Below are 58,521 nucleotides of genomic sequence, written 5' to 3'. Positions count from 1 at the left end.
GTATTTTGTAAGATAATCCATTCATTCTGTTATATAACAAAGATGATTGCAATTTAGTTTTATTCAAAGTTATTGATTAAACCTTTATATAAAAGGACTCGACAACATTTCTCTCTACTGTATAGTCATATTGTTACAAATAAAATAAATTTAATATGATTACATGTACTATAATTTAATTAAACTATCTGTTATGTTTGTAATTTCTGTGTACCTAATATAAATACATCATCATGTACGTTATACCTGAAAAAAATGTCAAATTTGTAAGTGGGATGCTTGGTACTCAAACGTTATTATATAATTGTTTATGTTTTGTAAAAAAATAAAGAACATGGAATAATCATTTTTAAAGAATTTAATTTTTTTTTACCCGAATTTATTACCTAAACCGGCTAAACCTATTATGATTATTCCAGTTCTATTTTTATAGTTTATTTATTGAGTTGAAACATTATATATTTATATGTATATATTATATTGTATTGCATATGCGTATGCAATCCTTTCAATGAGTGTTTTTTTGACATTAGAATCAACTCGAGTAAAAAATTTAAAATAGTAATTATGGAAAAACCAAAACTTTTTGACAAACACTTTGATAATATGTTAACCAAAGATGTAGGCGTTGTAGATATAGAAAGACTTATTCAACTATTCAGCTCTCAGAAACAGGAAACTGCGGCACAATTTAGAGTTAAACTTATCAAGCACATTATACCTTATATTACAAATTCATTAATTTGTATGTATGATAAAAGTTTAAAAGAAGGTATGTTTCCAACTCAGTTTAAAGTCATTATTGTAAAATCTATTTTCAAAAATGGAGATAAACAAATTCTGAGTATCTATATGACTATATAACCCATTTATCAATAATTGGTATTTTTGCTTAAGTGTTAGAAAAAAATAATAAAGAATAGATTAATTACATTTTTAGAGGAAAATAAATTGTTGTAAAAATTCAATTTGGATTTAGAAAAGAACTAGAGATTATTGATGCACTTCATAATGTATCAAAATACATTACATATTGCACTTGACGACAGCCGAAAATCTATTGCAGTTTTTTTGAACTTTGCTAAAGTCTTCGATACTGTTGATTATGAACAGATATTAAATTCTTTTCCAGGTTTTTGAATTGTCAATAAAAGTTTAAAATTGTTTTCAAGTTATCTAAAAAATAGAGTTTAATATGTTTTAATAAATTACTATAATATAAGTAATGAATGTTGTATAAGCTGTGGTGTACCACAAGATAATTAATAGGTTCATTTAAAATCTTAATTTAAAAAAAAATAACAGACAATAATAATATAACATTATTTATTGCTTTTTCTATGTATAGTTGTTCACAGCTTACAAATTAGGGAATAATAATATATAATGGTTATAATTAATCTGATAGCCCAAATTATTATTATTTTAATATTAATAGAGTAACAAAGTTTAAGTATTTAAGTTTGATGTTAAATTGTAGATGAGATGGAACTGTCATACATCAAATATTGATATGCATCTACGTATTATTGTATAAACACTATTCTGTTTGAATAAAATTGTCTCCTCAGATATAATATACGTCACCTTATCAATTCATTCGAAAATGTGGCATTGTTACATATGGTAAAGCCTCTGAAAAAACGCTAAAACCTCTCATTTCTTTAGAAAATAGTACTGTATTTTATAAGGCAGATCGGGTCAGATGTACTAAAGATGATTATAAAGAACTGATTGTACTTTATTTTAATTTGCTGTGTAAAATATATTCTATATCCTATTTTTTACAAAATAAATCACTTTCAATAAAATTGCATTCATATATAAGTAAACGTGAAACTTTAAAATATGATTTAAATGTAAACTATAAAAATAATATATATAGGCTAGAAATGTACATATTTATTATTTAGGGCCAACATATTTCAATTGTCTAAATAATAACTTCAAGAAATATTTTAGAGTAAATAATAATATTAATATAAATAAATCATTATCTAATTTTTATACATTTGAATTATAAATTTAAAAAAATAGTTTGTATATTTTGTATTAATTTCTATTATTGTCAATGTAGTTTTAAGGTTCTAAGAAAATAATTCTCAACTCTCAACACAAGCTTTGCTTACAGAAGGTAGGTAAATCAATATGTTTTAAAAAATATTTGTAATATCAATATATTTTTAATAAATGGTTATATAATATAACTTATATTAATTTAAAAAAAAATATATGAATATACATAAAGCGTTTCTATTTATAACAATAACAATATATGATAACCGTACCAATTTAATAATTATAAAATATTCCAAAAGAAATACATAAAGTAGTCTATACTCCATCGAGATAAAAAATCGGTTTTTTGCGCATTCTCACGAGACATCCTGCAATAGTGCAACTGATATCAATGGGGGAATATCACGTAAGAATGTGCAGAATTACCGTGTTTTCTCACTCAACAGAGTTTAATTTGAACACTCTAAAATAGGTTCCAGTAATAAGTAAAACTTAGCTAATATAAATTATAATATACAAGTAAAATAGGTTGGCAGTAGTAAATATAGTATATTTTACTAGTAAAATAATATAAAATAAAAATATATTATAGAGTATAATTAATAAAAACAATTTTTCGTGTAAAAATAATTTAAAAACAATATTAATAATTTTAACAGATTTCAATGCGGTTTTATGGATGCTCACTTCTAGGTTTTGCTGATAAGGCCTGTTTCTCTTCAACATATTCACATTTTTCATTTTGTTTTTTTTTCTTGTACATCGATCTGAAGAATATTTTACAAATTGTATTAACAGTAGATAAAACAAAAATATTATTTTTAATAATGGTAGTTGAATATATACATTATATTATGTACAACTGTACGAGACTATCACCACTGAAGATTAATAAATGGACATTCCATGCATTTTGAAAATTATCACAAGTTAGTAAAACTAAATATTATTAAAAAGATTAATATTGAAATATTTTACTTAAGAAAAAAATGTGCATTCAAAATAATATGATAAAATGATACCTAATCAAAAATATATATATATTTCACATTAAGGGAAGTATAAAAATCTTGCGGGTATCCATTGTGACGTGAAACTTTAGAGTTAAATCATTTTTGCAACTTTGGCATTTCTGAATCATTCGTTTTTACGCTCTTCTGTTGTGTACGATTGTACATCCATCTGAATAGAAAATCAGTAAATATTTATTCTTCTTATTATTATCAACTTTCATTGGATTTGAAAAAAAATGACTCTCACTTTCCAATGCTCATTTAAGTATTTCAGCACCTACCTAGTTATTTTATGAATAATAGTTTCATAATTTATTAAATAAATAATATAATTTTCTCAGCTACTGTGTGTGTTAATGACAAAAGATATAAAATCATTGATCATAAAAAAATAATTATTTTCATGATGATATGTAATTGCAATTTTAATTGTATCAATATTAATGTAAACTTACTGGGCTCATGCCTGTATTGTAAGCTTAAATAAATAATCATTATTATATTACTGATTTAATGACTTTTCATATACTATAAACTAAACAGTGTTATTTTATAAACTTAAGTATTCATTTTTCATAAAAGACACTATTTACTTTAAATTTTTTTAAATTATATTTTAAAACCAATTTTAAGTTATATTTTACGAGGAAAGGTAAGCATTTTTTATTATAAGTGAATTTAGATATTTTAAATTTTACAATGATGACTTTTTTTCTTTAAACAATATTTTTTAGAAGTGAAAACAACCAGTGCTAAATTTTCGATCGGAATCAAGTATATATTATATTCAAGTCTTGTTGAAGCCTATTTAGAATTCCGAATTTTTTTTATAATTTCTTTAAATGTATTGAAAATCTATGGAAATAAGTGACAATCATGGACCAAATTTAAACACATGCCAACAAGCGTGATTAATTTTATTGTATTTACTTATCTAGAAATATATGTACCTATAATTTTTTATGGGATTATATTTATTTTATTATGTCTATTATAAATATTACATGATGATAATGATTCGTTATTATTTCATAAATTAAATCCATTTATACTAATAGGAGAGAGTTATATTGGAAGATCTTTATTTGTAATCCTTGTCACTGATGTAAATGTATGTACCTTAACATACATTTTATATTTATCTATTACTATTTTTTCTTAAAAATATTTGGTATTATTATATGATATTGTCACTGCAAATAGGTGTACTATGATGTATTGGTATTTTTATTAATTGATCACTATTAATATATTGATAGTTGTCGACGCCAGACGATACACGTCTATATTTATAATTTCTATTGGCTTTATAAGGATTTATTTATAAAGTAATAAATCATAGTTATAAGAAATAATATAATATTACTATATTTGGCGATTCATTTTAACCAGTAGAAATTTATCAAGAAATTGCCTATATAATACGCCTACATAATTTATTACTAAATGTTTTTTTCTTGTGTAAGATGTTTTCCTAGTTATTATTTTTCTACGAACTATAATTGTTACTGTGTTGTATTTTTCTATATTTTACTTTTTCATTGGTTTTTCAAACTTCTAAATCTCTTATAAGGATTTTATAGACTTTCATCAGAATCAAATGATATAATTGGATTTTATTTTCAAGTTATTTTAAGAAAATATTTATAATATTTATTGTAAAAATATTCCTATTTATAATATTTTTATTATTAAACAACTGACTACAAAATGAAACTAACTACACAAAATAAATACAAAATTATATATAACATGAAAATTGTAAAAATAAAAAATAAAATTCGAACTCAAAAGTCCAGAATGTTTTATTCGTGTTTCGGTTAATTAAGGTGCAAGGTCCTGGTAATAATTATATTGAATCTCACTTTAGATGTTGATGATGATCATAATTATTAATGATTTGATGTCTTAGAAATACTAATGTGATTATGATGTTTACGGTTTATTTATTTATCTATTATATTTACTCACATGAAAACAAAGATTCCGAAAATATTAAGCACTCCTCCGAATACGTAAAATGCGCCAGGCATATTGTGCAGTGTCTTATAATAAATTACACTGTACAGTGGTCTAAATATTGCAGGAATTATAGTTTCGACGAGTGAAGATACCGCCAACGCTTGACCTGCATACAATAGGTATGATATAAAATATGAATGGTTAAGCATATATATACATTTAAAAAATAATAACACTATACGTGTGACACGAAATTTAATTCATAATATTATGGATTTCATTTTAAATACCTAGTTGATTTGCAGGAACAAGTTTTGAGAGTATCGCCCTAAATGCAACAAGTGCTGTACCGTGAAAAATGTCGACAATCGGACCTGAAATAAATATATAATATAATAATGTTGGTTTTTTATATGATCAAATAGTATTTTCTATATAAGTACCTCCTACGCATTATATTATATTTGTATGGATGTAATAATTAAAACATAATATTATATTCACCTAGGTAGAATAAAAATTCGGTCGGCGCAAAGGCGTAAACGAAGGAAGCCAGTCCTTTGCTCAGACATCCAATTGCTCCGATCAGTCTGTCGTCAATGCCCAAACGATTAACCAGAATCCACAACGAAAATCCAATACCTAGAATTTAATAATGCACAATTATTATTGGTTATTGACGACTATTGCCTATAATGGTTGAACTGTATATTATAATGCCACAGTAGGCATAGTAATATAAATTAAATTTACCTACGAGATTACAAATAAAGTAATACGTAGAGAAGACACTGAAGTCTACTTCATTCCAACCGAATTTAACTCGAACCAACAAATACATCAATGTCTGTTCACCTAAAACAATTTTTCGCGTCCATTAATATTCGCATACGCTTTATTCAAACAACGCGTGCTATTTAATTACGTGACAAAAGAATGCGATTAATTTAAATATTTGGTCAGTTTTTAATAGTCCATAACATTAGAACTATACATTATAAAATTTATAAAACGCCCGAGTAACGACTCCTCTACGAGAATTACACATTCTGTGTAATACGAAATAATTATTTATCGAAATGGTCACGTCTGTATGAAAAATAATTCAATGTAACTTTGATAATCAATTTTTAACCAATATAATTTTATACACAATTTGATAGTTTACTTTGTAAATAAAATATTTATCGCACAATTATTATTATTATTATTATTTATTCATGTCATATGTAATGCGATGCATACGTTATAAATACATTTTAGTTGTATTTATTTAAAGACGTGTTAAACATATCTATAGTTTATAGTTAAAATGTATTTATATTTTTCACAAGTAAATTTAATGTATAAATTGTCTGTGTTATTACTATGAATAACTTTACTGATCTTTAAATAAATATTACTTAAAATTATAATATTACATAGAATCTTGTAAGGTGTTACATATGACATAAATAAATGATGAAAAATAATTGTTGGTAGTTATACTGTATATACGTGGGTACTATGAATAAACAATGATATTAAGTATGTATGTGCAGTAAATATATTATTGCGAGGTTAGTATACGTATGTAATATAAACAAAATTACTATAAATTCGTAAGTAAAAATAATTGAGATATAATACTACATATTTTAGTTTTTGGTTATTTGCATATCGTTTTCAATTTACTCACAGTTAAATAGCATTTATTACATTTAAATTTTTAACGAATAATCATAAAATAATATTGTATTATACAAACCGCTCAGAGGACCCAAAATAATGACCATGATAACGAACAACAGTATAATGTCGTTTCTTCGGTTATCGTCATTTCTTCGCTTAAAGGTAACTCGAATCGCTTCTTTTACATGTTTCAAGTCAAAGAAATCGGTTATCTCGAGAATAAATGATTTTTTGCAATGTTCAACGGCAATATGGGGCCCATGACATTTTTCTACATCGGGCTTAATATCTTTGATGACAATTAAACAATATATGAAGCTGAATAAATACAATGCAGTGGATATAATGTACACGCCGTAAAAACCATAATCTCGAAACACGATGCCGGATAATGCTGATCCAAAAGTGACACTGATCGAAAAAAATAAACTTACAAACCCAACTCGAACTGTCCTATTTTTAACCTAGAACAACAATATATAATATACAAGTTACAAATTGTATGCATTAAAAACGTATTATATTGTTTCGTAAATTAATATTGAATATTGTAGTACACATAATTTATTTACAGGTAAATAAAGTAGAATTTAGTAACGATGAGACAATGCGATATTCTTTTATCAAACAATTATTATTATAAGAGTTATAATAAAGTAGTATAGCCATTGATTATAAATACTATTTATATCAGTTTCAGAATATGAAATTAAAAATGTATGTTATTATCATTGAAAAAGTAAAAAACTTAAAAAAAAGTATATTGATTAAAAATATATATTATTATGTTAGTACCTAACATTATTCAAATGTGTAGAATTTTAGATATAATTATAACGATATTACGTGTATCTTTCAAGTAAATTGAATTTGGTATGAACCTCAGTTTTAAACATATCATTTATTAAAAATACAATTTGAAAAAAAAAAACACTAAAAATTGAAAAACGGACAGTTTTTTGGGACTATAATAATAATAATAACGGGTATTATTATTCTTCCGTAAATTTTACCGTGGATCGTAATAATCACATTTTCTCATCAGATATAATATAAAAGATATAGGTATTTATGAAGACAGAGATTTAACGGCTTGTGAAATGAGCAATCGTAAAATCCGCCATAAACTTACTGTGCTTATATCCCCCACGTACGCGAACACGGCTAGTATCAGTACCGGAAGACCACCGGAAACAGCAGATGGGACTGTCTCGACAATACCTGCTATCTCCATCGGCAACTCGTAGAAGAAGTACACGCAAGCAATTAAGCCGATATTGCGCACAAGCTCGCCGATTATTGGCAACAGCATGAACGGCTTCCGCTTCCGGTTCCGGTCGCTCCACGAACCGACGAACATCACCAGAACACACGGTATTATGTTCTGGAAGAGGTTTTGCCATAACATCATCTTGGTCACCATTTTCTGCACTGCCACCTCTTCGGCCGGGAAAGATGTGGCGTTTTTGTTCTCCAGGGCAAAGCACACCGTCTGGTCCAGATTTAAGTTCACTCGGCAAGCCTTTTGCATGTTCAGATTTTGTGTGGTCAAACTGGACATGATCATGGAAAGCTGGAACACGCCCAGCATCGGTTCTACCGACACGTTCCGGGCCACGAAGGCTGCTTTTGACGTTAAGCTCATTTTCTTCCATTCGTCTTCGTCCGCATCAAAGTTGGCAGCCGGTGGACACTCCATTTCTTGGTGTTTGCTCATCGTCACGGTTACGATTTTCAAGCAGTATTCACTTATATCATACTTTTACTTAACCTAAAACCGTGTCAAAAGTAAATAGTTATTAATTTTGTTCGATTTTTTACTTTTATGTACTGTTTTACATCAATAATTCGATAATTTGTAACTTATATACTATATTGTGTAACATAATATCATATGGTGTAGATATAAAAAGCCTGCAATATCGTATAATATTTCAGATTTCAACAAGATAATGGCACTTACAATCTCGTATTATACATTATTATTGTATCATATATGTATACAATTTCATATGTATCTATGTATAAAGTTTACCAAGTTATATACTTATATATTATATACTAGTGTGAATCTAACATTTGTATCTGGTATATGATCATATTTTCCAGCACTTATACAAGTGTAGGGAAGAATCCCCTAGAAATTGGCCCTATTATTCAAGGCTAAGCCAATATTATGAAATGAAAATCAATATGTCATTTTTTTTTTCAAAAACATAAAAATTAGCATCTAGTTTCATATTGTAAATATATCAATAAAAACAAAATGTATACAAGTTTATATACCACTCTATTATTTATTGAGAGTTTTATTTTTTACGTTGAGTTGGAAGTGGATATGTTAAATTTGAATTAAATGATAAATCATTGTATACAAAGACCAATTTTGAGTGTAGATGACCAGTCAGCCTGCATTACAAAGTACATTTCATTTTGATATTGCGATTAAATCTATTTATTTCACTAATAGTATTAGTGAGTTTATTTAATTTTTGATGAAAATATTCCACGAATTATGTCATTAATATTTAATTATTACAATAATATATATATATATATTTATACCATACTATATTATTATTGCTAAAGAAGAATGATATTATTGTTAATTATTATTAACTTTTGAGTCAATAACGTCTTACCAACAATCATTGTTGTGTACCGATTAATTTCCCATTTCTGTGATTCAACGAATCGACAGTGATCACTGATCATTTCTCTAACTAGTAGTTTCTTAAATATTATTATGTATATTTTTAAAGTTATAAATTATTACAAAGCTATTTAATTGAGTGAGTCTTTTCATGCCAAATTTGGTGATTTATTTACTTCAGCGCATTCAAATACTGCAGTTTTTGTTAAAAATATATTGGCTACGCAGACAAATTCTTACATAACACATACGAATGGATTCTGCCAATAATAATAAAAGTAAGATAATTATTAGAACTCAACAAAAAAACTAATATGAAATTTATAAATAAAAAAATATAAATGACAACCAAATTAATGGATATAATTTTGTAAACAGTTTAGCTTCGTTTAATAATATTTAAATTTTATACCGACGACGACGATGTTTCTTGCATGTATTGACAATTATTATTATTATTAGATAATTAGTTTTTAGTTGTAACTACCTAGAGATTTAAAATAATTGATATAAATCTTAGTGATACATCGTTTAGATTATGCTGTTTCTGGTATTACCTATCTGATATTATTTATTTTTTATTTTATTTTAGCATAATAATATATTGTATTTAAATAAAAATAAAAAACTTATGTGCGGAGTTAAGGTGATATATTAATATTATTATAAAATGGCCGCAATTTATGCGCAGTTACGGTGAACCGGAATGAACGCTGCACTGGCACATATGACGTTGAGAAGCGTATAATTATTGTCTAATAACCTCAATGTGCTGACTTGGCGGCTAGAGCTAGACATGTTAATTATGTAAAATGTGAAGCGCGAGTCTAACCGGTGGCATACATTGGTTTCAATAAGGCGCAACATGTACAAACTTGTGACTAAAAAAATAATTGTTTATTTTTGAAATTTTTTAGTTTTGGTATATGAAGAACATTGTGCCAATGTATTTTTAATATTTTTATACAGATATAAACATTTTTTAGAAATCTCAGTGTTTTCGAAAATGTTTACCCAATAAATAACTTTTAATCGCTATTTAAAGAAAAAAATCAGAAATTTCTACATGCATGTAGATAAGACATGTCCATAATTGCTTTAAATTTGTTGAAATATTTTGAAAACTATTCCATGCATAGAAAACTTGAATATAACTATTTGGTCTAAATTCAAATATCTACAGCTATTTTTTTTTATAAATTGCAACAAAATAACAAAAAAGCATTTAAGAAATAATAATAGTTATATTACGGGTGTGTACACAATGTCTAAAAATTAAGATCTGAACGCTTATAAACATTTTAGATGAATTTATTGTTACTTTTTGTTAAATTTATATTAATAACAACTTATGAAGAACCTTTTGAATCGAGCAAACATTTTTTTATTGACATTTATAGAAAAAAAATAATAAACATTTTTAATTGTCTATAAATAGCTCAAAAGACATGCATGGAAAATTATGAAGAATTTATTAAATAAATACTAATTGGTGAATATCAATCGTTATTTGTTTTTCAATCATAACAAAATACAGAAATAAATTATGACATTGTTCCGTCTGTTCATTCATTGTTCCTCTCAAAAACTCAAATTATTATTAAATAACATTATTTGAATTTCATAGTTACTTGGTTATCAATAATGGAAGATAGAATAAATACTTAAGGTGAATTATGGTCGAATGTAAAATTTACGAATTTTTATTCAAAGTCGAATAGAAATATGGCTATTGTTATGGGTCTTATTGTCTTAATGTATTATGGTTATATTTAAATTTTGAGATTAATTAGTAATTACCGATTTACCGAAGAAATTTACTTGACAGTAGAAAAGTTCGTAAATTATGTTTAACCATAACGTGCAAGTATAATATTTAAATTATTTAATTTGAATTTTGGCACGCTATATTAATATAGTATAATACATTATACTTAAATTATAATATTACAGATTTACAAAATCAATTAGAATATCGATTGGTGTAGATCATTGCAACCATCTTTGACCCGTTATACATCGTAAATTTACTTGCCCTGTTCCGATGATCATACTTAAAACCTTGAACGAGTTGAACGTAATGTGGCGTCTAATGAAAAATGCGCAAGGTACTATATATTACATATTATATTAAAAATATTATGTTGATTTTAAATAGCAGATTAACCTAAAAAATCGATAAATTCCTGACAGTATTTATGGCCTGCATAAAATATGCATAAAAACTTAACTTTTTTTTTTAAATTTTAATAAAACAAATATATGAGAGAACTTAAATTTCCATAACTTTTGGACTGAGCATACATTTTAATAAAAAATTCGAAAATTAAAATATTTAGTTTAAAAAAAAATACAAAAGTACCAAGGAACCTATAAAAAAAAATTGATTTTATTAATACGGGAATAATCGGATTTATGAATAAAATTTCGTTTTTCTGTAATTTTTTTTTTTTGTTCTTTTCTAATTATTGAGAAAGTACTGAGCATTTTTCGTTTTACCTCCAAACAAACAACAAATGAGCTTATATCACACTTTGATAACATTTTTCCCAAAAATATTGCATTAATTTAATTAATATTAATTTATTATAATAATATATATTTATACCATATTATTTCATATTACCTATATAAATTTATAGCTCGAAATGTAATAATTTTTCAATAAATATTGTAAAAGAGTAAAAATTGGTTCATAATATAAATAAATAATATTATAAAATAAATAAATAAATCAAAAAATTTCATTGCGTATAATAAAATTCATAATAATATAATATACATAACAGTTTTAAGTCCACGCGTAAAATGTTTTTGAATTATAACAGAAAATTTTACATATTTATTTATTGTTGTTTATATATATATATTTTAGATTCTATGGATCCAATTTAAACTACGTTTGAGGAATTCTATATTAAATGTTTAAAACTAAACTTTTCCTTCATTTTTTAATTTTTCTGGGTTATTTTGAAAAAAATTGAGTACAAACTAAATCCAACTACACTCAATGTTGAAAATCGAAGCATTTCTTAGAATACGTATCATATTGTATATGAAAAAAAAACTTACATCATTGTAAAATCAATACATTCATCGTTCAGTTTAGAATTTAAAATTGCATGTCTTTCGACGCAAGAAAAAGAAAAATTCCAGCTTATAATCTAAAAAAAGAAATAATAAATATACTTTTCATATTGGACCTTGGGCGGTATACATAATATGTATATATTATATTAATACGCATTAATTGAGAATGTAGTAATAATAGTTTTAATATATTATTTCATAGAAAATTTATATAATTGCTTAACTGCTTTAAAATGAAATTTGGACGAAACTGGTTAGGTTAGGTGCATGTTTTTTCGGCAATGAACCTGTATTTATTTTGTATACATTTTCTTTATGTACATACTTAAACTATAATTTACTACCTATTTATTAACTATTATGGCTTATATCAAAATTAAAATATAATATAAGTACCCTATACATTAATAGATTATAAAATTAGACCTCTACGTATTGTACCAATTGTAAATTTTACAATTTTAAATAAAAAATAAATCATATAATCGTTTTTCAGACAAATGTGGTATATGTTTCGAACTGCTTTGTATTATAGGCATGTGTTAATAGCTTGTGTGGTAATCTAAGGTTGTCACATACCTTTCATTAATTTAGTACGTCTACTTTTGGTTGATACTAACTACTAACTATCCGTAATTGTCATTAATTATTATGTATTTTTAAATATGTTAATGAATCGATCGGCTGATTGGGTGCTACTTTAATATTTATCTCGGCTTTTTAGTATTTAATTATACTATTTAGGAAAACTATTTCAGATGGAATTCCCAGTTTTCATTTCGTGGTTTTTCGTTTTAGTTTAATAAAAAAATAAAATGTTATCAGCAATTACGTCTACGAAACCCGTAGGCCGTAGTGCCCGATTAGAAATATACGTGCGTTGATGAACGTATTAAAAATTTAAATTGTAATACTGATATGTATTCATAACATTAAGTCGTTAACCTAAACATTGACGAACGTGAGTTTTATTGCAAACTAATTACTTTTCAATATAGACGTTTTTATGCATTCTATACAAAAACAAAACTTTTCGGTAATATTCATCTTTTTTAAAATAACATTTATGTTTAAATACGGACATATGATGTTACAATAATTGTATAAATATATAAATATATTAGGTATACCCAATTTAGAGAAATGTATATTCCCTATTTCCCTATATAAGATCTGGTATACCTAACGGCTAACTTAACCTTAATTTCTAAACTCAAAGTTTAAACAAAAATCTCGATATTATTTCTGATCTTAGAACGTAATTAAATACAGTCAAGTCTCGATAATTTAATTCGACTTATGTGTTTATTGAGTTATTTAACTCGATTTTTTTTTTTTAATACGAATAAATTCTAGCTAATTATTATTATATTTATATATTTATTAACTACAATTATAATTAGAAGATTAAATTTTAAAATTAATTTCTTATATATTATAACTTATAATTTATAATTAATCCTATATTTTGTATTATAATACTAACCAGTCACTAAATATTGATTGGTCAACTGAAGCGTTTTAACTACATATTTTACAAAAGAGATTTTCCGACTTTTCCAGATGTTCAACCAACTCTGACTAGCTTTAAATTGTTTGTGCCCAAGTTTAATGGCAAAAATCAGCCTTATCCTTTAAAAACGGTCTGTTTATTGGGATGTTAATGGATGTTGTAAATATCTACATTGAATAAACCAATCGAGTAAACTAAACTTTATATCGAGAACTTCATTCTTTTCATTGTCCCTTTATAAGTTTCATACTCTCGTAAACTATCGTCTTTATTTTTCAATAAGGTTAAAAGCGTACTAGGTGGAGTGTTAAATTGTTTGCCAATTTGATTTTCAAATTTACCACTTTTAATCACCTAAATTATTATGTTCATTTTTCATATATTGTTATGTAAACCAATGTATGGCTAAGAGACATAACGAATAACGCAAAATTACAATTATGATTAAGTAAAATAAACTACAAATACGCTACACAACAAAGATATACGTGGTAACAGTCAATTATTTTACAGCTACAGCATAATACTAAATAATAAGTGATAATTTAATTCGTACATTTATAATATTATAAATTAGTTAAAATAATACAATTTAAGATAATACTTGTCATAACAATTTTTACATATGATTTATCGCGACAAATATTGTATAGGAATTTCCTAGGAACAAGAAAAATTCGAGTTTTCGATTTACCCACGAAACGTATAACTCAAATAATTTCCCAAAATTGCGAATAAAATATTTATTTTATTTTATTCTATTCTATTCATTCAATAATATCTAATTCAATTTTTTAGAGTAAACATAAATAACATTTATGGTAAAAAATAACAAAATCATTATCATTTATCGTTTTATCAATATAATCATAACTACTGTTATTATTGTAATATAATATTTAATATTGAAAATATCAACAAAATCTTTGTAAATTATTATAACTAATGATATTATAATAAATATCATTATTAATTCATTAAAAACTGACAATCGTAATATATTAATTAATAATTTAATATTAAAAATGTGTCATTCTACAATTTTGTGAACTAAAATAAATTCATTATTTTTAATTCTATTTCATTGTTCTAATTTAGTACCATAATTTTATATTTTTTAATTTTTTTGGTAGTATCAAAAATATATATGACCCTTGGGAAAATATTCTAAAACCCTTCCATTAAATTTGAACGTGTTATAATATAAACTTAAATCATTTATATAATTAAAACTCCTAATTAATAGTTATTAAAATATACTCATATAATATGTGAAAACTGAAAATACAATTATAATCTACTTACGAAATATTCTTTTAAAATTGTCTTCATCAAAACATTATTACAAATTTAAAAACGAAAAACACACTACATTAATCAACTCATCGCGTCTTGTCTTGCCGGCTATAACTCTGTATTTGATACATAGGCACACACTAGTTCGTTATATAGGTAGGTGCGTAAACACTGAAGGAAACCGGATTGTTATATAACACAAACATTCAGTCAAACGGTTACTTATTGGACTTTTCCAATATCATCTGTTTATCTTTTTAATATAAAGTTGCTAGAAATTTTTAGAAAAATAAATTTAATACAAATCTTATGAAAATTAAATTTCCTAAATTTCTACAATACACTAATGTGTAATATACTAATTACGGAGATAAAAATAATAAATATAAATAAATATGTAAATTATTGTTTTATAAAAATAACATCTCATGATAAACATATACTAAAATAATTATGGTGGTTGTCAAAGATTTGAACATATTGTTTGGTAAATAATTATTTAACTATTATTTTAAATACTTTTTTAAAGCCTAACCTGGTAGTGCGTAATTGTCTCTCGTCTTTACTTACATTTTTGCAAATAAGTAATAATCATAATTAGTAATCATTACCTACTATTAATCTAAAATAACAATTTATATATTATTTTTAAAGGTATTCAGATGTCAAAAAAAAAAAACAAATTAAAAAAAAGAATTTTTTATAGTTATGAAAACTATAATAATTGGATTGTTTTCGAGTCACAGTCGTAGTATCAAAACCACATTTTTTAATGGTTGTTGTTATTTTTTTTTCGTGAAATTCTTCATATCGAAATTCAATTTGATGATATACCATCACTTTCATAAGGTTACAATATATAGTTTATTTTTCTTCACTATAGGTTCGTTTATTGGAAACAATTTTAAATCAAATAATAAATATATGAAAAAAATTAATGTGTATAATATTAATAACCAATTTTAAAAACTAAGGTATTATAGCCACTAAAAATAGACAAAGCTGGGCATTAACGAGTTAAAAAGTTAAAGTTAAGTTACTTTTAATACTAAATTACTTAATGAGTTACTTTTATTTTCATGAGTGACCCGGAATGATTTTAACATATTAACTATTAAGCGATAAATTCGTCGTGTCGTTAAAAATTATTAATTGTTCATATCATCATGTTCGTATTGCTTCCTGTGACCTTTCGTGTAATTAATTTTACATGAAAAAAGAAAAGTAACATATTTTTAACTAAGTTACGTTTTTTTTTTGTATATTTAACTCTTAACGAGTTAAATATATAAAAATTTAATTTTTACTAATAATAAATCCATTTTTTCCAGAATTATTAAGTACATATTAGCTGCATAAATACAATAATAAAAAATACTGAAATACTTTTTCAGTATTTTATTAATGGCAAATCTAAGTATGACTCACTAAATAACTAAATATTCAACATTTTAATTTAGAAATCATTTGTATTTAATGTATTGTATAATCTTACTCTATTTGAAGTTTTAAAAATGCTAGTTTCTACTTATTGATATCAAATTATTTTTGTTATGTATGCATATTGTATACAATTTTAAAATAATCATAATAGTCATAAGTCGCTTAAAAATTGAAATATTATTATAAACTCTGATAATAGTCTCACTTTTAAGTTTTATCAAAGGTCGTTTCACTCTAATATTAAAGCTTATAATGTAGAATTCTTTATATGTACTGAAAGTAAAATTCGCCGTGTTGTAAATTAGATGCAACGCTGAAACAACACCTTCAGTCGTAATTTTATGTTATAACTCGTTGATAGTATTTCAAGATATATTCTTATTTTTTTTTCAGATTAGAATTATTTTTTTTCCTCTGAATTATTAAGAAGAAAGACTTAATTTAAAATATTTATTTATCAAAATTCAAATGAGTAGTGTTTAAGGTATTTAACTTTATATACTAAGTAATAAGAATAATAGATCTGAGATCTATTCGGTTCTGTTCGGAATATATAATAAATAAATCAAATAAAAAGGCCGATAACTATATAGGAAAAAACTGATTAAATATTGCTTATAATACTCGTATATATACATTTTATATGGTAATTATATCTTAAAAACATGAAAAAATCAATAAATCACGTTTACGTACCTATAATAATATATTATATATATTTAAAACTGAGAAATCTTCTACACAATTTTAAAAATATGACTTTCAAAAAACCGTTAATTAATGACATTTAAATTATTTACGGAAAATCATAAACAGTTTGCTATTTGTATAACTTCCATAATTTAAGTCATCTTATTAAAACGAAAATGGTTTATATATTATATAGGTTTACTTCTTTTAGCCAGGATTGCATAAAAATTTGCATTTTCTCTTGACACTATTCGCCATTCAAATACATAAAATTGTCGTATTTTAGTGCTTAATACGTTTTATAAAACACGTATTTAAAATGTCATTGTATTTTATTTTTTTTATTAAAGATTTAGTTATTATGTACAAGTACTTGGAAAAATTTCAGTGAGTTTCTAGACCTATGGATTTTCTCCTACATAAATGTCTGTTCTATTCTAATTCGGTAATAAATAATATTATATAATGCAATTCGATGTTTATTTTGTTATTTTTCAAAGTTTCCATGTTATAGGCCTTTTTGCGTAACGTAAAACAACAAATCAGAGTACCTTACAGTTGTACATGTTTAAGTATGCATCAGTAGTGATGCGGTCCGTAGCAATCGCAAGTACAAAGTACAAGCATCACAGCAGACTGCCGTCGCTCTTTCCTATTAACTCCCACTTAGGTACACAAACACTGCGACTCGTTCGGGAGTTTGTAATTTGCACAGGTAGCCGAAAATAGTGTTTTTAATTTGCACCAAAATGAATATTTATATTAGTAATGGATACTATCGAATAGTAATAATTTAACTTGACAGACCCGTGATAAAAATTCACACATCAATCACGACGAAAAAAATGTATACATTTATAAATTTAACCAATTATGTAAAATAAAGGCCAAAGAAACACCATATGAAAAATCAGCCAAAATTACAAAAAATGCAATACAATGCTCAACGGTTTCCAATGTTTACACCACTAAAGACATTTCTGATATAAGACGTATTATATAATATAATAGTAAAGTTAAGGAAAATATTGCCAAAATATCCAGTATCACTGAATAAAGTTCGTACATTACTGTTGGCCACTCGTTCGACTCTCCCACCTGACCCCTTTACGGGACATGCGGGACAGTAGACCGAGCCAATAATACACGTACGTACCTTCAATTGACGGCAAAAGTCACGACTGGCCTTGGTGACGAACTACAACTAACGACGATCACCGACCATTATGAGTGATAGCCGACAGGGTATAATTACAATATTATTAGTATTTCGATCTAATAAAATTGAAAATATATTCAACATTTGATTTTGAATTTTGTGTTTGTATTTTATCTTCAATTCTTATACAACACCAATTTTGGCAGACAACGAAAAAAAAATAATCGATGTCATCGCAGATTTGCATCAGTAGATAACCACTATTACTTAATACTAATTGTATTAACAAATGTGTAATAATATAATTGAAAACCTGTGATCAAACGTCAAATCATATATGAAAGATAACACAGTGAACAGAATTAATTATTTCTTAGAAGAAAATATTATTGAGTTGATAATTTATAATAATGACGACAATTCGTCATGTTGGCCTTTTGACATTGTTGACTAAAACACTCAGTCATTTGACTATATAGACCGTTTGGATTCAGCCAAATGTCCGAAAACTATACTTTTATACGTACTCTTAATATATTTTTCCTAACTCTCTCTCCTACGTGGTTGTGATATAGCTAAACAAAATACTCGAAGAAAAATGTTAGGAGACTGAACCACCCTGAATTATTTTGCCTATTTGCAAAATTGTATTTTACAAAACAGTTAATAATAATAAATCAACGAATGAAGTTTGAAAATATAAGGCAATTTTCTTAAATAGCTTGTATAGCGGTATTTAATTTCTAATTAATTAAGTATATTATAATAGAATCACTAAAGTAGTGTAATTAACCTTTTATATTCAATCTACGCTAAGTGATACCCATTTTTAGAAACAGTTCAACATCAATACTACCGAATAATCTAAGGTTATACTACAGATAATTAGCTATTAACCCTATAATACAAGTCAAATCAATCAGCAATATTTTAAGTATTTGAAAAAAAAATGCAGTCGTCACTCATTAATTAACTATTGCTTAATTTACCATAATTTATAAACACGTACATACCTACATTATTAAAATAAATTTTCTAACATAGTTATATTTTTGTTGAAACTTTAAATCAAACTATATAATATGAATGTAGAAATCATATTATAATATTGTCTACGGTTTAGATGTAACTATAGTATTGTCAAAATATAAATTATAATGATGTTAAACGTATAATATCTTATTTCGTGATCTAAAGAAAAAATAATGAAAACCTTCATAAAAATGAGTTAATATCCAATAGGAAAAAAAGACTATAACTTAACTCCAAATTTTAAATTAGCAGTTTTTGTAAAAAAACATGTTTATATATTCATCGTAAATGTATATGTACATTGTAGATACATAAAATATGTGCCATTAAACGTCAATATACCTGCTTTTATAATAGATAATAGAATATAAAATAACTTTCATACATTAACACACATAACACGTTTTTTTCTAAGTATTTTGGTTTAATGGATGTACACGTAGGTGCCATCGCTTCGTTAGAAATAGACTAATCGTGAGATTACACGATAAAATATAGTAACTATAATAGATCCATATTGATTTGTAGTAAATACTTTAGAATTTTGGCAAAAAATCAAATATGCTTATTACATTTTTCTTAACGAATTGGCATTGTCAATAAAATATGTATTAACTATTAATGATATATACAATGTATAGCATGATGTTAAATTTAAATAATTAAATATTTTAATAAAAAAAAAACACTTAAAAAAATAAAATAAAATTTTTTTTTTTATAAAATAAAACACTTACTACTTACTAGATTGATGAATATTTAAAACTGCAGATTAAACATAGCAATCACGTATCTAATTAATTAATTTTATTTGGTACCTTTTAAAGTTTTAAATAACATTTATTTGTAATACTGAAAATCGTTTATATGTGCTTAGTGAAATTTATTATAATAAGTAAATATACAACGGTTAAAATTATAAAAATAAAACGAAACACTGTAAAATAAAATTGACGTTAAAATAATTAAGGTAGAAAAGTCCTACCTATAAATTGCTTTCACTATAATATCATTAGATAGGAACGTGGTAGGACCAATCCTAGCTCAACAAATATTACACTACTTAAAATCGATATTCCTATAAGACGTAATCACCAGAAATCGACGTTAGACAATTTATTATTTTTTTTCATTGATATTATCTTTCAATAAAAAAATAATATACCTAATCAGAAGAATAAATTATTATAATACTTCATTCGTCAGATCTGATATTAATAACTGCTGCTCCAATGACAATTCTAATATGCCTAAATAAAATTAGAGAATTAGATTACACATCTCAAATTATTTTAATACGAAAATTACACAAGATTTCTATTCAATACTTTAATACTTTATAACCACTAACAATAGTATATTTATTTATTTATTTTATTCAAAATATAAAAATGTTATAATATGCATTATTGGATTACCTTATTTTATTAAACATAAGTTAATAAAATACAAACTAAGTAATTCGCTCTATTTTATATAGTAAAGGTCGAATATATTTTATCATTTGGCCGCTTAAATGGATATGTTTATTTTGAATTTGACGATAAATCATTGAGTACGAAAACAAATAATAAGCGGAGATAGTAATCGACTATATCTTATGATATATTTACGTATGTTGTTATTATAGTAATTTATTTTGTAATTGGTAATACGGAAGGTTGAATTAATTTTTCAGTCAACAGTTTTATGTAGAATAATGTAGGATATATAGACGGTAGCGGAATAGATTCATGATAAAAACAAGCCAATAGTTTAAAATTAATCAAAATATTATTTTTAAAACGTAATTGTGTATAGAATATAATTATATAATCCAAATAAAACGTTGTGGATTTTTTCGTAGTAATAAGTTGTAATATAATCTAGATTCAAACACTATTAAGTAAGTGTTCTACAAATACATCTTCAAGACATTAATTTTATCATACTCAAAATTTTTGAAAGATTATCATTTAAGTTTTATAAAGTTATTTTACTAAATATTTTCCCGATTGATAAAAATAGTATTATACAAAGTACTTAGTTTGGTTTTCTTTTACTATCTTATTATTCCATATCATATAATATTAATCAAATATATTTTATTTTATAATATTTGTTCTTGTTCTTGTATTTGTATTATATTGTATCTAAGTAAGTAAGTCCTTAAAAATAATTTAATTATTGGTTCTATTTTATTGATATTGTATTATTTAAAAAAAAAACTTAACTACCAATGATTTAATATATTATCATATAATCTTTATATAATTTAAACTACAGGAAATCGTGTGGCACTAGAGCTCAAAATAAAACAAATTATAATATGAACGATAAATGTATAAATCAATTAAATTAATAATATAGGGTACTAGTTTACAGATTATAGAAGTACTTATTAACACAATGACCCTCCGGCCACCACCATCGGTTGGTCAACGTAATAAAATTAAAAATTTTAAGTAGATTATGAGAATTATTTTAGTTTGCATGGACCACATATTGAGATCACAGTTCTTTTTGCCATTTCAAGTAACTTTAGGCCTTGTTAATATTATAGACATATAAATTATACTACTCTACATGTTTACATATACAATATTTAGTGTGGCCATGACGTAATGTTTGTATGCATAACTTTACAGACCTGTTTAAAACTATGGATGTTATTTATTGATACGTGAAGTATCAAATCTCACTATAAGTGGTAATCACTAAACAGTAATAACCACATTTCACGCTCCAGTGTTGCAATTCGCTAATTTTAGGTAGAATTTCCTATTTTATGTAACATAATACAATATATATTATATAGCCATGTGAATTCACAAAATATTTATTGAAAAAAAAAAATTCTAATAAACCAAAAGTATTGTGTCTCGATAGTTTTTTTTTCTAATCTAGTAGCCCGATACTAATTTATGAAACATGTATACATTATATAATAATCAACTAGAATCAAGTATAGAATTATTATTATGTTCACTCCGATATAGAAATCAATATAGGTATAATTTATAATAGTCGACATAATATACGTTATTAGATGGAGTAGAAAATAGCGACTGTCTGTTTAAACTGTCTCTGGTGATTATTAACTGCAGGATAAAAATGGTTATAGTGTATAAATACGGAAATGAGAATCAGGTGGGCGATTTATGAAGGGCGACGAGGACATTATATAGTTTTTTCGTGATTTAGATAACCCCATTACATTTACAATATTAATTCAGAGGAATTTGTTTATACTGATTTTTAAAGAACATAGAGAATTAAACTATTATACATTTATACCATATTTTCGTATTTTGGATTCTGAGTAGAGCGTTAGTGGTACCTATTGGTTTTACAATGATACGTTTTTGTTTTTTTCTGCGTCTGGCGTCAATTTTAGGAATAGTAAAAATGCTTCAATATTCACTCTTAGCGTGGTTTCGGAAAAAAAAAAAATAGAGAAAATGTTAGACCATATCAATTGTTGAAAATATTATTTTTTTTTTCATACTCAAAAAGTAAATAAAAGTAAAAACTTGAAAATGTCACTAAATATTTATTTCATACATTTCTATACATTATAATAATTTTCGAAATATTTTGTATCTGTTTGAGCAATTTAGGTATGAACGTTCGTAATATTTTACTTTTTTTTTAAAATTTTTTCCATATATTATGTATGATTACATTTGTCCGTGAGAAAAAAAGCTTATTGAATATTCAACTCAAAGTTCTTCATAAGTTGTTCTTACAGAAATCATAAATGATCAAAATTACAACAAAAGTACAGTTTTAGTTTCTGGTGGAGCGATTTTACAATGAAATATTTTTTTTCTTTTTTGTTAATGTACACGATTTATAGTAGAAAAGCTTTGATTTTCTAGTGTTCTATAGGAATATTTAATCTTATTTGGTAGGAAAGTGAATCTAGTTGATACTTTTGTGAGTTATAAATAAAAAATTCTCAATACTTTACAAAATAATAGGGAAAAACAAAAAATTAAAATTAAGGAAAAGCAGGAATTTTCACGCAAAACTAGTTTTTATCAAAATCGATATTCTTATTTTGTCCTAGTTGTAATTCAAAAACGAATAAGCACGATACTTCACATTTTCACAAAATTATTTATGTATTGTAATAATTAAGACTTGTAGTTTTAAACTAGGTATTTAATATTTATAGACATTTTTAATTTATATACCTTTTTTTTTTTGTCAATAATGTCAATAAAAAATGTTTTACATAGTCGAAAAACTTAAAAATGTAATACAAGGTTCTTCATCAACAAATTATATAGTAGTTAATAAGTAGAAAACAAGTATATGAATATTCAATTTTTATAGTTAAGGTTTGACAATTTAATACAGTTTTTCATATATAGTTCATACTGGAACCAAAAAAATCTCAAAACTATTTAATATTTTTTTTAACTTTGTTTTTTATTTTACTATTTTAAATTTGAATTAGGACGAAAGTATATACTTAAATTAAGAATAATAATTTTATTTATTTTGTTGTAATTCAAAAATATTATTCATAGGATTTTTAAAATGTTAGGTCTATTTTATAATATTAATATAATTTATTTACATAATAACATTTTCAAAACATTTAGATTAATTTTATAGTTTTGCCAATTAATACCATGAACTTATTTACGTACTATTTTATGGTAAGTCGGCATCGACTCAAAATTCAATAATAACAATAATAAATGAAACAAATATTAAATTAATTAAAATGAATTACAAATTTACCAAATTACTACCAAAATATAATAAATTATTACAAAAAAAAAATATTATAGCAATATAAATATTAAATATATCATAGATAAACTTAGTAGTATAGTTTTTTAAGTACAATTGTTTATTATCATTGACTTCAAATTTAACGCATACATTATGATACAGTGACTTGCTCAATGATGAGATACACTCAACACTTACTATAAAGTAAAGCGGTTACCTACATTCTTCCTTTTTTTATATTTTGACAAAATTCCTATACATCTACTCTTAACTCTATTTTTAATCTATTTAAATAAATAATACACCCAATAAGAAATATAATAATCACAAAAACAACGTGACAATACTACTTAATTTGAATTACAAATTCTGTCTAGACTATTTATTCAATTTTACATGGAACGAGATTTACAAAATATTTAACATAAATTTACCGCGAGATTTATCGCATCGAAGTAAATTAATATTCACCATTTACAACCATTTGTCTCGGTTCCTACATCCGGCTACATCGCACTGAAATACTTTACAATACTTAAATAAGTTTTGCTAAGTATTCGTTTTTTTTTCTGTCGAGAAAAACTGTGATAACACTAACCCCAAGGTATAACGTAAACTGCGCGCAAACGGTATTTTTTTGTAAGCTACGCCCGAATTTTTATATAATATGTAAATAAGGTATAATGTAAGCCGCGCCCTTCAATGCATTTTTAAGCCTAAAAAGTGTATCTGAAAATGTTGTAAATAATTTAATGAAATCAAAGCCTCACAATGAATGAATTACGATTTTCGGATTATTTAGTAGATATATATTATAAATGAAAAATATCAGTGTCACTTGATATATGAGCTTTGCAATCATCAATAGACTAATAGATCTAACTCTAATGCATGCAAATATTGCAAATTATTTTATTCTCATTTTAATTCTAGTTTTTATACAATCCATCCAAATATGTTTATGTTTATAGAAGAGTTAAAAGAAATTCAAATAGAAACATTAAATAAATGAACTATTTAAATATCAAAATTCTAAAACCAAAGAAAAAAAACGAGAAAAAATACAAAGTTTAATTAATAAATATAATAATAGCGATGAAACTACAATTGATAAATATATAATATCAACAATAATATGTTATTATTTGTCCTAACATAGAACTTTTTAAAATTATATATTTTTTTTTTAATTGGTAATTTTAATCTATTAATTATTCATACATATGACTGTAACGAATTTAGTATAAATTACTAATTAGAGATTGTAATTTTTTTATTTTGTTTGATTTTGCAAAAGTATAGCTATTCATTTTTAAACTTTTACCAAGGCGCAGTTTACATGTGTGTTTTACACTTGATAAAAATTCGGGCGCAATTTGCATGTGTGATGTTGTGTTTACATGTACCTCGGGCGCTGTTTACACCCGTCAAGCCCCAAAAACCGAAAGACCTATTAATACGTACCTTTGTTATGTTTTTTTTATTCTGATAAGCGATTACTGTTTAACACCCAACTGGTGAGCTCTGGTGACCGGAAGATTGGGAATTCTGGACCTACTGGCATTAGTGCCGGTATTGGATACAGCACAACGTTTTTAATGTTAGTACAGTGGAAATATGACTGACGAAATACTGACCTACAATTAAACCCGAGATAAGAATGCTAATCAGCGGTTGTTCCGTCCGTTTTTATCTATCTCGATATTTCAATAATATTATAATGTGATTTCGACCAGACATTGATTCAACATCGCGTAATAGGTAATATAATAATTTATTTAGTGAACGGTGTGAAACCGTATAAACCGCGGCTCATACCGTAATACAGTCGAGGGCATGACATCAAGAGTTATAACCAGTTTGTAACGGACCGGGTTCACCAGACACGGTTTTTAGGTAGGCAGGCAGACGGGTACGGCCTAAACACGCGCCTCGTACCCGCCGACGCCGTCCCGTTCATGGTACTGAGCCGGCGAGCAATAATAATATTATAATACAGCCACGACCGTACGCAGTCGCTTCACCGTCAGTCCGACGACCGGACGCGCGGGTTTTCATCATCCGAAGACGGGTGGACCGATTCGTGTTTTTTTTTTAATGATATATTATTATAGTGCGGCGCGTGACAATTCACTGCCATCTCCAAACCGCGGTCTGCGCGGGTCACGATCGCCGCATTCTTCGCGTCGTCCTTCTCCCGCTCCGGGCCCTACTGCTGTGACTGGTAAGTGTACTTGTAAGTCGTTTTTATTTTCGATTTGATAATCCGCCACTTAACGCGCCTATACGGTTGCGAAACAGCGTATTACACTGCTGCCGTAAGTACATATACTATCAGCACTGGTACGCGAATCGTTATAGCTGCCAACAACGACATGGCCCGCGGATACCGTTGAGTGCTGTTTACACGTCTTGCACAACAGCGCGCAACATAGTATCGTGTGCATCGTGCGCTTACGGCGATATTGCGATAGATGACATTATATTGGCACCTAAGCGGCAGTGTGAAAATCCAAGACCTCTACGGCAGGAAAAGTTTCGCGCGTTGAAGAGAAAACTAACCTTTAATAATCTCATTGCCCGCCCGCACATAATATACGTAGGTCACAGGTAATAATATTGTTATAAATGTTATAACATACTTGGTATCACGGTCCATAGGTACGGTCTCTCGAGGACAATGATGATATTTTTTCACTGGGCGGGACCGAGACCGCACGCGCCCCTCCCCGCGACGCGTACAACTCGGGTCTGCGCCAAAAGTTGTAGTCACGCTCCCCACTCCCATCGGTCGTTATCGTCGTCATCAAGCCGGTGATCTGAATTTTGCGGACTAGATAATCCTCTGATAACTTTTGGCAATACTTCGATACCCTTTGGTTACAGTTTAACCGACGTGAAAACGCAGTACCTTATAGATATATTCGATAGAGACGATAGACGAATACACGACTATTCTATAAGTTAGCCATACCTATATATGTAGACGGTAGTTGTGTACATCATAATGCCCACGTATACATTATAAGCCGGTGATACGAACACAATCAAATGTGTGATTGACCCGATCAACTAATAATGATAATATAAACTCGTATCATGTTTTATTTAATGCATTTGGTAGGCACATGCCTTGGTGTATATCTATGATGATATTAACAATTTTGTTTTTATATTTGAACCACTACGCCTTCGTTATTAATTTAAATACAACCAACACACGATCTCAGTGTTCAAATGTTTATCGCAATTTATAGTCAATACCTATTGCAGTTCTTATAGACTGATCCGTGCAAAACGTCCTTGGTTCGAACTTCAGTCATGGGTGATTTTTTCTCACAGGACAGATGCCAGCCAAATTATTAAAAGGAGAAGAACCATTATCACCCACCCATAACACGTGGAAGGAAACGGGAAACGATGTTTCTTAAAACCTATAGTCCAATAACTTGAACATAACTATAGAATAACATCAAACCAATTACACGAAAAAGTTAGAACCGTTAAAGGTGTAAGACTAAAAAAAATAAATATATTTTCTGTAGATCATAATTTTATTATTTAGCTATTATTATAGTTATTATATAATATTGCATAGTTAAAAAAAATCTTATTTTATTAAATATCTTTTATGGGCGGGTCATGAATAGGCTATAATAGTAGGTAGTATAATATTAGTAGTAGTTTAAGTAGGCATGTAATAAAATCAACGAATAGTTACTACAAATAAACAACATATTCATAATAATTATTATGTTGTTACTTGTTGATCACACACGTGCACAACTATGTTACACGAACGATAATAGTGGTTATATTTTTAAAATTTAAAATTTAATAACATCGGTAGTAGTAGATAACATTATACTAAGTCAAAATACTTAGTTTTAATAATCTAAACATTAAAAAAATAGAAATAAAAATTAAATATTATTACCATTATTAGTTGATAAAAAAAGGCTAAAAGTATATTTCAGTGTATCCAAATTAACTTGTTGCATCATTAATAATTAAAATCATCATGGATGTCAATGATTAATACAATAATACAAATAAACTGTGACCACTACTGTGATGACTATGTATGATAAACCAATTAGAATGTATATAATTTAATTGTATATTTCATAGTTGATAATATTATTAATTATTCAATATTTACATAACAATAAAATACGCTTATTATATACCTACTTTTTGGTAATACCTTTTTTTTTTTTAATTAATTAGTTTAATTGGGTATTCAATATTAAGACTAGAATATTTTAGTCTCCATGATTTATATTATAAATTAATAAATTAGTTGTACTACTATTGCGTTGCGTTATACAAATAAAAATTGTCCACATGAGTTAATTTTTACCAATGACGACTATTCAAAATTATATCAATTTTAACATCATAGAATAAAAATGAAATAGATGGTAAGACGCAACACGCAAGTAATGAGCAAGTAGCATACGTAGGTAATGTAGCATATCTAAAAGTACACCACTTTCGCAATATATAGTAATAATAATAAAAAAATACTGCCTTTTCTTAGGTATACTTCATGGTATACTTCATTCTTAAATTATTATTGTTATAAACAAATACATTTTTATTTTATTTTCTAATGTGGCTTACAAAAAAAAAATTTCGAAGTTTGTGAACAAAAATAGGTAGTTACGTATTTGTAAAAACTTATAACTTATATAATTAATGATTAAAATTTTCAAAAAAAACAAGTTTTGGAAAAATTATGAAATTTTGGTTAAATTAAAAACTTATAAAAGAATATAACAAAAAAATAAGATAAGAATTTCTTGAACTTTGGCCTTCTTTGATCTTTATACTTATCATAGAAAATTTGATTTCAACACACTTTTTTGGAGATGTGGCTGAAATTAGAAAAAATATTATCTTATATATTGTTGGTATAATATTGCAACATATCTCGTAAGGTCAAAAAAAAAAAAATGTTGACGTATTTATTTGTCTACTAAAAAAAAATTAATGTTAAACTAACGAGGTTTGCAGTATCGCCGACGATATGCGATTATGCAAATAATATCGTTTAGATTTAGAAAATTCCTCATTATGGATGTATTATAAATATTTCTAAATCCAATAAAGTATGTAAATATGTTACTATATAAATGCCAGATAAAGTAGTTGGGATACTTAGGCATTTCTATAACTTCATGTTATAAAGAAATTTAAGAAGCTTTATAAAAAATTATGTTATAATTTTGTCAGACAAGATCCAAGCATATTATATTTTCCAATTCACTTGATCACTATTATCCTTAATAGTCAACATATATATATTATTTGTTTTTTTCTTCTTGTAATATTATAACTCCTTGAGATTTAATTGCATTATTATTATTTCATATACACCATATTATTTAATTATATTATAGTAGTAAACCGATTAGAAAAATACACATTAATAAAAAGGACTAAACCGGATAAAATCCTATACCCTACTTAGTAAACCGTGCCGTGACTGTTAATATATTCTCCGCCTTTATAATAAGATCAACTATCGCTTAATTATACTGCACATACCTATGAGATGCTGCGTCCCACACAAACTACAAATTCTTCTTCTTCAAAAAAAAAAATAAAATACTAAGAATATATTTAAAAGCCTCGTGACTTCTGCGTAATAAAAAAAATTACACAACGACCTAATAATATGAATACTATACATTTTAACCTGAATCAACAACCAGTTAAAAATTTAAGAAAAAAACTAAACATAATAAAAGCAAACTTTGTTATACAAATCAAAAAAAAAATCCAATCACTACAGTAGAAGTAGAGTAAAACTCCCTAGCGAATTATTGCACAAAACCACTGTAAAATGATCACGCACCGAGATAATAATCCACAAAATTATTATATGGTGCAAACATCCTGATGCGTTTACTTTCCACGCCAGTCTGGGTGAACAAATTTCTAGAACGTCTACCTCGAGACATCCTATCGAATTCTGAAAGTGATCAGGATTGATTACGACCGCAATGTACTAATTAATTAATTTAAATAATTTCACTACCTATATTATTATTAGTGTATTATAAAACGTAAAACATTATACCGTAATATTATATTAAATATCAGGCTCTTATACACCGGGAAATTATTAAAAAAGTTTTTGAAAATATTTTTTTTACATAATCTGAAGCTATTTCTAAAAAAATTATATTTTTATCATCGTAATTCTTACTTTATTTTTGAGTATTTTAATACATAAAAATACAATTTTGGATGAATTTTTATTTTTATTTTATACTTATTTTCAAAGTTTTCCTGATTAAGTCATCTGAACTTATTAATTTTATGATAACATTTTTTAACATTAAAACAATATATATCAAGTTATATATGCAAGTAGATATGGTAATAGTCATAATATTGTACAGTAAATCAAGCAGATATAACAAAATAGTATTATGTTCAGTTAACTAAAAAGTTGATGAGTAGTGTAAATTTGATAATGCAGAATAGCATTTATTAAATTTTAATAAGTAATTAACCTTTAGTGTATGTTTTTTTCAAAGAATTTTATAACTGAAGACAGAGTACTCATCGATTGATAGTTATTCGGGTCGGAACTGTCTTTATCTAGTTTTTTGATTAGAATTATTCGATTATTCAATTGTTATCAGGGAATTTAATAAACTATATATATATATATATATATATATAAATATTTAAATTACTGCTTTTGTTTGAATACTTTTGATCGCCATATTTATTAAAAATATTAAAATTAAACAACTTTTAAAGTTATAATGTACTATATTATATCGCATCGTATTATATTATTACAGACTACACTACTACAGTATAAATAAACTATTGTTATTAAACATACCATAATCAGAATTCAAAGCACTATATAACACAGATGTCAGATTTTTTAATAATAAGTATAAGTACCTATAAAACAAAATTACAATATGCCTATTAGCTACTATTCAATCATTAAATTATAATATAGGGATGTCTTATCAAGTATTAATATGTATTGCTATAGTAGTTTATAATAATTTTACGACGATGCGTATTTAAAAATACTATAAAAACAAATGGTGTCTATAGTTTCTGGATGTAATAAATAGAAAATAATATATATTTTTATATAATTACTTACTTCATAAAATTATATATTAATAATTATGAACTACTAATTACGAAGTCAGATAACTTATCTAATGTCTTATAAAATACGAATTTTTTGACAGTGAGTAATTAATTATATTGAAAGATTGATGGGTTTTTTATAATATTCACGAAAGCATATCGGCGTTAGCGATCTAATAAAATACGAATATTTGAGTTTTGGACGTATGTATAGGTATAATGCTCGTATATTCTGTCAGGAGTTCAGGACCCGCTCATACAGCCTATGATAATTTCTTGATCCGGTTATACCGATAAATCAAACGTTACCTTATTGCGAGATAAAACTGACTGGGCAATAATCTTATCATACATTATAAATTATAATATAAAAATAAATATTAACCTTTCGTTTTCGAACATTTCAATACTTACCTTGAGTTGTAGCGCATTTTGTAAAATATTTTATGAATACCAAAAATAAGCGTTCGAAAAGAGCATTGTAATTAAATTTATGCAGTCTACCGCCGACCGGTTCGTGTTTTAATTTTTCGGCTGTTCGAAAAAGAAGTAAGATCCAAGTCTTTGCATGCATTCCGTAATCGTATACCGAGTGATGTTTTTCTCAAACACGACTCGTTATTTCGAAAATCTATTAATCTGTCAATATAAAACGGCATAAAACCCATACGATTTAAATGACTATATTACGGCATGTGTTACAGGCGGAATCCCACACAACGGAGGCTGCAGGTGCAGTGTACCCATATAACAACATTTCGTAGTGCATTTAAAGGCGCGAAACAACTACACGAGCGCCGCGATGAACGGAGACGCGAACAACGGCGGCGGGCAGGCCGACCGTCTGGTCCCTGCGAAACAGCCGGACAGCGGCCCGGAAAACAAGGAACCGCTGTACCGGATGGTGCTGCGGAACATGACGGTCGAGCCCATGCTGTTCCCGTACCTGATCGCGTCCATACTGGTCATACTGGCCAACCAGAACCTGAACATACAGAAGGCGTGCCGGGTGGAACTGAAACTGGGCACGGACGTGTGCAACGACCTGGAGAACAAGGACAAGAACAGCACCGAGCTGACGGACAGCGAGATCGCCGTGCAGAAGCTGGTGGCCGACATGCTCATCTGGCAGACGATACTGCAGAGCAGCTTGCCCGCCGTGTTCGTGCTGTTCCTGGGCTCGTGGAGCGACCGGAACAGGCTGCGGCGGCCGTGCATGCTGTTGCCCGTCTACGGCGAGATCGTCCGCAACTTGGGCCTGCTCGTGTGCGTCTACTACTTCGACCAGGTGCCGATGGACGCCACCGGCCTGTGGCAGTCGCTGCCGATCGCCGTCACCGGTTACTGGACGGTCATGTACATGGCGGTGTTCTCGTACGTGGGCGACCACAGCACGGTAAGCCAGGGCCATATTTATACCGTTACATTATGTGCAGGAAAGGCTGCAACTGTGGCCTTACGAACCTTATTTTTTTTTTTTGTAGATTACTTCTTTCATAGTATAAAATAAATACGATAAACGTTATATAATATTTCAAAAAAATAAAATAATTAATGCTCATCAGCGTGAAATGCAAATGAAAACAATAAGTACAAGAAATCTGTATAGTCTGTAGAGGTAAAAAAATGTATAACTAGGTAAATACTAAATTGTAATAAATTATTGGGCTATGGCTATATATACGCTACTGTTTTAATTTAAGCAGCCACATTTTTTATTTCGCCTAAGGCCACAAAATGCCTAAATCAGGCCCTGCGGTAAGCGGTTACGCGTGACGCGTAGTTTTCTGGAAAAGCACATATATCGTGTTACGTGACGATATACGTACAAAACGTGTACTACATAATATATTGGTCTGGACGAACGAGGACTTTCATACGTTTCCTGCATGTCATCGTGTCGTACTCCTATTGCGTGTTAGGTGTTAGGCCCGAGTGCAGGTGACAACGATTTACGATGTTTTCGATAAAGTAGCCAATACGTTTTAGCGCGTGTTTTGGGTTTTTGCTGTTATAGTGTAGGTATATTTGACAAAATAGTCCGTAGAACGGTTTTAAATGTAAATAGTCAATAGCATAAAGTTTCCTGAACTTTCAACACCTAAAAAAATGTAGGAAATTTTGGAATGTCAAAAGTTTTTATGGTTAATATTTTACGAGTAACTAATATTAAAATCGATTTATGAATAATTTATTATTTACGTGTGAATATTTATTTTCGTTAAAAACCTAACTTTAAACGACCATAAAAAATATTTATGAAATCACAATATCAATATTTTCTTACAACTTTGTATTGAAATAACGTAAACAGAACCTTGTGTTATATTTTCAAACCTTAGGTATGAATAATAAAAATGTTATGAACTTTTAACTACAAAATAATTTGCAAACTCGCAATTTTTATGAATTTCATAACTTTAAACTTTGTAAAATAATATTTAAAATACCTATAAATAGCCAAAAATGATCAGAAATATTTTAAAAATTATTTGTGTTTAGTTAATGCTAATATTCATGTATTCAGTTAATATTTCATGTTTACTTGTACAGTTATTAATTTTAGTTGAAACAAAAATAGTCGATTTCAAATGGTTTTTGTTTAAAATTTCTCGTTTTTTATTCATTTTTTTTCGATACTTTCAATTTGTTAGGATTTAACATATGTTTATTGAAATATTATAATATATTAATATGTTACATAATTTATGTGCCTATGTTTAAGTATAATTCAATTTTTAAGATTTGAACAGTTGTCTAGTGTCTACTATCTTTAACTGGGTTTATTCAAATTATAGCTATATATTATAACATAACGATTATTAAGTATTTTGAATAATTTATAATATCATTGAACATTTTATTTTTAAAACTACTTTTAAGACGTCACGTATACAACTTATTATTGCCAACGGTTATTTTTAATTTAATATCTACTCTAATGACTACACAAGTTATTTATCAAATTGCATATTATATTCTCTTCATTTAGTATTACATAATTTTCTTAATGTTAAGTATCACCTATCGGTAGTGTAGGAATAATGATTATCATATTTTTTTTCTAAGATAGTCCGTGTATTTCTTTGAAAGATTACACAAGAATTATCTTGTGTAATTAGTTGGTAATAAATTATTGTGTTCAATTTATTATTAAGTGTACCCTTATTTTATAATTAAATTCTATTCTCCAAAAAAATGCACTTAGGCCCTGAATAATGTTTGATAACAGTTAAATAGTACAACTTAGTTTGTCTTGATAGATTGAAAAAAAAATAATTATAATATTATAATTAAGTGATAAACCTACTAAAATTGTTTAAAAAGATGACACATAAATTGTGTCACATTTGCTCGTGAAAGTTAATTAACAAATTAATTTTATTCGTTGATTTAACGTCAACACTTTATATTAAAATATATATTATACGAAGAGTTGTACTCGATAAACATAATTCTTAGATAAGCTATAAAGTCATATCAAACAACATCAAGTTCTTCAACATCACCTTCTTACCTAACTACAACTGTGTAAATGTAATAATATATGCCTATTATTATTTATTAATAAAACACTACTTAGTGTTTATTTATACATCATCATCGATTGCACACAAACATTTTCCCATGATGATGGAAGCCTATAATTATTAACTTGAATAAATATATAAATAGTTTTGCTTACGAAAGTATTTAAATTACTGAACGAAGGTTATATTTATAAAGATAAAAATATGATTATTACTTAAACTTCACATTCTATCACAATTTTCAAGCAGATTTGGTTACATATTAAAGTTTAAATTAAAGAATATGGTCGATATATTTTTGTTATACGACTACTTATTGTTTTTTCCCTTCTTCAAAATAATTTTGATATTGACTGTTTTGAACTAACTTCTATATCGTGTTCGACTATTTTACTTTAAAATTCTTTGTAACTTCATATTTATTTGCATATTCATCTAAATTGGCTAAATTATCGTTTGATGTGTTCATCACATTAATTATCGTTAAAAGTGTTGTCATCTATTCATGGAAATAGTAACATATTAAAGATTAACTAAAAAAAAAAAAATTCATTCATTGATCAATTATGTTAACGCAATGTGCATAATTGTTTAAAGCTCCATAATTGTATTTGAAAAAAATTATAAAGACTGTTTCTGAGGGGAAACGAATTTTGTTGTACCTATTGTTCTTAAGATAGGAACTACTGCTAATTAATAAAAAAAAAAACCATTCAAACCATTATACGCTTTTCCCAAAATTAATTATATTTAAAATGTATGATAACAACAATGTTCCGAAAACTAAATACAAAAATCAACACCTTAATCTGTACACTTTTGGGAAAAAATAATTTCTTAAGAAGCACTTAAATATACAATAAAAATGTATACACATTAATATACCTTTTTTTACATATAGGATCAAAATAAAACCTTAAAAGTTGGTCTAGTCAACGCAACAATGGCCTTATGCCTCCCTATCGGTACTGGCTTATCCGGTATATTATATCGTGTACTCGGATTCACCGGAGTATACATCATAGCTCTGGTGCTCTGTTGCATCAGTATTTGGATGGCTCACATTTTCGTTCACGATACAAAACAGATTACATTTGACTCGGGTAAGAAACAAAAAAGCTCTTATTGGGCTCGTATCAAGTTCTTTTTCAGCATAATTCACATAGTTGAGGCGTTCAGAATTACATTCAAAAAGGAAAAAAACAATAGAAGAATGAAAGTTATTGCTCTGACGTTGCTCATAACTGGGATCATGGGTCCATTACAAGGTAAACTGAATTAATATAATTTTTGAGATAATATTATGTTCTGCAGTATAAATTATTTGTGTTTTTACGTAAGATAGACACAATTATCATAGTAGAGTACATCTTTTAAACTTCCAATACATCTTTTAAACTTCCAATACATCTTTAAAAATCCAATTAAATATTGTATAATATGTTAATATTAAAATAAAATATGTGAAATCTCGATTTTAACAATAAAATGGTTCTAACACAAATATTACACAGCGCGGTGAATTATTGACTATTGTTATAAATGTTATACTAGAAACCTGAACATATAGAAAAAAGTTGTATTCGAAATAAATTTAAATAATTGCACAGTATCTGAAATTTCCATTAAAATAAAACACATTAATAACAATTATAAAATTACGTAATATTACTATAATAATATAATAATCGATTTTCCGATTTATTAAATAGCCATGATAAATAATAATTATCGATAAAGTAATAATACGCTCATTTTTATCGGAATTTAATTGATAGCAAACAGGCAAAGGGGCAATCTATAATATAGTTAATAAACTGGATACTCTAGGTCAGGGGTGACAAATTATTTGAACACTATGTGCCAAAAATTACTTTTTTTTTCGAGTGTTATGAAAAATATTATACAATATATTAATATATTACCTATATATTATAGGTGTCCAATATTATAAGAAAAAAATTCTCGTAATTTTATTGTATAATTAATTTATTAATATACAAAAGGTTAGTTTAGGTGCATAATATATTATCATTAATTTGTTAATTAATAATATATTTTCTTAATTAACAAATTACTTAAAATTTTTTTGTTTAATACTAAGTCTTGATGCCAATATTTAGTTTATAAGAATATTTTAATTTTTCGCGTGCCATGGATTTGTCATCCTTGCTCTAGTACTAGGTAAACTGCTTCTTATTTTTGATTAGCTAAAAAGGCTATATAAATATTAAAAATAATTATAAATAAAAACCTATAGTTTTTCTTTTTTACTCGATTTGATCCCAATCCTCGAATCTACACATAAAACTTCATTGAATTAAATCTAAAATATAATTTTGTACATATTAATATGTGTACTTACATACGGCTTATGAATAAATAATAATTAATATAAGGACGTATAATACAACGTTGATTGTTAAATTTACGTAAAGTAAATTAAAATAGGATATTATTTAATATTAAATTACAGGTTACACGTTCATTGTTAGAGGTATATAATATTATACCTAAGCCAAATTTTGTTTTTTCCAAATATCTATTTAAGTAATTAAAACCTATTTAACATTTTTTTTTTTTAATACTTAAGGTTCACCAGAATCAGAATATTGTAACAATTGTTATTGAACCATGCCGAATTACATGTTATTTAAAAAAAAAAATTTTTATAATAGATAGGTATATTCTAATGAACAACAAATAGATTATAATATTATAGCATGTATAAAAGTTAAAAAATATTTATTAATAACATATTTTTTTTTATTTTAAGTATTAGCTACATAAAAATATCCTTGTAGAATAGGGAAAAAACCCAGTATCAATCGGGATACTTAGATAAAAGTTATGTCAATAAAACTATAATTGTCGTACGAAATGCGCATATACGTGCTTGTCGAAAGATTAAATAGTAAATACCGTATTTTTTTTTAAAGTTGAGCTTGAAACGTGTTTGACTGTGGCAAATATTGTGTATATTATGTATCTTTAAGATTTTTATTTTGCTATAAGAATAACTATTACGAGGGATTATTATATTGTATTATATTTATATGATAGAATTTATTAAAATTACCCTTTTTAATACCTACTTATTTCTTTAAAAAATTGTATCATATTGCGTAACATAGCCATAATAGTAAATATTCCAGAATCATGACAAAATAAACACGCATGGTTAAAAACCAGTTTAAGAGTCCTGATGAGTCATTTTAAATCTTGTCTCTAGTGTTTCTACTATAAAAACTAGACGGTGGAATGTCGGTATAAATCTGTTTTGCTTTTTTTTTCATTAATACGGTCTTTTAAATATGCGCATAATATCTTATAATGTAAAACAAAAATATATTTTCGAATATAAATAATAATATAAACAATAAAATAACTAAAAATTAATGAATTATTAATACATTTATTTCTTTATTATTTCAATTATGTTTCATATATTATGTCATTTATATATTTATTTTACTATTAATAACACGTCATCTCCGATTTATAACTACATTAATCGTTTTACATATTATTATTTGTTATACATATGTTTATTCATTTTTCTACATTAATTTGAATTACTATATAACATATATTAATTATTAATGTATAGCGATATAATAATAATTTCAGTGATACGCGATTATTTAGCGTAATCAACTAATATGTAAATATTTTTTTATTTTGTCCGAATAATATGTACAGCAAGTAAAACAGAAAATATTTCACTCGAATCATACTTTCAAACAATTTATTTATGGCTGTATCATTTTCAGATATAATTTTTTCAAATAAAATATTTTCATTTGTTTTATTTTCATATCAATCATATCAAATAGTTTTCAGATAAAATAATTTCAACTGAAATGTTTTCGAATATTTTATAGGTCCCCTGATGTCATTACAAATAAAACTATTCATATAATTTTGTTATTTCGTGTTAATTAAATTTTAAAATTAATTATTAATCAAATACAAATATGTGTTTATATTTTTGTACCTTTGTGCAAAACTATGCAATCAGAATGCATCAAAATATTATTTCAAATTGTATACACATTTATCATTCGTGTCTACAATATCTAATACCACCTCATACCCATATCATACTCATGATATTATTTGTTGAAATTCTAGGTGACAAAGGAGTTGCGTATTTGTTTACTCGGGTCAAGTTTAATTGGAACGAAGTACAATTCAGCGTGTACTCGACCACTACGATGTGCATCAATCTTGTGGGTAAGCGATTTTGAAAATTTACCTCAGTATTAAATGGCGCACAGTTTTGTCGGCATTATAAACATACCAGTCATACCACGTTTTAATTCTGAATATTTTTTACGTGCCTCGCAGGAACATTTGTGACTCTCGGGGTTGTGGTCAGAAAGTTCGGCGTTGACGATGCGTTGATCGGTACTGTGGCTACTACTGGAAAATTAATATCGCAATTCGTATTTGCATCCGCCGCTACTACAGTAGTTTTCTATTCAGGTGAGTGACAGTGTCGTGTGCCAAAAATAATTTAAACAGTAGCGGTATACTGTCATCGGCGCGAATATACAAGTACCGGAATAATACATAATATTATTATTATACATTTAAAAATGTAGTGATTTACATTAATCTATTAACATGAAATATCGTTAATATTATTTTTGGCACTATTTTATACTTCTCAATAATACTTAAAAATACTGTAAATTTGTACCAATATTTTTATGTAACGAAAAATCTCGATTCCAGGGGCGCTTGTGAACTGCTTACAAGGACCGGCCATCATTTCCATGAAATCGATCATAAACAAAATTATTCCGGCCGAAGAACTCGGTGAGTATCAACACCTATACACAGTTCACGTATTAAACTATCGTATTACAGTTTTACAATCATTTCGTTGTCTTTTTTTTCTGTAGGCCAAGTCAGCGCAGTCACGGGTATTGGAGAAAACGTTATACCCATTTTTTGTGGCCCGTTGTATAGTTACGTGTATGAATCCACAGTGGGTTTCTTCCCCAGCGCTTACTTCTTGGTTACTGCGGCCATAACGGTCCCGACTATTTTCCTCTATCTGTAAGTACTGAATATATAATTATAGTAAATTTATATTATTTATAGGTACGTATTATCATTTTACGAGTATTATGACAAATTTGGAATAGGTAATAGACTAATAACCATACCTATGATAGCCATCCGTAAGCACGCAGGCCATTTTCCGAAAAAATTTAAGCCATCTTATACGTATCTACTATATTTTATTTTAATCGAATTTTACTTAAATATATTATGTATTAGTTAATAGTTATAGTTATTTTAATGATACACTTTTATAATAACTATGAGAATTAGAAACAATATGTATTAATTTTTATATCCAATACGAATGCAGTGAATTATGAATTATGATATTGTTGAAATGTTGTGTATCTACTCATATAAATGTATAATAATATAGCTGGGGGTGACGGTACAGAAGCAAAACGTCTCACTTAAGGGGCCGCTACACCAGCATTTGTTTTCTCTGTCGATCTCCCACATATTATAGGAATAAACATACTACGTATTTCCACGATTACAACTCTCTGGTTCAGTTTAGGGCAAAAGCGCCTACCATATAATATATTTTATAAAGAAGAGTATTTCCTGTGAACTGACTGGATAGATTTTTAATATTTACATTTTTTTTATAAATATGAGCATGTTTCAATTTAAAATAATTTCGACATAATACAATGATAACAGATTATAGTAATGGATGTTTTGAATGAAACAAAATATAAATTAAATAATATCGTTTTTTGTGATCCATAACCGTAAATTACTTAATATATTAAATAAATTAATCATTAATGATAATAACGTATCGGTGTACAAAAGTTTAATTTCGTTGTTTTATTTTAGATGGCTCTATTTGCAGCACAGAAAGGAAGCCAAAGAATCGTACGAACAATTACCCGACACTGACGTTTTGAAAGATTCGAACGGCGTTGTTACTAAGTATGGCGCAATAAAACCGTAACAGATGATTGTATTATTTATTAATTGGATGAAGGGTGTTACGAGTTATTAGCTATTATATATGAACTTACCTACCAGCCTCATACCTGATATTCGTCTAGGCAACAGGGCTGTTTTCTCATTCCACTCGTATAACTCAACAAAAGTTCCTATCAATCTGTTGACAACATAGTAAACATGTATAACATCACATACAATATAGCTATACTCATAATATAAGTGTCAAGACTTGTTATTATATAATATTGTAAGCTAATCGTGTAGATTTGGTTAAATATTAAAAATAAATGTTGAGCGTTTGCAACATTTCATGTGTTATACATAATATTATTTATCAATATAGGTACACAATTTATGGTTAGTATTTATTAATAATAATATAATCGCGTGTTATTGATCGAAGTACAATAAAATATATTTAGATTTATTTATATTTCGGCATGTTACCTATAATCATTTTGTTATTGAACAATAATAATGATTTTATAGGCTCGAATTCACATGTAACATTTTTGGTTTTATATAATTTAAGTCAACATTTAACAAAAAATTTCAGATTTCGGACTTGATAAAATTCTTGTATAAAATCAATTCTATTTATTTATCTATGTATTATTATTTAAACATCCTAATCCCAATAATTAGAATAACTATATGAAAAAATCCAAATATATAAAATAACTATATAAACCACATCATGGTATGTGATTTTTGTGGTTCAATTTAAATGTATTGGTTAAATATTACTAATAGATATCATACAATAAAAAAATCAATGACTCAATAACAGAATTATAAAGAAAAATATAAGTAAATATACTTAATATGGTTATCGGATTACGAGATTTATATTACTTTATAATTTTTTAATTTATGTTTGTATAGTTTAAAAACATAAATTTATTAGAATCATTATAATTAAAAAACGTCTAGCGACCCACAATAAATTCACTCGAGACTCACCATAGGCTTAGTTGTTATTAGCTATAAATACTTTAATACTAACCTAATTTACTCTGCATACATTTTTCTTTATCATTTCAGTATGATTACATTTTAATTCCAATTCTCTTGGTATAATATTTCTTTGTAATTGTTTTTCTTTTCTTTTATTTTTAATTATTTTCTTTCTACCTCCATTAGTTTCAGTTATAGGATCAATATATTCTGGATCATTATTTATTGATACATTTGATACTGATTCCATCAAAGGAAGAAAATCAGTATTTTCTAAAATCAAATTAGCATCAACAGTTGATGTATTTGGTTCAATTAATATTTGATTAGTTAATATTCTTTTTGTATATAAATTTAATGGTCTAAAACCAGTCTCAGCATCTTTAGTGGTAATGTTATCATTATTTTGAAACAGTTCTGTATTCATGCATGATGTATTTGTTTCATTAGAGATCTCAATCAATATTGTATTATTTACTATTTTTTCTTCAATATTTATAGGCTGTACATCTGAAATTATTTCAACATCCATGTCTTCAATATTTAACTTTGGTACAGAATAGTTCAAATCAGCAGTTTCCTAAATTTAGTTATTATTATAATATTAAATATATTTCTTTAAATATATATTAACTTAATATTTAACGTGTAATAAAAAATATTTATTAATACTAATAATATTGTATTAAAATTATTATTATAATACTTTAATACTTAAAGATTTTAATTGTAAATATAATCTATTAGATATTTAGGTTTACCAAAAACAATATTTTATGTGATTTTAATTTTCCACCCTAATAATAAAATATAGAATTCAATAGATTTAAGTTAAATTTGATAGCTTAATCTTAATTATTTGATAAATTGGACCAACTTTAGTAAGTTGAACAGTTTCTAATCAAATAATAATATAATAAAAAAAAACTATTTTTATAATTAAATAGTATTTAAAGTAATACCCAGTAGTATACACTTAATATGAATTTAACTATTCTTCAATTTATTCTGCATAATATCCTATGTATATATTATGAAATCAATTAAAAAGAATAATTAAAATATTATAAAATTATTTTATTTTATTTCTTAAAATAGGTATTCCTACAAATGATTAGGTATCACAGTAATAAATAAGTATACAGTATTTACCTACTGTTGAATGATTTTTAACAATATAATAATTAAAAGTCTTACATAAATAAAGTTGTAAACCAATAAATTCATTTTTTCATACCTCTAACCAGTCTAACCACCTTGACACTTTTTTAATGGATTCATTATAATCCATTTCTTCTTTACTTTGTGTATCATTTTTTGTTTTGTTCAAACCACATTTAATGGTTTTTGAGTTGAACATTTTAAATATCTAATTAACTTGTTGCAAATAAATAATAAATTGTGCATACAATAATAATTGTAATTACCTATTAATAATTATTATTAGTAAGTAATTAAAATTTAAAACAATGATCTACTATAGTAGCCAGTAGGGAATTGTATTATCATAATACCATGATAGTCATCATATAAACTTTTGGAGGGAAATAATTTGTGATAAACTTCAACACCAAAACATATAATGAATTTTATCAGTTACACCAACTAGTAAATAAAATAAAATAATGTAGTCCCATATTATATCACCATGAAATAATTAAAGAATAATTAATTCAAATTGAAATGCCAACTACATCTTTTACTCTTGGAAATAGTACGTTTTGCTTTAATAATTATTAAGTTTACACTAAATAGCATGGGAAATAGTACATTTTGATATAATTTGGAAATAGTTCATTTTGACACGATTTTAGCAATGGAAATGGTGCGTTATGCAGAAATCATGAAACTTTATGATCATATATACACTGGAAATAGTACGTTTTGGCCAAATCTGAACACGCCATTCGATTCCGCGCGGTTTTTACTATCAGAAATGATATATAACTCAAATTTGATATTTTTGGCAATAGCACGTTTTGCATTGTCGTCCCTCAAATTAACTCTCCTGTAAATGACCACCGTGAGTCGAGACATTGTTTCATTACCACTTTAAATTACATCATTAATATACTTATAAACAAATTATAATCTTAACAGAATTTCTGTTATTTAAAATAAATAGGTTCTGGGTTAGTTAGGAATTTTGTACAAAACAACAACATTTACACGGTTTATACCGGAAAACTGCTTCAATATGAATAATTGCATTGTTATATTGTAGTTATATTTTTATTTACTTATCTCGTGCCTGCACAGCTACAGCTATGAGCGAAATCATTATTTATTAATATAATAATAGAGTATAATTACCTATTACGTTTTGCAATACAATAAATTATCATTTTTTATATTTATAATAATTGATGAGTAGTTGTGCTGTTCTACGTTATATATTTATATTCATCGGTATATTTAGTTCAGTGAATGTAGGAGTTATAAATTTGGAAGAAAAATAAATAAAAATATAAAAAATATGAAATATCACAAATAAAACCTTTCGCGATGTTCCGTGTAAAAAAATTAAACTTTGAGCTCTATAAAATTGTGATATAAAACTGATGTTAAGCTAAGTACACCAAAAATATACAATAATGTACTCAATGGTATAACTGATTGCTGAACTTTTTTCAAATGTACTTATTAAAAACTATTAAAATAAATTTAGTAAAAACTATGACCAAGCGTGAATAAATGAATTATGCAAAGCCAGCAAAGTAATTTATTGTAAATTATTATAAAATATTATCTATAGATAATTAAAAATTTTAACAACTATCAGAGATGATAATTTATAATGCAATTTTTGTAGTATTCTTAAAATTATAATTAAAACATTCCCATTTTCAATATACTTCACGCACTCACGTTGACTTACACTTACAACGGGTACAGATATAAGTATATTATAAATGCATTGCAGAATAAAGCAAAACAAAAAAAAAAATTGAACATTTCGTTGTAAAGTTAATAATATTCCGTTAAAAGAATGGTGTCAAGTAAGTCATTGTAAACTAATATTATGTTAAATTTGTGTTCAGTGATAAATAATTATCCAAGATAAACAATTATAAGGACAGTAATTCACTAAAAACGACGAAATACTAGTTTTTTTTTTTTTTTTTATACGTCTACAAGTGGACATACTGTGGCCCATACGAAAATAATAAAATTGATTATTTTTACGTTTCGACGCTAATATATTGTTTAGACAACACAGCTGATCATAGATGTAAAGTTTCAAAGTCATAAACTTACTCCTTCAACCCGAATTCCGCATAACTTAGTTTTAACAAACAAAAAAACGATGTAACTAGGCCTGTAGTTGACACAGTACGCAACGGCCGCAGCTGTAACCGTGACCACTACCGCGGAATACCACCCGAGTACCAGCCGCTGTAGCCGTGTGACGTAGTGGTAAATATTTAGATATTCGTATTCTCAACTTATTTAAAAGTCAGAGTAACTTGACGTCTATCTTTCACTCTTATAATAACAAAACAACTTTAAAAAAAAAGCGTCCACAGTCGCCTTAGCCTATATGAAAAAAATAAGGGTATGGAAGTGGTTTTTATTGTTTTTGTCTAACAAGCGCTAAACATATGATTGTATACGTGCTCTATTTCCAACCCACTGATTGATATAACGAAGCGATAAAAATTCTGAAAATAGATTTAAGTTTGTTGTCAAGTCAACTTGACTTCAACGTTCCCATATTCTTGGTTTTTTGATTTTAACTTCCCTAAAAATTTATATATGTCAATTTTTAGCCACACTTTTTATACTGTTTTTAGGATTTTGTGGGATAATTATCAAATAAGAGGGAAATCTATCTTAAGTAGACTTTACGACAAATTGAAATCTATTTTCTGAATATTGCATGCATGTTAAAAAAAAAACAGAAGCACAGTTTCTATTTTTCTAAAATATTGAATCTTCCTGTGAAATCGAACTGTGCTAATAATAATAGTTATTAATAACGATGTACTCGTTAGAAATCCCTCACCTTTCGGTACTCCTTCAGTAATCTAATCAATCTACTTTGATTATAATAGTAAAATATTTAACTATAATAACAATAGCAATAAACATATCGATACATCATAAAATATACTTACTGATATAAGTTGATAACATGTCGTCATCACTCAGAATCGTTTTTCGAGTATGATGAATGATAATGAATTTATGAACCATTAAATTAAATTTGACGAATGTAAAGTGAAATAAAATTTAATTTTTAAATAATTTTATAACTTTTTTATTTTTTTTTTATTTATTTAAGTAATTTACAATCTATACAACATTATGTACAATAGGCAAATTTGATAGTTAATAATGTGAAATAACAGAATTTAACATTTAAGGGCAGGCACTCAGCAGCACCACCCGACCGAATTTTATAACTTATAAATATAATCTATTTAAACATCAATACATTATCTGGTAAATTGTAAAATACTGTAATCAACAAAATAATTGACTATGATCTATTCAAGACCAATGCTGTTAATAATAATTTACTTGGTATGATAAATACTTTATGTAACATACAAAGATGACAGTGTTGTGTAATTTTCCTCACCACCTTTATTTTTAAACGACATACAATTACATTGTGTCTGTGTTTTTTATGAGGTATTACACGAGGCGCGTTTTTTTTATTGTGGTATCCCCAGTAGGCCTAATCCACATCGTAAGCGAAAACGCGCGAACGTCGATCGACGACTATTATAATTGATAAAGTTAATCAGATTAGTAATTGCACATTCTCATGTATATTATGCATCTTATACACCAATATAAGTAATACATAATATAGAGGTAATATAAACAAAAAAGAATTATCGAATTATAAGTTTAATAAGAAAGTTGTTAATTTAAATTGAATTTATAATTTTAGTTTTGTCGTATCACGGTATTCGCCCAATTTCAACATACTAGTGTTGAATTTAAATGCTTGCTTCAGATTCTAAACAAATAAGCGAGGCTCTAGGTAATGAAAGAGTCACATATCGTTATAAGTTCAGGAAGTCAAAACGGGTTAAAGTTTATTTGGGTACCTACTTATCGGATTTTGTATTAAAAACCGGGTAAAAATGTTATTGGTTACGGGTTTTGCGTTCAAAACCGGATGCAATTGCTTATGAATTTTGTGTTTGCATTGAGTATAAATGTTTAATTGTGTATGGGATAGGGTTGTGAGGTATAAAAGTGGTATAAATCGTTTACAGGTTGTGGATTTTGCGTTCAAAACCGGGTAAAAAATGTGGGATTTATGGGTTTTGCATTCAAAACCGGATGTAATTCTTTATAGGTTTTGCGTTCAAAACCGGGTAAAATTTTGAGTGTAGATTGTGTGTAAAGTGCTGTGTAAATGGGTTTCAGGTATGAAAAAGGGTAAAAAAATGTTGCGGGTGTCCCGTTTTAACTTCCTGAAATTACAATTTGACGGAACTAGAATATAAAAATTACATATTATACATTTTTATATAACAATAACAACCATTATAAATTATTGATTAATTAACAAAAAGTTTTTGATTAAAAATTATTATAGGTAACATATTTAAATGCATTTATTGCATGTTCTTGAGTTCGTGAAATAAAATTTATTGAACAAAAATATTGTTATTTGAAAAAAAATTAATTACGTTACATAAAAGATGTAGGTATACTATTATTTAAATTCAACACGTTTCTAATTCTAAAATTAATCTTAATACATAAATATTATTTTATGATAATAGGCTACTGTATATTATATAATACATAAATCAATAATAAATATAACTATTTGTGATATAATAATATTATATTGTAAATATTAGATTAAACAAACAGCTATTGGAGATGACCTATTAAAATTACAATACTATAGAGTTTTTAGTCGTTAATAATACAATAATTGAAATAAATAAATATTGCTTACCAAATGATGTATACAGCTAATCTAAAGCTAGACTGATCTGCCTGATCCTATATAGCTATATATTTAAAAAAAAATTCATACAAAAAATAATATACATACCTATTATAATAGTCTTTTTACAAATATTTAAGTGTATCTAATTATTATTGAATACACCTTTTAAAAATACAATACATTCCGTGGAGTTTTGCACACATAATATGAATGCATTAAAATAATTAAAAATATAATATGCAATAACTATGTGCCTATAATATAATATATATTTAGCTCAATAAGCAACCTAAAAATAAAAATATAAATACGGTTTGCGCTGTTTTACAAACTTCAACACTGTATTGCATATAAAATATCAAAAACGCAGGTAATGTGTACATGTTGTGCGTGTTTCCGGCCGGTGATAGTAAATGTATTGGATGATTAAGTGGTGAACGGTGATGCATAAGGAGACGACAACTAAATTAATTAATAATACAAGAATAATATTATGCGGTTCAAATAATACAGAGATGATGGAATACGAACAATTTTTATTCCGAACAACTAAATTGCCAAAGTCCTCTAGTCACTGAACTAATAGACTCATATATACTACATTACAACTACAATAAATACTAAAAATAATTTAATAGACCTATATTTACCTGTACTTATACATATATGAAATATAGACATAATGTTTAAAATAATTTTACTTGAATTAGTCACCTAGTTTAGCTGTGTTGGCCAATAAAAAGACTCGAGGCCAGATTGGACAAACTCGGTCCACTCGAGTTTTAATATCAACGACCTACAAACAAATATTATAATCTGTGTAAGTCCAATATATTTTAATCTCCATTTCTTCAATTTTAAACTCTTGACATGTTTTCGGTCAGCGGCTCTTCATGATTTGAACTGATAAGTTTTACTCAATATTTCGTCGAGTTAATCCGGCCCTGTGAAGACTTATATTAAACATTAAAGTAATTTCTTACCACCACTTGAACTTGCAATCATTTTTCTATAATGTACGTTTAATTGTTATTAAACATTGAGGGTACATAAAACTATTTCAGATTTGTGTTTTGTAGAATAAGAATCGTGGTTAATTTAAAATTGCATTCATTGTTGACATGTGCATCTATGAAACTAAAACGGCGTAATGATTTATAATATTCAAAATCAAAAGAACAAATTCTACTTGAGTAAAACGACACTAAGAAAATTAAAAAGAATTGATGAATACTTTTATATATTACAAATAAAAACTTTAATCGAAGACGAATAAATATTACTTATGAAAATAAAAACTGATGTGTATTATATTAATTAATGTTTTCGAACAAAATTGAAATAATAAGAAACAAACAATTTATGGGTATATAGTTTATTAGTTCCTTTTACATTATTTAGCCAGCATATTATTATGTTATTACAATATATTATAAAGTATATATAATATAAAATATTAATAAATAGTTTGCGTTTTATATAATGTCTATAGCCAATATAGGAAAATAAGAAATAATACTAACTCTTAAAGCACTATAACTTATAAGTGGTAAATAGGTATAGCCATCAATTTTAAATACTATTTATGATAAAATGTATAATAATATCGAATTTTGCGCTAACCATTTTTCGACAGTTATTTTGTCATAATTCAAAAATGGAAAACCGTAGAAACTTAAAACTTTTTATAATATTTTATATTTTTTTTAATAAGTATTTATATTATAATTTTTTTAATATTATGGTAACATTTTCAAATTATTTTGACTCTTTTTGAGCTATTTATAGACGATTTGAATTGTTTACTTTTTTACAACGGTGGATATTTGCCTGTATAATAACTAGGAAATCTAAAAAATATACAAATATGGTTATTTTTTATAGAAATTTTGTAGAAGATCAAATTTGAACAAAACTATGTTTTTTAACAATGAATAACGATATTAATTATTTCGTTATAAATCAAAAACATTATTCGTGGGAACTTAAACCTCTTACGTTTATATTGTATCACTATGAACTTAAGTATACACAATGAAATTTTTGATTTATTTTAAGATATTTTGTATTTGTACTATGACTAAAAATAGATATAACTAAAAATTATATCAACCTACCGTAAAACTAAAAGTAAAATAAATATCTTTAATAGATTTATCAGAAAAACATTCATCATTAAATATATGTTTAGTGTAAAGGCTAAAAGACCATTTCTGCTTATACATTGATAAATATACAGTGTCCCGTGAAGATTTACCAATTGCAATATCTCCTGAAATAATGGAGATATAATAATTGGTTTTATAATAAGATTCACTGGAACAAGGACTATAAATATTACATGTTTTAATTTTAATGTTTTGGTAAAGAAAAGTACAAGAAATTTTAACCTCACTTAACTACAAACTATAGATCTATTTACAATCTATAAAACCTCTCAAAGTTATAAATCTAAGAATTTTATCAACTACATATTATCATGTACACAAACATAAAAAAAACAAATCGCTTAGAATGAAATATCTAAATATTTTTTAAAATACATTTTATTTTATTATTTAATTTAATTGTTGATTTAATTTTAGATTATAGTTACATTTTTGTGCAACAAAAAAATAATATTAAAACCCAACGCATTTTCATTAACTCTAATAATACGACCAATAAATAATAAAATATTTTATTTAAAATTTATATAATCAATATTTTATAGTGTATTATTTACTCGCATAAATTATAATTTAAAACCATACTGTACAATATAAATTTAATGAATTTATATCACAGATGTTCTTTTTTTAGGTATTAATTATGAACATTATTAGTAAATAGAAAATTATAAATAATAGGTAATTAAGTTGACAATCCATTTAAAAATTGTGTTTCCAATAAACTGCTAGTCTATAACAGTAAACGATTTTATATCTAATGAAGAAAATCCCATACACCTCATACATTTTATTTATTAATTTATTAAAATGAAAATTTTATTAGTGATTATTTTAAACATATTTTATTATTATCCATTAATCACAACACAAGGTATTTACATTTTATTATTATTATTATTTTATTTTTTTTGTATAAACATTTACCAAGTTATAGAACGGCTCATAGTTATGACGTCTATCTGTAAGAATATTTTTTTTGATCTCAATTTAAATAAATCAAATTATTTAAACTAATTAAACAAAAGTTTTTTATTTTGCATTATTATTAATTGTATCCGTTTGTTTAAGATGAAAATGCAAAACCAGTAGTTTGCTTTTTAGCTGGAGAAATGTGGAATAGTCGGAATACAGGTTATATATTCAATGTAAATGAATTGCCAGAACGTTGTAATTTATATGTAGTAGGTCAATTTCCTATGGACCTTGGTGATGAGTTCGGTATACTTAAAGAAGATGAAGGTAATTATAATAATTATAAACATTTTAAACAAACATATATTTGGTTGATTGTAGATCACGCTTTTCTTATGTTATTTGGGATGAACAAATGACTACTTGTAATACATATAGGATAGTCTATTTTAACAGACAACAGTGATAATGATAAATTTAGTATGTATACAAATAAGAGAATTATTGTGCACAAAAAATGTTGTGAGGTACACCTTTTAACTTCACTATTGATAACTAATAGCTTAATAATGACAATATAAAAATAATCAATTATTCAATACCTATTACCTGAAATAGTAGATCTAATTCTCTATATATAGGATGCCTAATTACAAACACAATACAAAATTAAAAAATCAACTTAATAAAATATAGAATCATGTTCTATCACAGATATTATTTATTACTTATTAGTTATTAGACAGTGACGGTGACCAAATAAGTTTGGGTAGGTACCTATTTGTGAATGTAAATTAAGTGAGTTTTTCGGTAATAAAAACTGTATATTAAATACTCTATCTAATAATAATTATATTTTAATAAATATAGATGCAATGATAAGCTTAATAGAAGCTAATAAAATTGTTTACCTACGAGTTGGATTCAAATACGAGCAAGATTGGTACTCAATACTTTGTCCAGAGGATGCAAATGTAGTTAAGACTCAAAAAATTGATATAATAGTCAATTTTTTAAAAAAACACAACATTCGTGGTCTTTTTATGTGGTTTCCATTTTTATTAAAAGTAAGTAAGATAAGACATAATTAATTTCGCATAAAATTGTACGTATTTAAAAGTTTTAATATAAATTGTATATAAAATGGTTAATTTTTACCATGTAAAAGTACAACAATCAAAATCTTATCATTTCTTCCATAGGCTATTTTTAAAAATATAATATAATATATTGAAAATAATAAAAATATTTTGCATTTTATCATTATTGGTATTATTAAAAACATATTTCTTCTTTTGGGATATGACGTGTGAATTGAATTAACTGCAAACTAACACTTGTGTTGAATTGCACCCGTATTTTTTTAAATTATAGCTGATGTATAACCTGAGGTTGGGTCAAGATTAAGTGCATTTTTTATACATAATAACGTACCAGTATACTTATTAGTTGGTATTATACGTCTCATTAAAACTCTTGGTTAAAAAAAATAAAATGTATGCAAAATAAAAATAATTTATTCTATTCAAAAATGAATATATTATTATTTATTTTGATTAATTATAATATCTTTTCTTTTAGGGTGACATACCAAATATGTCTCAAAAACTAAATGATTTTATCACTTCGATCAAAAATGAAGTAGAAGGATTAAAAGTTGGTATAGAATTTTATGCATTCGAACAGATATCAAATAAAACTCGTAAGTAATATAAAACTTTCATAGGATATTTTTATATTTCGTAAATTATTTTTTTATATTCTAATTACAACAATAACATTCTTTAAGGTATTGATTTTACATTGATAAATGAAGTAATAGATCATTTTGTCATTGATTTTACAAATTTAAACGAATGTGATGCAAATTCGAAAAAATACGGTTTGGATCCAATAACTAGTGAATCTATGTTATCCATAGTACGTACTTATATTTAAATATAGGTAATATTTGCAAACTTGAAAAGAATAAAATAATAACTAATAATTATTTAGGAAGAAATTACAAACATTGTAACTAAATCAGCTGTGGATCAATCAAAATTGTTTGCTAAGATACAAGCATCTGTTAAGATACCAAGCGATCTAGTTGCAAAAGGTGCTTTGACCGTCACAACGTATTCAAAAGTATGATATATCCTACATCTCAATAAATAATTATATGGTCATGTTTAAGAAGGGGAGAGAGGTAACCATTTTACTGTATATATTTATATACACAATAAGTTTTCGATAAAATGGTTAGATTTTCATAGATACTTGAAATGTTATCCAAATGTTTATATTATCGTATTCTATTAACGATAACATTTTCAAAATATTTAAAAAATTTTTTATTTTTAAACGTAAGATATTTTAAATTCGTTTGATTATATTACATTTTATAATTATTGTTTATTATTTAAAATTAAATTAATCAAAAACTATACTTAAAAATATCTACACATAGCTAAAAAATTTTTAATTATTATCTAGGTTTAAATTGTATTCCTGTAAAATTCCCAGATTTCTCAGATATATTTTTTTATTTATTAGTACTCCAATTATTTTGAAATAATTGTTCTGGATTTTTATTACTTTATCTTCCAAATTACAAACTAACTAAGCTACTTACAAAATGTACATTAATTTATTATTTTTTGTACAATCATAATTTTAATTTTTTTCCCTTGATTTTAGAGTGAAGTAAGAATAGTTGATTAGTTATTATGATGTGTTTTTTAAAGTTTAGACGAGTATAAAGTAAATAAATATTTTATGAGGTACTTTTGTTCCAATTCATTCCACTTATAAGATACTATAAATGTTTTCAAAGTACGGCGTACAAATAGTATTTAGATTGTAGTATTTTGTATATCATTATCTTTTAAATTATACACGTTTGTGGAATTTATCTGAAAATGACATTTTCGTTTTAATTACAGTATTGTGACGATCAAGAGGATTCATCTCGATGGTGTGGGAACCCTTCAAAACTTTCATATGATCAAGTAAATATATTATAATAATATAATATAATTAATAAATAAAATGGTACTAAGGAACCTATCTTGAAAAGAGACGTGTCCGGGAATATATTTGCTTTTCAGTTACTCGTCGTTAAAAGTTTTTTAAATAATTTTAATTTTAAAAACATAGTTTTTCTAGAATACAAATATTATTCTGAAATTGTATCACCATGTCAGAGTTGTCCATATAGTTTTAACTATAGGATATATATAATGTTTGGTTATTGTTATTATAAATTATTATTTAAAAAATTGTATTCTTTTTTTTCAGGGAGCTTATGTAGCACAGTTATACAGCGGAATATTTATAGAATATCTGGATACAGATGATTTCCTGTGCAACTGTGGTTGTAAAAAATTTCCTGTAACAAATTTAATCATTGATGGATGGCAAAAATGTGATTTTACAACGTGTCCTAAACTAGATACAAAAGCGATTTAATTATGTAACTCACATTTATAATATGTCATATATTATCATCAATATTATTTCTAAAATATCATTAATTTAAATGTTAATCCATTAAAAACAATAATACAATTAGATTCATTTCATTAAAAATTATATTATATTAGTCGTAATTTCTGTTCAATTAATATAACTTTTAATTACATAGTATTGTTCTATGAATATATGACACATTGATGTATATTTATAGGGTAGTATTTATTTTACTAGGTATTTGCAATATGATAGGTTGATTTCATTTGTACCAAAAACATTTGATTTATAATACAAATAATAATAATTATTATTTAATAATTAATTATATTATTATTATTATATTTTATTATGTAATTAATTTCTTATTATTACTTTTAAATGATATTGTAACTTATAAGTTTAACCTATGTGAACCTCATTATTCATTATATTATCCAGTCAACTGTAAGATATTGCATGTCATCAAAAAAATATTTCGTTTATACGAGCTGTTAAAGACCAATACTGTAAATGTTTAATGTGTTGCGTACGGTAGTAATGAGAAATGACTAACGAGTTAAACTTAATGATTTGATTTTTAAAATGAAAATATTGATAACCACGCTTTTAATGTTAGCACTAGCACATCTATCAACTACCAGAGGTCATTCAGATTACCGATAATTTTTAATAGAAGACGGTTTATGAATTATTGTACGCTCTACCCTATGTTTATCAAAATCTAGGTATACAATTACGTGCAAACATTTTTAATTGATTATGTTGATACAAATACGTAACTAACGAGATCCAGTAAAGGAGTAAAATATGAAGTTTCAAATTCACATGGAATAAAAACAAAAGTATACCTAAATACATAATAAAAAAATATATAAAATATATGTTGAATCATCGATTATTATATTATATATATACAATATTTCTAACAATATTAAATGGGACCCGCTTTAGTTTGTGTCGTTGATAGTAAAATATGGACTAATATAACAACTACTAGGAGTTTTTTTATAACAAGTTAAGATATATTATTTTTCAATACTGTAGTATTGTCATACTATAAAAATGCCAATAAATCTCATCTCTTTGTATAAATTATTATTGAAATGTTATTTAATAAATACTTAATGTAACATACAAAAGATGACAGTGTTGTGTAATTTTCCTCACCACCTTTATTTTTAAACGACATACAATTACATTGTGTCTGTGTTTTTTATGAGGTATTACACGAGGCGCGTTTTTTTTATTGTGGTATCCCCAGTAGGCCTAATCCACATCGTAAGCGAAAACGCGCGAACGTCGATCGACGACTATTATAATTGATAAAGTTAATCAGATTAGTAATTGCACATTCTCATGTATATTATGCATCTTATACACCAATATAAGTAATACATAATATAGAGGTAATATAAACAAAAAAGAATTATCGAATTATAAGTTTAATAAGAAAGTTGTTAATTTAAATTGAATTTATAATTTTAGTTTTGTCGTATCACGGTATTCGCCCAATTTCAACATACTAGTGTTGAATTTAAATGCTTGCTTCAGATTCTAAACAAATAAGCGAGGCTCTAGGTAATGAAAGAGTCACATATCGTTATAAGTTCAGGAAGTCAAAACGGGTTAAAGTTTATTTGGGTACCTACTTATCGGATTTTGTATTAAAAACCGGGTAAAAATGTTATTGGTTACGGGTTTTGCGTTCAAAACCGGATGCAATTGCTTATGAATTTTGTGTTTGCATTGAGTATAAATGTTTAATTGTGTATGGGATAGGGTTGTGAGGTATAAAAGTGGTATAAATCGTTTACAGGTTGTGGATTTTGCGTTCAAAACCGGGTAAAAAATGTGGGATTTATGGGTTTTGCATTCAAAACCGGATGTAATTCTTTATAGGTTTTGCGTTCAAAACCGGGTAAAATTTTGAGTGTAGATTGTGTGTAAAGTGCTGTGTAAATGGGTTTCAGGTATGAAAAAGGGTAAAAAAATGTTGCGGGTGTCCCGTTTTAACTTCCTGAAATTACAATTTGACGGAACTAGAATATAAAAATTACATATTATACATTTTTATATAACAATAACAACCATTATAAATTATTGATTAATTAACAAAAAGTTTTTGATTAAAAATTATTATAGGTAACATATTTAAATGCATTTATTGCATGTTCTTGAGTTCGTGAAATAAAATTTATTGAACAAAAATATTGTTATTTGAAAAAAAATTAATTACGTTACATAAAAGATGTAGGTATACTATTATTTAAATTCAACACGTTTCTAATTCTAAAATTAATCTTAATACATAAATATTATTTTATGATAATAGGCTACTCTATATTATATAATACATAAATCAATAATAAATATAACTATCTGTGATATAATAATATTATATTGTAAATATTAGATTAAACAAACAGCTATAGGAGATGACCTATTAAAATTACAATATTATAGAGAATTTAGTCGTTAATAATACAATAATTGAAATAAATAAATATTGCTCACCAAATGATGTATACAGCTAATCTGAAGCTAGACTGATCTGCCTGATCCTATATAGCTATATATTAAAAAAAAAATTCACACAAAAAATAATATACACACCTATTATAATAGTCTTTTTATAAATATTTAAGTGTATCTAATTATTATTGAATACATGCACCTTTTAAAAATACAATACATTCCGTGGAGTTTTGCACACATAATATGAATGCATTAAAATAATTAAAAATATAATATGCAATAACTATGTGCCTATAATATAATATATATTTAGCTCAATAAGCAACCTAAAAATAAAAATATAAATACGGTTTGCGCTGTTTTACAAACTTCAACACTGTATTGCATATAAAATATCAAAAACGCAGGTAATGTGTACATGTTGTGCGTGTTTCCGGCCGGTGATAGTAAATGTATTGGATGATTAAGTGGTGAACGGTGATGCATAAGGAGACGACAACTAAATTAATTAATAATACAAGAATAATATTATGCGGTTCAAATAATACAGAGATGATGGAATACGAACAATTTTTATTCCGAACAACTAAATTGCCAAAGTCCTCTAGTCACTGAACTAATAGACTCATATATACTACATTACAACTACAATAAATACTAAAAATAATTTAATAGACCTATATTTACCTGTACTTATACATATATGAAATATAGACATAATGTTTAAAATAATTTTACTTGAATTAGTCACCTAGTTTAGCTGTGTTGGCCAATAAAAAGACTCGGGGCCAGATTGGACAAACTCGGTCCACTCGAGTTTTAATATCAACGACCTACAAACAAATATTATAATCTGTGTAAGTCCAATATATTTTAATCTCCATTTCTTCAATTTTAAACTCTTGACATGTTTTCGGTCAGCGGCTCTTCATGATTTGAACTGATAAGTTTTACTCAATATTTCGTCGAGTTAATCCGGCCCTGTGAAGACTTATATTAAACATTAAAGTAATTTCTTACCACCACTTGAACTTGCAATCATTTTTCTATAATGTACGTTTAATTGTTATTAAACATTGAGGGTACATAAAACTATTTCAGATTTGTGTTTTGTAGAATAAGAATCGTGGTTAATTTAAAATTGCATTCATTGTTGACATGTGCATCTATGAAACTAAAACGGCGTAATGATTTATAATATTCAAAATCAAAAGAACAAATTCTACTTGAGTAAAACGACACTAAGAAAATTAAAAAGAATTGATGAATACTTTTATATATTACAAATAAAAACTTTAATCGAAGACGAATAAATATTACTTATGAAAATAAAAACTGATGTGTATTATATTAATTAATGTTTTCGAACAAAATTGAAATAATAAGAAACAAACAATTTATGGGTATATAGTTTATTAGTTCCTTTTACATTATTTAGCCAGCATATTATTATGTTATTACAATATATTATAAAGTATATATAATATAAAATATTAATAAATAGTTTGCGTTTTATATAATGTCTATAGCCAATATAGGAAAATAAGAAATAATACTAACTCTTAAAGCACTATAACTTATAAGTGGTAAGTAGATATAGCAGGTATCAATTTTAAATAATATTTATAACCTATGGTAAAATGCATTATAATGTCGAATAACAGCTTACTGCGGTT

General features: G+C 26.1%; 3 protein-coding genes across 8 annotated transcripts; 2 read left to right on the top strand and 1 right to left on the bottom strand.

The window, feature by feature from the left end:
• Positions 1-2,161: 2,161 nt before the first annotated feature.
• Positions 2,162-25,888, bottom strand: LOC132920081 (uncharacterized). Of its 5 annotated transcripts, XR_009660694.1 has the most exons (9): positions 15,227-15,379; positions 7,798-8,436; positions 6,742-7,129; positions 5,748-5,849; positions 5,499-5,636; positions 5,285-5,368; positions 5,004-5,160; positions 3,042-3,201; positions 2,162-2,786 (listed from the first exon to the last, which is right to left on the bottom strand). XR_009660694.1 is itself a non-coding variant. In XM_060982157.1 (8 exons), the coding sequence occupies exons 2-8, from the start codon at positions 8,380-8,382 to the stop codon at positions 2,693-2,695; spliced, it is 1,548 nt and encodes a 515-aa protein (XP_060838140.1). In that variant the 5' UTR covers positions 8,383-8,436; positions 25,734-25,888; the 3' UTR covers positions 2,162-2,692. The 5 variants fall into 5 exon arrangements, 4 of the variants coding, with proteins under 4 accessions (XP_060838140.1, XP_060838157.1, XP_060838149.1 ...); XM_060982157.1 differs by lacking the exons at positions 3,042-3,201; positions 15,227-15,379 and adding an exon at positions 25,734-25,888; XM_060982174.1 differs by lacking the exons at positions 3,042-3,201; positions 15,227-15,379 and adding an exon at positions 20,279-20,475.
• Positions 25,889-26,045: 157 nt separating this feature from the next.
• On the top strand, positions 26,046-41,257 carry LOC132920071 (hippocampus abundant transcript 1 protein-like). 2 transcript variants are annotated; one of them, XM_060982127.1, is made up of 8 exons: positions 26,046-26,493; positions 32,111-32,802; positions 35,838-36,204; positions 39,071-39,172; positions 39,287-39,424; positions 39,677-39,760; positions 39,847-40,003; positions 40,835-41,257. In XM_060982127.1, exons 2-8 carry the CDS (start codon positions 32,209-32,211, stop codon positions 40,950-40,952), a joined length of 1,560 nt encoding a protein of 519 aa, XP_060838110.1. In that variant the 5' UTR covers positions 26,046-26,493; positions 32,111-32,208; the 3' UTR covers positions 40,953-41,257. The 2 variants fall into 2 exon arrangements, with proteins under 2 accessions (XP_060838110.1, XP_060838119.1); XM_060982136.1 differs by lacking the exon at positions 26,046-26,493 and adding an exon at positions 31,798-31,955.
• A 9,822-nt stretch (positions 41,258-51,079) lies between these two features.
• On the top strand, positions 51,080-54,567 carry LOC132917800 (uncharacterized). The gene is made up of 7 exons (XM_060978723.1): positions 51,080-51,244; positions 51,788-51,984; positions 52,499-52,619; positions 52,707-52,837; positions 52,913-53,044; positions 53,842-53,907; positions 54,197-54,567. Exons 1-7 carry the CDS (start codon positions 51,115-51,117, stop codon positions 54,365-54,367), a joined length of 948 nt encoding a protein of 315 aa, XP_060834706.1. The 5' UTR covers positions 51,080-51,114; the 3' UTR covers positions 54,368-54,567.
• The last annotated feature ends 3,954 nt before the right edge of the window (positions 54,568-58,521 follow it).

This window comes from Rhopalosiphum padi, chromosome 1 (assembly GCF_020882245.1).
Source record: "Rhopalosiphum padi isolate XX-2018 chromosome 1, ASM2088224v1, whole genome shotgun sequence".
Taxonomy (NCBI): domain Eukaryota; kingdom Metazoa; phylum Arthropoda; class Insecta; order Hemiptera; family Aphididae; genus Rhopalosiphum; species Rhopalosiphum padi.
This window is presented reverse-complemented; position numbering and strand designations above follow the sequence as displayed.

Excerpts from the sequence above, each read along its gene's own strand:
- LOC132917800 (XM_060978723.1), top strand. The coding sequence starts at position 51,115 with ATGTGGAATAGTCGGAATACAGGTTATATATTCAATGTAAATGAATTG. Across the intron at positions 53,045-53,841 it reads CCGTCACAACGTATTCAAAA|TATTGTGACGATCAAGAGGA; the intron begins GTATGATATATC and ends TTTTAATTACAG. Across the intron at positions 53,908-54,196 it reads CAAAACTTTCATATGATCAA|GGAGCTTATGTAGCACAGTT; the intron begins GTAAATATATTA and ends CTTTTTTTTCAG.
- LOC132920081 (XM_060982157.1), bottom strand. The coding sequence starts at position 8,382 with ATGAGCAAACACCAAGAAATGGAGTGTCCACCGGCTGCCAACTTTGAT. Across the intron at positions 7,130-7,797 it reads ACGTGGGGGATATAAGCACA|GTTAAAAATAGGACAGTTCG; the intron begins GTAAGTTTATGG and ends TTGTTGTTCTAG. Across the intron at positions 5,850-6,741 it reads TATTTTGGGTCCTCTGAGCG|GTGAACAGACATTGATGTAT; the intron begins GTTTGTATAATA and ends AAATTGTTTTAG.
- LOC132920071 (XM_060982127.1), top strand. The coding sequence starts at position 32,209 with ATGAACGGAGACGCGAACAACGGCGGCGGGCAGGCCGACCGTCTGGTC. Across the intron at positions 39,425-39,676 it reads TACAGTAGTTTTCTATTCAG|GGGCGCTTGTGAACTGCTTA; the intron begins GTGAGTGACAGT and ends TCTCGATTCCAG. Across the intron at positions 40,004-40,834 it reads CCGACTATTTTCCTCTATCT|ATGGCTCTATTTGCAGCACA; the intron begins GTAAGTACTGAA and ends GTTTTATTTTAG.